Raw genomic sequence first — 51,706 nt, 5'->3', positions numbered from 1 at the left:
ATAAGTCAACAATGCTATATACGTGAATATACCCTTTACACAATTTGCCTATAATATGACGAGTCAAAGGAAACGAGAGGCCAATGACCTGACACCTGGAAATCACATATTTGAGTGTGTCGAAAAATTAAAGGAACAATTCTTGTTGGGACCAGCTTGAGACTCAGATGTCTTATACGACTTACTAACAACCATACGGCTTGGCATTATCAAATAATTAAAGCATTTTTCGTCGGTAACCATATCCATGATTCGAATTAACGTAAACGTATTACTTGAACATCGTCCATGATAACATATTTTGCACCTATAAACATTTTATTTTGTCTCTAAATAAGATTATTATGAAGCTAGAAATTAACTTCTCACAGAAATAAATACAGATCTGGCTTTTTAAAGATGAAAGCTTTTTGTGATTAGAGACGGTAAATGGTCATAATTTGTTGGTGAATTTGTCTAATTTGTCAAAAAAAAATTTGGTTGGATTAAAAATTTGAAATTGTTATAATAAAAAAATTTGTCAAATTTATACCGTTTAATTCATAAATTTTGGTGAATTTTGGCATAATGAAACGAGTTTGTACCGCAAACTTTTAATTTTAAAATGATAATTGAATTTAGAACGTTATTTTTATGTTTATATTTAGAATGTTTGTTCATTTTACTTTAAGTTATAATTTGGATTATATTTAATTGATTAAAGATTTGACCAATGTTTAATTATATATTTTTGATAATATTTATTTTATTTTGGATAATATTAGTATTAGGATAAAATACTAAACTGGTCTCCTACGTTTGAGTGTAATCCTATTTTAGTTCTTAAGGTTTAAAGTGTTCCATTTGAATTAAAAAAATTCATTTAACTTTAATGTAATCCCACCGTGAGGTCAAAGTTAAATAATTAATGAAATGTTCTACATAACAGCAGTATAAGAACAAGATTGATAATTTGGAGAATAAGTACAAGCTCCAAAAGCACAAAATCAACCGTGAATACATCAATACATTTATTTATCATTTTTCTTACAATTTAAATGAAATATTTTCTATAAAACTAAAGAGAATGATAAATAAATATATTGATGCATCCATGGTTGATTTTGTGCTTTTGGAACTTGTATTTATTCTCCAGATTATTGATAATATTCTTGTATTACTGTTATGTAAGATATTCTATTAATTATTTAACTTTGACCTCACGGTAGGATTACATTATTGAAGCTAATTGAAACTTTTTTGGATTCAAATATGACACTTTAAACCTTAAGAATTAAAACAAGATTACGCCCAAATATAGGAGACCAATTTAGTACTTTATCCTTAGTTTTATTATTTTGTTTCAAAAAACTTAGTTGATGATTATACTTATTAGATATTTAGAATTATAAAGATTTTACTGTTTGTAAATTAGAAATTATAATTTTTTTATATTTTTAAAAATTATAAATTTATTGAAATTATTGTGAAATTATATATATATATTGTTTAATATTTAATGGCTTATAAAAAAAAAAGAGATCCCGTCAGCCTACCATTAGGCAGGCGGGGGAAAAATTTAGGACCGTCTTACTAGGCGGGGCGGATTTTTGGCGAGACAAGGCGGACTTTCCCGTTTGCCACTCCTAATAGGGAAACTGACATAAATACCCGTCCCATGAAACTTATTAAATAGACGCGAATATAAAATTATTAATCTATCCTAATTTATATATACGTAAATCCATTTATTGAATTTAGTAACCTTAATTTCTGCCTCCAATTTGAATTTTTTCTTTTTCTTTCAGACTCATTCTCAGCCTTGATCCTCTCTCTCTCTAATTCACTTTCTCTACCTCTCATCAAGTCCGTCACTATGTTGCTCAGTATCATCCTAAAAAAGTATGTTATGTTATTATGTTGGATTATTTTTTTTATGTTTTCTCCTTTTGAAATGTTATTTTTCATAACGAATATGTTATAAATTGTGTTGAATTATATTGTATTGATTCTTTTATGATTTATTATATTATGTTTTTTGTGTTAATTTTTTTAAAAGTTTTCAAAGAATATTCGTAGATACCCGAAGAGATCTACGTTTTCTAAGGAGTAATTAAACAGGAACTTACAATGACGGAGAAAGAATGGGGACATTTTTTTTAAATAGGAATGAGGGATGGAAAGTGGGTCTCTCACGCTCTCCTGAATCCTCGTTACCATATTAATTTATTTTTCAATAGAATAAATTATATATTGAATAACCAAAGTTGTTATCGGTTTCTTTTCACACTAACTAATACTCAACGATCGTGTTTCGATACACCATATTACCAAAAAATATTAATCGATCTAATAACTTTTGTAAATACATAAGTTTATATATTAATCGATCTAATAACTTTTGTAATGACATAAGTTTATGAATTTGAAAATTTAAAAATTATTTCATAAAATGTGAAGTTTTAATAAGTAATAATGTTGATCATATTGTTTTGATTTCAAGAATGAATACGATAGCAATAAATAAAATTGTTCCAAGTAAATTTCAACAAAGACAAAAATTCATAAGTATTTCTATTAATGAAAAATTAATCTATTTTAAAGACAAATACAATTTTTTTCTATGGATTTCCTAACTTGGCAAGTCGAGATTTAATCCATCACATATTGATGCTCTATTTATTAAGGGTATGTCGCTAACTAATGGATTGTGATACACATAAGGCGAGATTCAAACTCCAAATACTTGCTTAAGCAGACAAATGAGATGACCATTCAATAAATTTAAATTGATTAAAATAAATATTAATTATTTTTAATATTTTTAAATTATAAAATATTTATAATAATAATTACTATGTATATTTTTTATTTAAATTTTAATAAAATTTTTTATATAATTTTATGTATTATTCCGTATAAGACACAGGAACATACACTAGTTATTATAATAAATAACTCTAGATTAATTTTAGTAATATGGTTTGAATAACATAACATAAAAGAAAAATATGTCTCATATGTCATGTTATTAAAAAGAAATAGTGTAATTATTTTTAATTTATCTAAATCCCAATAGCTAGCAACTATAATGAAAATGTTCTTTGTTTGTAATCTTTACAAATTACAACTATAATGAACACAATTTGATGAAAATCATTTGAAAGCAAATAAAAGAAAGTATATATCCAAAATTAAGGTAGCATTTATTTTGAAGTAATGAGATAGAGACTGAGAGATTGAGATTCAGTATTATGTTTGTTGGTTTAGATATTGATACTAAAATTTTTGTCCCTATCATTAAAATTTCAGTATTTTAGTACCTCTAAAAAGTAGGGACACAGGTGACTAAAATTTTTAGAGATGGAGACTGAAACTTTAATAACATTTTATACTTAAAATATCATTATTTTAATTAATTAATTTTAATTTTATTCTTTGTACAAATTAAATTAGAGTTTCATTTTTGTTTTAATTTTTGTTTTCCACTTTGCACTAAACAAAATACTAAAATTTATTTCAATCTCTGTCTCTTAATCTCGTCTCTCAGTCCCTGTCTCTCTACCAAACGCTACCTAAAAGACAAAATATGCGTCATTACTCACTAGATATGAAAGGATTTGGTGAGCTCCTTTCTTTACATAAAGATGCACTTAAAACTATGAAAAGATGTGGTTCCTTAAAAACAAAATCTAACACAAAAGAAGTTATATAAACTTCATATTTTAAGTGCTATTAAGGTAATTTATCTGTTTTACCAAAGTGAAATAGAAATAAAGCAACAAATAGAGAAAATGAATTCTATTTTAATTTGAAAGATATTATTCTGTTTTATTACTAGGTTAGTCATTAGTCTAAAATAGAGAAAATAATTTTATTTTATGATAACTCATTAGCTTAGCTGTAGTAGTTGTGGTATTGAATATATTTAATATGAATAAAATGAAGATTTTATTTTACACTCATTCATTACATATGGTAGCTATGGTATTAAAATATATTTGTTTATAAATGTTTTTTTAGGCTGCATTTGAAAAAGAATACTGAAATCGAGAGTTTAAAACTAAATTAATTTTTTATATTATATTTGATGTAAAATATATAAGATTGAGTTATGTTTTAATATTATATTTAATTTAAAATACATATAAAAAAAATCTTGCATAGGTTTCAAAATGTCTGGGATCTAGATTTGAGAAAAATCATCATCGAAATGGACTCAAAGACTACTCTGAGAGAAATTGGTCCCTTAAGCTAACACACATGTTTATAGAGAGAGTGATAATAGGGGAGATTAATTGTTGATGATGGTTGTAGAGGGGCTATCTTATTCCACTTTGTCTTTTTTAGGTTTTTATTTAGGTGTAAAATTTTCTCTTAATACAAAAAAATATATATATAAAAATTAATTGGTAGATGTAAAATTTAAAAAATTAAATAAAATTATTTAAACAAATATTATTAAAATTTTAATTTTTGTCACTAGAAATTTTAGCTTTTTATGTCTTATTTTTTGAATTTTTCATTTGAATCTCAATCTCAAAAAATAAATATAACTTTATGAACTTTGATATTTTACTCTCACAATTTTAACAAGATATTTGACTTATAAAAAAATAAAATAAAAAATAACAATCTTATCAGAATCTTTAATTTTTTATTCACATTACATCTATGATTTTATAAAAATTATTTTTTCAAGTAAATAGTCATTTCTGACTATGAAAGATTTAGATATTGACATTTATATCTAAAAAAGACGAAAATTAAAGTTATACCAATGAAAAATGCATTTTTATCGACAAAATTATCTAAACTCTAAAAAATTAAGTAAAATTCTTAAACTATCCTCTAATATAACCTAACTCCAACCTCTAATTTTAGTTCACACCACCACTCTCCCAACCCTACCACCACTTTTATCCTCAATTTTTTTCTTTTTTTTCTCTATTTTTGTCCTGCACATGCAAATTACTACGATTAAGATCGATCACATTGAATCCATGAGGCTGAGGCTGAGAGCACGAACACTCTTAAAATTCTTTTCAATTAGCAAAAATCAACGCGGAATCTTAAACTTTATCGCAAAAGAGAAGAATTTCCATCGAAATCCTCTATAAAATAAAAACCAACATGGCACTGCCACAATGATAGTTAAGAGTAGCGATGCAATCACTGAATTGACAGCAGAAAAAATAGAAATATTTTTTGACATCGCACTTCGATAGTCGACACAATTTGAGAAAAAATGTGGAGGGAGTGAAATTTCAAACTCAGATTCATAGCAAGTCTTTGATGAGATTGAAACTCTCGAATGAGAGAATCGTCACAAATAACTCTGTCCACTATTACAGAAGTGGAACGGAGATCAGTGGTGAAAGATTGGAGAGGAGAAAAATTAGTGGTTAGAGAGATTGTAACAACATAGAAATTAGGAGTGGAAATAATGATTAATTCGGGTTATGATTGAAAAATGTTTGTTTTTGGGATGTGGAAAGAGAAGTGACGGTGGTGGTAATGGTGATGACGGCAGTGATGGTGGTAGTTGAGGATGAAAGTGGTGGTAGAATTTAGAGTCGGGAGAGTAGTTGTGTGGAGTAAAATTAGATGTTAGAGTTAGGTTATATTAGAGGGTAGTTTGAAAATTTTATTTAATTTTTAAGATTTGGATAATTTTGTCGGTAAAAGTGTATCTTTCATGAGTATAACTTTAATTTTCGTCTTTCATGGATAATAATATCCGCGTTCGAATCTTTTATAGTAAAAAATACGATGATGACGATAACGACGACGGTGCTGCTTGTTTATATATCTACGGGTATATAGTTTTTGAAACGTGCTATACAACAACCTTAGTGTTAAGAGAATAATTAGAATCAAATTAGATCAATTAGTATCATTAGTATTTATATAGCGTATCTGTATATTAATTGTCAAATTCTATGCGTTTATTACTTTGATTCCTTTAGCAGCTATATATACCCTTTGTACATTGTATTTTTTCCAGACTAAATAATACACAAAACACATTCTTTAGATTGGTCTCTTATTTTTAACATGATATCAGAGCTTAGGTTATTTTTTTACATCAAAAGAGATATAATTATTTCGAATTTTATTTTCTAAAATTATCAATGCAAGCACAGACAATGCCAACACTTTTTCTCTTTCTACAGCAACTCAAAATTATGCAAAAACACGTCTTTCTCTTCAGATTTTTCTTTCTTTAGGATCAGATTTTCAGATATCTTCTTCACCTTTTGCCCCTTAAATCTGTTGCATGCATTGATTGAATTATCTGGTTCGCTGCCTAATTGCCTCATGTCAGCCCCTTTCCCCTCTGTCCTGCTCTTCTTTTCTTCCAATAACCTTTCCTTTAGTATCTCTTCTTTTTACACGATAAATATTTCATCCATGACTGTCCTTCTCAAGTAAAGCAGCCAGCTACAAAAACTAAAATCATAGACATAAATGAACGAAATAAAAAATTATTAGAATGAAATTAGATCATTTAGTATCATTTGTATTTATATAGCGCATCTGTATATTAATTGTCGGATTCTATGCGTTTATTACTTTGATTCCTCTAGCAGCTATATATACCCTTGTACATTGTATTTTTTCCAAACTGAATAATACACAAAACACTTTCTTTATATTGGTCTCTTATTTCTAACATGGTATCAGAGCTTAGGTTTTTTTTTACATAAAAAGAGATATAATTATTTCGAATTTTATTTCCTAAAATTATCAATGCAAGCACAGACAATGCCAACACTTTTTCTCCTTCTATAGCAACTCAAAATTATGCAAAAAACGTCTCTCTCTTCAGATTTTTCTCTCTCTAGAATCAGATTTTCAGATATCTTTTTCACCTTTTGGCCGTTAACTCTGTTGCATGCATTGATTGCATTTTCTGGTTCGCTGCCTAATTGCCTCTTGCCAACCCTTCTCCCTTCTGTCTTGCTCTTCTTTTCTTCCAATAACCTCTCCTTTAGTATCTCTTCTTGTTACATGATAAATACTTCATCCATGGCTGTCCTTCTCAAGTAAAGCAGCCAGCTACAAAAACAAAAACCCATAGACATAGATAAACGAAATAAAAAATTATTAGAATCAAATTAGACAATTAGTATCATTTGTATTTATATAGCGTATCTGCATATTAATTGTCGGATTCTATGCATTTATTACTTTGATTCCTCTAGCAGCTATATATACCCCTTGTACATTGTATTTTTTCGAGACTGAATAATACACAAAACACTTTCTATAGATTGGTCTCTTGTTTCTAACATGGTACCAGAGTTTAAATTTTTTTTACATCAAAAGAGATATAACTATTTTGAATTTTATTTCCTAAAATTATCAATGTAAGCACAGACAATGCCAACACTTTTTCTCCTTCTACAGCAACTCAAAATTATGCAAAAACACGTCTTTCTCTTCATATTTTCCTCTCTTTAGAATCAGATTTTCAAATATCTTTTTTACCTTTTGTCCCGTAAATCTGTTGCATGCATTGATTGCATTCTCTGGTTTGCCGCCTAGTTGCTTTCTGCCAGCCCATCTCCCCTCTGTTCTGCTCTTTTTTTCTTCCAATAACCTCTCCTTTAGTATCTCTTCTTGTTACATGATAAATGCTTCATCCATGGTTGTCCTTCTTAAGTAAAGCAGCCAGCTACAAAAATTAAAATCCATAGACATAGATGAACGAAATAAAAAATTATTAGAATGAAATTAGATCAATTAGTATCATTTGTATTTATATAGCGTATTTGTATATTAATTGTCGAATTCTATGCATTTATTACTTTGATTTCTCGAGCAGCTATATATACCTCTTGTACATTGTATTTTTTCCAAACTGAATAATACACAAAACACTTTTGTTAAATTGGTCTCTTGTTTCTAACATGGTATCAAAGTTTAGGTTATTTTATTTTTACATCAAAAGAGATATAAATATTTCAAATTTTATTTCTTAAAATTAGTAATGCAAGCATAGACAATGCCAACACTTTTTCTCCTTCTACAGCAACTCAAAAATATGCAAAAACATGTCTCACTCTTAAGATTTTCTTCTTCAGATATCTTCTTCACCTTTTGCCCCTTAAATCTGTTGCATGCATTGATTGCATTCTTTGGTTCGTCGCCTAATTGCCTCCTACTGCCCCTCTACCCTCTGTCTTGTTCTTCTTTTCTTCCAATAACCTCTCTTTTAGTATCTTTTCTTGTTACATGATAAATGTTTCATCCATGGCGGTCCTTCTCAAGTAAAGCAGCCAGCTACAAAAACTAAAACCCATAAACATAGATGAACGAAATAAGAAATTATTAGAATCAAATTAGATCAATTAGTATCATTAATATTTATATAGCGTATCTGTATATTAATTGTCGGATTCTATACGTTTATTACTCTGTTTTCTCTAGCAGTTATATATACCCCTTGTACACTGTATTTTTCTCAGAATAATACACAAAACACTTTCTTTATATTAGTCTATTGTTTATAACATGATATCAGAGTTTATGTTATTTTTTTTTTACATCAAAAGAGATATAATTATTTCGAATTTTATTTCCTAAAATTATCAATGCAATCACAAATAATGCCAACACTTTTTCTCCTTTTACAGCAACTCAAAATTATGCAAAAATATGTCTCTCTCTTAAGATTTTTCTCTCTCTAGGATCAGATTTTCAGATATCTTCTTCACTTTTTGGAGTAAAGTACCAATTCGGTTCCTGTCTATTTCCCAAAATGACAAGACGACCCTTAACCAAAAACACCTTCCATTACGGTCCATGACCCTGTGCTCCGCCTGCCAACCCGGTCCTTCTGTCAATTTCACGGTGAAAACTCGACGAAAATTACTGACGTGTTAGGTGCAAAAATGGACAGGAACCTAGTTGTCTCTAAATTTAAATTGGTTAGGGATTTATTTGTCCTTATTATTCTTTAAACAATATTTTTTAATTATTTTTTTATTCATTGTATTAATATTCTTTTTATAATAAATAAATACAAACTAATTAATAAATTATTTAAATTTAAAAATATAATTTATTTGTATATTATTAGTATTATGATCTAGCTAATTTTTACAATAAAGTGAAAACTAATGAACACAATATTTGATATATAGTAAACCTTTTTTGCTAATAACAAATTTAATTTTTTATCTTTTTAAACTAAATTAATAATTCTATTATGTTTTATTTCATTTAGTATTAGTAGCCTACTTATAGTGTATTTTAGTGCAAAGATATCAAATAGAATTATTTATTTAGTTTAAAGAGATAAAAAATTAAATTTGTTATTAATCAAAAAAAATTTACTATATATCAAATATTGTATTCATTAGTTTTCACTTTATTGTGAAAATTAACTAGATCATAATACTAATAGTATATCATAGGGTTATTATTATTAATGTATTAACTGAATTTTAATGTTTATTATTTATATATTTAAAAATTATTTATTAGGACCTAATAAATGATATTTTTAAATTTAAATAATTTATTAATTATTTTGTATTTATTTATTAAAAAAATATTAATACAATGAATAAAAAAATAATTAAAAAATATTGTTTAAAGAATAATAAGGACAAATAAATTCCTAACCAATTTAAATTTAGAGACAACTAGGTCCGTGTCCATTTTTGCACCTGACATGTCAGCAATTTCCATCGAATTTTTGCTGTGAAAATGATAGAAGGACCGAATTGGCAGACGGAGTACAGGGTTAAAGACCGTAATGGAAGGTGTTTTTGGTTAAGAGTCGTCTTGTCATTTTGGGAAATGGACATAGACCGGATTAGTACTTTACTCCACCTTTTGCGCCTTAAATCTGTTGCATGCATTGATTGCATTCTCTGGTTCGCCGCCTAATTGCCTCCTGCCAGCCCCTCTCCCCTCTGTCTTGCTCTTTTAGTATCTCTTCTTGTTAAATGATAAATACTTTGTGCATGTTTGGGCGTCATTATTTTGTTAAAAAAAGATCTTTTTTCAATGAAAAAATATCTTTTTTTATTTTTTAACGTGTTTGGCAAATTTCTAGTAGTAAAAGTAAAAGCACTAGTAAAATAAAAAAAAAAGATCTTTTTTGAGAAGCTGTAATTTACATCTTTTTTTAAAAGATTTTTTTTCCTTAAAAAAAAGATGTTTTTCATGTAATAAATAAACAAAAAAGTACTTTTATATTGTTATACCCAAACATAATTGATAGATAAAAAGACTTTTTTACATGAGATATCCAAACATAAAATTACTTTTACTTCTCTATAAGATCTTTTAAAAAAAGATAACTCGAAAAAAGATCTTTTTTTAGAAGCTCACCCAAACAAGCCCTTATTGTAATTCTCTACAAAGACTTTAATTTTGATATAAAAATATTAGATAAAAAAATCTATTTTCAACCAATCTACATTTAAGGTTTTTTCCTCCTAATATTTTCCATTTTTTTCACCATGTTCTATAATTTTTTTTCCGATTTCTTCTTTTTCTTCTTTTATATTATTTTACTCTTTCTCTTTGCTTTTATCTTCTTCTTTCTTTCTTTCTTTTTCCCTTTCTCTTTTTCTTCTCTTCTTCGTATGTTATATTATTTAGGGATAGCTACTATTTTAATATACTAAAGATTTAGTCACTGATAAAAAAATTCCTAAAAGATGTTATCAATAAAATAGCTTTTAAATGATTTAAAAATGCGACAAAAACATATTATATTTTTTATGAGTGACAAAACCTTTCATATTTAGCAAATGGTTTATCCATTTGATCTTAGTTTTTGCAGCAACATTTGAATAAATCTTTAGAAGATGCACAAAAAAAATTAGAATAAAATTTGATCTCTAAATTTTTTTTATTTTTTTAAAAAAATTCACTTGACAAAATCTTATTTTTCTAATGATAATTGCAAAAATTTGTATGAAAATCTGTTCTCTAAAATATTTTTTTAGAATATATATTTAATATCTAATTTTTTTGTCGTATTTTTAAATCTTTCGATGGTTAATTCGTTGTTAGCATATTATGAGATTCTTTTTGTGAACAATGTGAACTTTGGAGTACTCTATTATTTATATAGAACTTTTGTATTTAATTTTTATTAATATATTTATGTGTTTTTGTTTCAAATTTTCTATGTTGGTTCCATAATTTTTTCGTATTGACTTTAAAATTTTTTGCATTATTTAAAGAAAGTCAGTAATGTTTTCATAAACATCTATACCATAAAATCGAGTTTTGCTAGAATGAAAAAGACATATATAATAGAATTGTAGTCATAGAATATGACTCTAATCGAAATGCATAGATCTGTCTCATATATTATGGGAACATTTCAGAAATACCTCTAATAGAGGGATAAATAGTCAATTTTAAAAAAATTTATCGTAAACCTCTTTTAGATATGAATTTACCTGATTCAGAATTGAAGAACTTACATTAATTTAAGGGTCGAATTATATACCGCACAAATCTAAGGATTTAATTTATAGTGAAGCAAATTTTTTTTGTTGTAAAACAAATTGAAGAGTCTGACTAACATGTTTAAAGGTTTTTCAACACTCAAACATAAATGTAAAGGTCAGATCTATTATCTTAAAAGAGAAAATGCCACTCCCCCCTTTTCTGCAAGATGTTAAAATGTCATTCCCCTCCTCTTTATTTTATAAATGTATATTTTTTTCCATTCTAACTTTTAAAAAACCTCATCTTTAATCCATTTTAAATTTTTTGTGTTAATAATGTTAACTTTATCCATTTTTTATGAAAAAAAAAATTATTTTTTGAAAAAATATCTATTAACAAAAATTTTATTTTTTATCATTAAATTTTGCTTACCAAAATATTGTTAAAATAATATATAGATATCGAAAAATTAATAGTAAAATATAAACAAATTGTTAACAAAAATTTTGGTAAAATTATTAAAGGGTATTTAAAAAAATAACATAATTATTAATTTTTTTAAAAATACAATTTAATCAATAAAAAAATAATTTATTAAAGAATATTTTATTAAGCAAAATTTAATAATAAAAAATAAAATTTTTGTTAATAAATATTTTTTTTAAAAATAATTTTTTTTCTTAAAAAATGGATAAAGTTAACATTAGTTAACACAAAAAGTTTAAAATGGATTAAAAATGAGGTTTTTTAAAAGTTAGAAGAGAGGGAAATGTACATTTATAAAATAGAGGGGAGGGGAGTGTCATTTTAGCATCTCACAGGAGAGAGGAGTAGAATTTTCTCTATTTAAAATTATTTAAAATAAAAAATATAATTCTTAGATTTGCATATTTATTTAAAAATAAATTAAAAATTATAAATTTAACCTATAAATTTGTGATATACAAGAAATATATTAAATTTTTATATTGTTAAAAAAAGATCATTGAACCACAACATTAAAATTAAAAAGCGGATGGTCATAGTCGACATGTCATATTTAACGTACATGTGCTATATATATAGCTAATAATAGCTCCATTAAGTACGTGGCCACACTAAAATGGAAATTTTTTTTTTTATAAAATAGAATTGTCTAAACTTTTGTTTAAGATATACGTACCCGACTTATTTTTATCCTATCAAAATGATTATTTATTATTAGAATCATATTATTTATACAATGCTTATATTTATTAAAAATTTTAAATCTATTGTTGTTAAGAAGAACTAGATCTTTTTAATTTTTTTAAATTTTTTATAAAATGTAATTTTTTATTATTTAATATTAAAAAAAATGTGAGAGAATTCATTTTCGATGCTTAGGTTACTTGTTACTTTTTCTCATATTCTCGAATAACTTAGGTCTCCCTTAGCTTGCAGTAATAATTTAGCATCTCTTCTATTCTTTTACACTATAGGAAAAATTTTAAGTATATCAAATATATTAGTTTTTCAATAATTTTAACCGTTAATCTCAATTATAAAAAATATATATTAATTAAAATTATTAGAACGTCGATATTCTAGTTTAAGGTTTTTGATGGCCTAGAGAAATGAAGTTGAATATGTTAGAATATAATTATGGATCAATTAGAATCAATTAGTATTATTTAGTATATCTGAATATTTATTATAGGAGATTACGTCCTTATTATTACGATTCTCTTAGTACCTATAAATACCCTTTATATTGTATCATTCCAAACAACTTGAGTAGACAATTTGAATACATTCAATAATACACAAATCCTTTCTCTAGTTTAGTCTCTTGTTTCTAACAGAATCTATAACTTTCTTTTAATTTTGATTAATTGTGCATCAAATCAGAAAATGAAACTTAGCTTTTGTTCTGTCTGCGAGATGGATTATATAAAAGACAATTTTATTTTGTCTCATAAATCGTGAAAATTAAAATAAGTGCGGGAAAGAAGAAGATGACACAACCATATATCTTGTTTTGGTTGTCTTGTGCAATGCAACCTACATACAGTCTCCACTACAATGTTGGTGAAAATTTCACTATCATTTTCACTATAATTTCAACCATATAACCTCAACACACTAAGTGCTTATCCAACTTAACAAGGGATGCATCAGATACAAGATGCAAAATAGAAATACAATCAAAAGATACAAGAATTAAATCTTGGCTTTTCTCTCCAAATTTCTCTCTTTACCTTTTCTCTCAATGACTTTTTTCTTAATGCCTCACTTATATGCCTTTTACCACTGAATAAAAATAAAGAAGGATATAACGTACAAACAAAATATTCAATGATAAACTATGAATGAGATAATGTTTAACAACCTTGACACTATAAGATGAATCGGATTTAGCACTCTCTGATAAAGATCTCAATTTTGGCAGAATGTTTCTTTGTTGTAGAAATACTGTCCAAAACGTTGAACTATTACAGAGAAGTTCTCAATGAAACTCAGATTTTGGTTCTCTCCCATAGAGTAGAAATGAAGATAATTTTTCTTTTTGTATGAGATCTGTTTCCACACCTAGGGCTTGCGTCACAAAGTCAGCTTTTTGAATCTTGAGCTAGCTGAGGTTTTACTTCCTTATGCTTTTTCTTCGATCAGATAAAAAAATAAGGGATTTTGAATCAGAGTTAATCAACGCAGCTTTTTTGAAAACAGATCCTCAGTGGATTTGATAAATCCAAACCTTTAACCTTGTACTTTGCCCTTAAATTTCATTATCAATCATTGATTCACAACAGATTAAAGTAACCTCCATTTTTTTTTCCGAATTGCATGTGCAGAAGGAAGATGAATTCCACAAGTAATTTACTTGCCTATTAATAGAAAACTTTTACCTTTTTCTTTTGAAATAGATCAGTCATTTGAGTTGATTTAAAGCTCCATTGATTTGATGTAACTTTCGAGATTTGCTTTTCTTTCTTCTTTGATGTTAAATTGAAAAAGTAAACTCCTCTTTTTTTTCTGTGCAATGCCCGAAATCATGTAACACCACCAACCGAGAATTGCTTTTCATTTTCCTGAATGGCAATGAACTGAATTTTGGATTCTTTTTTTTAGATGGATTAAACAGCTCCTAATTCTAGATATTATTCATATATTACACACCCACACACACTACATGAGTTCATTTAAAGATTCATTTTTTTCTCTCATAGGACTTAAACCCAGATACAGCTTCTTGTGAGACAGCAAATATTGCCACTAACTCCAAACCTCGACTGCTTGAATTCGTTTTCATTTAGCAACCTTAATCGAAGTATCTATGACTCAGATATATAATTTCCTTTCTTTGGGTTGCTTCATGATTTTTGTGCCTACAACATTAACTAAACCATCAAAACACCTTTGGGCTATTACTCCAATTAATATTATGTTTGTCATTATCAAAATATTATTGTTGTTTGCTAAACTCAACATCCGGTACACTTAAAAACTTTCTTATACTATATTATAGTATTAACTAGAACATCATATACAATAAAATAATTTTTTGTGACAATTTTTTTATTATTTAACGACAGTTTTAATGGTCACTAAAATTCTTTACTACGGTTATAAAATCATCGTCAATACTATATGCAATATTGACAGGTGAATATGTTCGTTACTTAGGATGCATCATTTCCAATGAAATTGTTGGCTTGTTGAAAGGATACAAATTCAAATTATTTGCCTCTACGAAAGATTTGGTTTATTTTGGCTTTTTCTCTTCATATAATTATTCTCATTTCTCATCAACATAGTTATAAAAAACAAACATTTTGCATTTAATTTTTCAAAAAAAAGACAGTAAGAATTTATGCTTGAATATATTAAAATTAAAAGTGATACCTCTCTCTTACAGTTCACTAACCAAGATGAACAAGTAATAAAATGTATTGATAGTTAGTTGATAAATATATATAAATCCAGGAATTTTTGAGTAAATATTCTTTTCGATCCCTAATCATTTGTTTGATGGACTTTTCACTCTCTAAAAAAACTAAAAACTCAAATCGGTCCTTATCTATTTTGATATATGTACGTTCCAGTTCCTATTTATTTTGAGTAAATACTCTTTCCAGTCTCTAACCAAGGACCGGAATGTACATATATAAAAGTAGATAGGAATTGATTTAGATTTTTAGATTTTTTAAAAAGTGTGAAGTTCATTAGACAAATAATTAGGAATCGAAAAGACATTTACTCGAAAATTTTTATATTGTAGCATATCACAAATTAAAACAGATCGAATTTGACTTTGAGTGCTCCAATCCTTGATTTTGATGAAGCAAGAAGATTTGAAAAATCCAGAGGTAAACGAAAATAATATTCTTTTCAGAATGAGAAGGTAAATAAATGAGACGAACTAGGGTTAGAGAATTGGCATAAAATGATAGGGTTTTCTACTTTGACTAAAAAAAAAAAAAGATAAATGAAGGGTTAAAGTAATTAAAAGTTGCTTCGTTCAGCTTTATTACTTGCAAACACGTTTTCTTTCTTTATTATTTTAGACAACAACTACTTCCAAATTAAAAGGCCAAATCAAAAGTAAAGTACATGTGTGCACACTTCGTGATTTAGAGTCAAAAGGGTCCCATTTTTATTAATGATCTTGTTTTTGTATGACATCAATATGGTTTATCACTTTATCATGATTGATTCAAACCCTTCCTTTAAAGAATTAGCTAACAGGTAGGGTCTTAACCAAAATTGAAAATAGGTTTTAGGTTTTATGTATCTCTTATTCTCATTTTGTATTTTTATCCGTAAATAGATATGGTTATTTTTATTAAATATGTATTTTTTAACACATACTACAGAGTAGTTTTTTTTCAAGTAAATATCTAAATACATCTTAAAAAATTTTAGGTAGGATATTTTGCTTTTCAGTTTTCAACAAATTTGTATCCGCTATAAATTATTGATAATTATTTTTGTTGGATAGATTGAACCTATTATAATTTTGAAAGAGATTTTTTTTATACTGAAGATAGGAGAATTCGAATCTGCAATTTTTTAGATGAGTATAGAAAGATTATACTATTTGAACTATAATTTGTTGGCATAATTTTAAAAGAGATTAATTTATCTTATAATAATTTTTTTATCCAGTTATCTTATAATAAAATTTATTAAGAATTTATTTATCTAACACTCATTAAAAATATGTGAATAAATCTTCTTAAATTTTTCTTCCAATTATTTTGTCAAGTATGATTTTTATCATTCATTCATTCAATATTTTTTTTATCTCAAAGTGTATGATGAGATATCATACTTTATAAAAATAATTGAGAAAAAAATAAAAAAAGTCTATTTCTATTAAAAATTTGATTAAAAGTGATAGAAAGGACAATTTGTGTATCATATATATATATAAGTTAATTATTTAAGAAAGTTACTCAAGAGAAAATATATCAATGAAATATTCATAGTTCTGACTTTCTACATACTTCAAAATATTATTGTAATAATGCTTACGATAAAAAAAATTATGATCAAACCTTGACTAAAAAGGGTTTAGTACATATAATTACCATTTATATAAAATCTAATAGTTCCAAATTGTATCATTTCACTTTCATTTATAAACCAATATTCTTATGTTATATAATATATCATTCATTATTAAAAATTAAAACAGACAATCAAACGTGATCATTACCTAATAAAATGTACTTATGTCTTTTTTTTTTAAATAATAAAAAAAAACATTAATGGGCTTGAAAACATGGGTGAAAGCAAAACACCAAAGTGGTTCATGTTGTCTCCATCTATCTCTGATTCGGTCCTTTGGGTGTGTTTGTAACTCTTACAAGGAACCTTCTTTCTCTATCTAAATTCTAAAGTTCTAACCTTTGTTCTGGTCGCACCATTTAACACTTCAAATCAAACTTCTCACTAATACAAATCCAAATCCAAATTCAATAGTTGACCAGCTTGTCCCTTATTCCCATCCAACTTTTCACAAAAACCCAGATTCTCTGATCCATTTTCTCATATACCCTTTTGCATATATTATCAAAGTTTCAGACTTTGCTTAATTTTTCTGCATATTCTTCTCTTTTCCTTATCTGGGGTCTCTTCTATTATCTTCACTTTCAAGGTTCCTGATCCAATCCCAAAGCTTTATTATTATATTCATTAACATCTGTTTGTATAGTCTTGTTGAATTCTCATCTGGCTTTTTTTTATATGCGTTGACTGATTCAGCTTCAAGTATTGTATTGGTGGTGTTTGTTGAATTGTCTGAACCATCTTTACTTTCTGTTTCTGTGACACAATCATGGGTGGTTGTTTGAGTAAAAAAGGATCAGAACATGAATACAATGGTTACAGACATGGACATGAACCCTATGTGAACCAATCAAAGAACCCTCCTCCACCTCCACATCATCATCATCATCATCATCATCAACATCAACAACAACAACAACAACAGCAACAACAACAGCAACAACAACAACAACAACAGCGGCAACCTTACAATATACCTGAGAAACCTGCTGCACCTCAAGCCAATTGGAACAAGAACACTGTTCCTGTTCCAAGTCCAAAACCTGTTATCAGGTCAGATACAATTCTTGGGAAGCCATTAGAGGATGTTAGGCAATACTATACCCTTGGAAAAGAATTGGGGAGAGGCCAATTTGGTGTGACATATCTCTGCACTGAGAATTCAAGTGGCCTGCAATATGCTTGTAAATCGATCTCAAAGAGGAAGCTTGTTAGCAAATCTGATAAGGAGGATATAAAAAGGGAGATTCATATTATGCAGCATTTGAGTGGACAAGCAAACATTGTTGAATTCAAAGGTGCTTATGAGGACAAGCATTCAGTTCATGTTGTCATGGAGTTGTGTGCAGGTGGTGAGCTTTTTGATAGGATCATTGCAAAGGGACATTACAGTGAAAGAGCTGCAGCTTCAATATGCAGACAGATTGTGAATGTTGTTCATATTTGCCATTTCATGGGTGTGATGCACAGGGATCTTAAGCCAGAGAATTTCTTGTTGTCCAGTAAGGATGACAAGGCACTTCTCAAGGCCACGGATTTCGGCCTGTCGGTATTCATTGATGAAGGTAAAAATTTTGATCCTTTTTCACACATTGGTTCTTTGAAATTTTTAGGTTCATAAGTTTAATCATGACAAAAGAGTGAACTGTTCTACCATACTCATGTACTGTTCTGTAATTGTGTGTCTGAAACTTATCTGATGATTTTCCTTGCTGTGGGAGTGGGAAATTTTTGTAAATTGTTCAACCTTCCAGATCAAAAATTAACCGGGGTTGTTTCTGTCAATTTGTTGACAAAACTTGTCATTAATAGTCCTGAATCTCCTGATTTGTTACACTTCTTTGCTGTCCAATTTATGCTAAGATTTGCATATATGTTTCTTTAAATATGGACATGTAAATTAATTAACTTTGAATATATATTAGGATGAATATTTAAGACTTTGTGAGGATATCAACTTTTTCCTTTGGCTTCCGTAGCACTTCTGCACGGTAGACATGGTATAAAGTAGAATTAAAGTATGATAGCACATAAAGTATTGATGTGGTCCTTCATGGTGACTTCACTTGATTGATCAAGTTGACCAGATTCTATTTTTTTATTTGCATTCTATCCTTAGGTTTCACGAGATTCTTGAACTCAAGATGATTAGGAAATGTTAATATCTTGTGCATAATTTCATTTTTTTTCAAATGACAAGTTTCTTACTTATTTTAGTTCCATCATAATCCACCAATATCTGTTCAGATATAATCTTTCTGCAAGAATGCAATTTCACCTTGTTTTTGTACTTTCTCATATTTCTAAAGCAGGACTTGTTTTGTCTGATAAGATAGTAAGATTTTTCCACCTTGGAAATGGAATATATATTAATTATCTTTCTAACTAATTCTTTCTAGGCAAGGTGTATCGTGATATAGTTGGGAGCGCTTATTATGTTGCCCCGGAAGTTCTACGTCGTAGATATGGAAAGGAAATAGATGTATGGAGTGCAGGAGTTATATTATATATCTTACTCAGTGGTGTGCCTCCATTCTGGGCAGGTAAAATGCGACTTTGATATTAATAACAGGATAATAATCTCGTGTTAGAGCCTATCATTTTCTTTTCCCCTGTTCTTCATTACAAATTGAGCTTGATGACTTTGTTTCATTAAAATGTTATGTAGAGACGGAAAAGGGAATATTTGATGCCATATTGGAAGGCCATATTGATTTCGAAAGCGCCCCATGGCCGAGCATATCAAATAGTGCTAAGGACCTCGTTCGTAAGATGCTTACACAGGAGCCAAAGAAACGCATCACTTCGGCTCAAGTTCTTGGTAGGTTAACCTTGTTTCCGATTCCTATTGCTGATGATTGAATGTATAAGTTGTAGCATCATCCTTAAGAATCTTCTCGGTTGAAGTATTTTTAATTTTTTCTTCTAATTGAGTCCATGTATTGTATGAATGGTTAGAGCACCCATGGATTAGAGAAGATGGAAATGCTTCTGACAAGCCAATAGACAGTGCAGTCCTTTCCAGAATGAAGCAATTTAGAGCAATGAATAAACTAAAGAAACTTGCACTTAAGGTAAGTATTTTAATTGTTCTTTGATTCTTATTGTATTCAGTGGCATACTTAGTACCCCTAATTAGAAATTATTGGGAAAAAAAAAGAAAATAAGAAATGGAAACAGAAAATATGATTTTGTTGTTTTCAATTTTTTTTTCACAATTCTAAAAGTAGAAAATGCTGAAAATGAAATCAGAAGTCAAACGGCCTGTAATGGTTAAACATTGAGAAATATAAAACATATCATTCTAGTGTTCTTGTTATGACATCATCTCCCATCACTCTTTCTAAACTATAGTATAGAGGTATGTAAGTCTAAGTTGGGAATGATAAAACTGATTAGATTTTGATACAATTTTAGGTCATAGCTGAAAATCTTTCTGAAGAAGAGATCCAAGGTTTAAAGTCAATGTTTACAAATATTGACACTGACAATAGCGGTTCAATCACATATGAGGAACTAAGGGCTGGATTGCAACGACTTGGATCGAAACTCACTGAAGCCGAAGTGCGGCAGTTGATGGATGCTGTCAGTAATTCACAATGTTTATTATTATTATTGTTGTTTTGTTTCTTTTGAATCTTCTAAGCTTACGTTCTTATTCCTTAAACCAGGCTGATGTGGATGGAAACGGCACGATCGACTACATAGAATTCATCACTGCTACAATGCATAGACATAGGTTAGAAAGAGATGAGCATCTCTACAAGGCCTTCCAATATTTTGATAAAGACAACAGTGGGTTAGTCCTTCTATCTTGATTTTAACTTTGAATGTTAGATGTATGACACTGTCAATGAAGTTTCATGTGCATTTCTATATTTTTAAGTAAGGCAAAATTAACAGTGTGTTTCTTGTTTATTATTTTACCAAATTTATATGTTATGGTCATTGGTAAAGCCGCATTGTATCTTGTAATTTCTAAATATTGTCGGATCTCTGAATCCGTATTGTGTTGTGTTTGTGTCATGTAGCAGTATTTGTGCTTCATATGAAGTATCAATTGATGAATATTCCAAACTTGATTGCATTTTCTTTAATATTGACTCAGGTTTATTACAAGAGATGAACTAGAATCAGCCATGAAAGAATATGGTATGGGTGATGAAGCCACAATCAGGGAAATCATATCTGAAGTTGATACAGATAATGTAAGCCTATTTTCTTATTGAGTTGCTACAAGTTTCTAATTTAATTCCATCCTCCAATTCATAATAAATAACAGACAGTTGGTCGAGTAATTAGCTCACTTGTCCGCTTAAGCAAGTGTTGGAGGTTCGAATCCTATCTTGTGCAGTAGCAATCCAGTGGCCAACGACAAACCCTTAAATGAAGCCTAGATTTGTGAAGGATTAATCCTTGGTCTATCGGATTTGGGGATATCGTCAGCAATCAAACAATAAATAAACAGACAATTTGGACGAAGTAGATTATGTGGATATATTTTAATGTATCACTTTGTCGAAATTGACAAATAATTTTGAAAAGGAGGGAGTAGTTTTTTTTAAATGAGATTTTAGTTATACATTATTAATAGATTAATCTTCTATTTTATTTTTCAGGATGGAAGAATCAACTATGAAGAATTTTGTACAATGATGAGGAGTGGAACAACTCATCAAGGCAAACTATTCTAAATGAAATAATTTCACTAGTTTTGAGAGTCTGCAGCTGCTAGGACCCCTCTAGTGAAAAGGCATCATGTACTTGTAATGTTCTTAGAAGGTTTTCCAATATTTAATAAAAATAAATAATATTATCTAACAGGGCATGTAAAGATTATAAATTTTAGATTTGTTTTTGAGTTTCAAAATTTCAATGTCCTGAGTGACTGATATCAACTTTCTTTGGTTTCTTTTTTTTTTCCCTCTCCACTTTAAAACATTATTTTTTAATCTCTCATGTAATTTGTTGCTTGTTGTGACTTCTAAAGTCAGCTGAAATAAAATTTTGTTGAATCATAAAATTTTATCTAATGTTTATAGCATGAATAAAAAAGATAAAATAAAATCTTTTGATATTAATATTTAGACCATAATATTAGAAATCCAACTAATAAGATTTGAGAAACAATTGTTGTCTCTCTTATGAGTTACTTATTTTAATTATTTATTTTTGGGATTCAAAAATTAAGACCATTTAAGGAGACAGTTTAGCATATCACTTGACTAATTTTGAGTAAAAAGTCAAGTTAGACAAATGGCGATTTCATTCTTTTCCAATATTTTAGTTAAACAAAAATAAGACGCGTTAACTATTTATAATGTATTTGAAAATGAAATTGAAATTGAAAATGAAAATGTTTGTTGGAACAGTTGGTGTTGAATCTATTTATAATAGGTTGATTTTGAAGACCCTATTTTACTATATTCAGAGATTGAAACCTATATATTTCCTAATGTAGTCACATTTTCTTATTGTGGAAGTTGTCATTCTCTTGTTCACTTGCCTTTTATATTGCATAAAGTCACATTTTCTATCTCCTTTTACATTTCAATCAATTTTCAAAGTCTGCATTTGTTTATTGAGAGTTCAAAATTGATCATTGGTAATCAAATACAAGTTAGAGAAACATTTAAAGGTCTACATTGAAGGTTAGTTCCTTTTGAGTCATGAAAATGTTACCATTAGTTTAATATATATATACATAGTTTTTTTTATCAACTATATCTCATGTTCTTTTTCTGTTCTTTTTTATTTTTTTTTCAATTGATTTACTTCTCATGGGTTCTTATCATTTCATTGTTATGGATTCTAGTTGATAGTCTTGATTAAAAATAAATAAATAAATGAAAAACTAGTTGAAAATGGTTACATGACATTTGTATCAATGAGAAATAAATTGTTCTCCTTATTCATATGATATGGTTAGTATTTATGTTTAATGACATTATTAATTCATTTTGTAACTGATTGAATGTTATGAAATGAAAAATTTGAAAAGCACAAATAACCCAACATTATTAACACTATAAGAAATAATTTCATATATTGAATCCAATTCATTAGTAAGACTTAAGAGACAACAAAGACAAAAATGGAAAATAGAAAATGCTGTCACTAGTTAAATATGTATATTGTTTTAACTGGAAATTACAAATACATAATCTATAAATAAACCAACTAAAAATAGTTATTTGAATTAATTCTTTTCTTTCATTAAATAATATATGTCCACAATTATTGTTATTTGACAGCTCTATTAAGGAGGTATTAACTAATTTTTTTTCCTCCATAATTTCAATCCTACTTCTATTGTCTTATTTAGTTGTAATGATTATTTTACAATGGTTCTCTGTATTGATGTATAAATAATACTTTCCATATATTAATAATATTTCTAGACTCATAATCCAAATCTTAATTTAACATTTATTTTTTGGAAATATTATGTAGGACAAAATAGCTTTTATGTTATAACTAAGTTTTCTAAGATAGTAATTAAGTTATTATCAAATTAGTGTCATAGTTACAAATTCTTTGCAGCTATAATTGTTGTGTGGCAAATCACGGTCCATAATCTCAACATTCTCAAGTATATGGGTGCTTGTATAAGTAAAAGCCAAAGTTCAAAAGAAAAAGCAAAAGCACATGCACCCTACCCATTTGATGAAAGTTCTGAATCAATTCTTGGGATACCATTTGAACACATTGGTAAGTTCTATACTTTTGGGAAGGAATTAGGGAGGGGCAATTGTGGTGTGACACATTTGTGCATTGAGAGATCAAGTGGATTGCAATATGCATGCAAATCAATCTCAAAGAAGAAGCTTCTAAGCAGAGGTGGTGATTATAAGGATGCCTTAAAGAAGGAGATCCAAGTTATGATGCATTTGAGTGGCCAACCAAATGTTGTTGAGTTCAAAAGTGTTTTTGAGGATTCTCTTTATGTTCATATTGTTATGGAGCTATGTTCAGGTGGCCATCTTCTCCATAGGATTATGCAAAAGGGTCATTACAATGAAAGAGATGCTGCTTCATTGTGTAGAGAAATTGTTACCATTGTTCATCAATGCCATTTCATGGGTGTTATGCATAGGGACCTCAAACCAGAGAATCTCATGTTTTCTACTAGGGGTGAAGATGCAATTCTTAAGGCCATTGATTTTGGCCATGCCTCTTTCATTGAACAAGGTAAGAATTGATCTTTTGTTTGGTTTTTCAGTCTATTTGGTTAAATAATGAAAAGAATAATGTTATTTGAACATCTAAAAATAAATGTTTATAAGATACCAAACAAAATTCCAAGGATAGAAAACAAGAATTAGAGTCTAGTGAAAGGGACGGCACTAAAACCTAAAGACGATGCAATGAATGTTGAATGTTTTTCAAGATTCTGTAAAGAAAAAAGTGAAAACGATAAATGAAAACAAAAAACATGATAAGAGTATCTTCTTGAACTTGGAATATGTAATAAACTTTCATTGATTAATTCATACAGGAGAGAAATATGCTGATGTTCTTGGGAGTCCATACTATATTGCTCCAGAAGTTCTAAAAGGCAAACATGGAAAGGAAGCAGATATATGGAGTGCAGGAGTTATATTGTATGCCTTACTCAGTGGTATGCCTCCATTTTGGGCAGGTAAACTTTGACTTTCACATTAGGACTCATCACCTTGTATTAGAGCCTAACACTTGAACTTTTCTCTGTTGCATTCTAGACTTGAATAACTTTTCCATTTACACAAAATCTGTAATGCAGAGAAAGAAGAGGGAATATTTAGAGCTATACTACTAGGTCGTATCGATTTTGAAAGTCATCCATGGCCAAGAATATCAAAGGATGCTAAAGACCTTGTGTCTAAGATGCTCACACTTGATCCAGAGAAACGCATTACATCTGCTGAGGTGCTAGGTATGTAATTTTTAGCATATATAAGCATTATTTTATAATTTGAATTTTATTATAAAGACTCCGTTTGGTAACTATTTTAGAAAGAACATGATCGATATACACAACTATTCTGTCTTGTCTCTGTCTTTTATTTTTATATTTGTATTATCTATCGTCACAAGACTCTTGCGAAACATAAACTAAGGGTGTTTTAGTTGGACATTCCTATTTGTGGATACTAATTTACACTCAAAAATCACTTATATAGAATGGTTTTAGCATGATTAATGACTTAATTTCCCATTTAGTGCACTTAATTTCTCTACTAATTAAATCATTTGAATTGTATGACTTGTAGAGCACAAGTGGATTAAAGAAAATGTGAAAGCTTCTTCTCATCACAAGCCAATGGACAATGCAATCCTTTCCAGAATGAATGCATTCAGAGAAATGAATATGCTAAAGAAACTTTCCCTCAAAGTATGTTGTTCAACCACACAAGCTGCATGAAGAAACCACCATATTCTTTATTGCCTAAGAGTTAGTTAACTCCTTTTATTGTTTATTTTCTAATAATCGTAGGTTATTGCGCAAAATCTTTCTAAAGAAGAGGTCCGAGGTTTGAAGACAATGTTTGCAAATATGGACACTGATAATGATGGTGCAATCACCACTGAAGAACTGAAGACAGGAATGCAAAAACTTGGTTCAAAGCTTACTGATTCCGAAGCGAAGCAGATTATGGATGCTGTAAGTGTTGCAACCTATTATCATTGATTTAGTATCATTTATTATTATAATCTGTTTATCTTCATTTTTTATATATGTCTTCAAAATCTTTAATTACATTTTATTGTCAAATCTTAGGTTGATATGGATAGAAATGGCACTTTTGACTGCCTAGAGTTCATCACTGCTGCAATGCACAGGCATAGATTAAAAAGAGATCAAAATCTTTACAAGGCCTTCCAATATTTTAATATAGACAAGAGTGGGTAAGATTTTCTACATTAATTTCCTTTCCAATAATATATAACACATGAATAATAATTTTAGTTTGATTTTACAGTCACATATTTTGGATTTTTGCTTTTTTGGCTTCAGAAACATGCAAGTATTTCTCCGAATTGACATATTTACTCTGGTTCATTACAGGTTTATTACAAGAGATAATCTGAACACACTCATGGCAGAATTTGGTGCCAATGATGAAGTCACAATCAATGAAATAATCTCTCAAATTGATACAGATAATGTATGCATATTTTATCTTTTTGTATTGAGCTGCTATAAGATTCTATTATAGTTCCTCAACTTATACTAAACTCAATATTATTAATCTTGTGGTATCACAGGATGGTAGAATGTATCGACAGAATAAGGAATAATGATTTTGGAATAGAAAGTTGGAGTAGCACCCATTGTTAAAAAGATGGTGAAATCTCATCTAAGGTGGTTTGGATATGTGGAGAAAGCTAGAACGATCTTTGTATGATCAATTTTACTACAGATATGATATATGATACAGCACAATAACATCATTTGATCCATATGACCGACTCCACCCAGTGGGATAAGATTTTGTTGTTGATGATGAGCAGTTAGAGTAACCTAGCAAGGAGGCAATGCCTATTCTAAATCACAGAATATCTCTGCACAGAAAATTTGTTACATCCAATTGTTTGGTTTCTTCATTCACTTTTATTGGAATGTAATTTCAACATTGTATTAGAAAGAAGTTAATGTTTAAAAAGTTCCCCTTAGAAAAATACTTCTAATAAAGAATAGCCTAATGAAATAATGTTTAAACTTTAAACTTTAAAGGCAAAAAACAAAGAATAGTCACACTATAATTTATTAAAAAGGACTTCATTTTCTATTACTTATGATATGAAATTCATCCTCATATAATAGAAAAGAAAATAACGGATCATTTGCCAAGGTTGCAATATAAACTATAAAAAGTTTACTAAAGCTCAAAAAAATCTTAACTACAACATATATTTTGCTTCCCCTCATTTAGCAAAATCATGAGGCTGGAACACTTAATTTTTTCACAAGCTTCGTTACTAAACTCTTATACTCTATGCTTTGGTTATCTAGCAAATGATTTCAGATCCATCTCAACTTGTTGAATTGTCCATTGCATATTTTCCAATTTCTGCAAAACATCATCAATATAAGGAATAAATAATAATTCAACAAAGCCAAATACTTGAGAAAGTTCATATGCTAGGTGGTTTATCCCATACCAGAGTTTCAAAGCCAACTTCAAAAAATAAATAAATAAATAAATAAAGAGAAAACTAACATTGCATTTACAAACGGCCTAAAAGGCCTAAAAACTAAGGAAAGAAATATAATCACCTCTAAAATATCCTCATACTCCCTTGCCATGTCCTCAAATTCATCATCAAGACCTTGGTATTCCATCAGGCGAGTAAACTGTTAAAAAGGTTAAAATATAAAAACTAAAACATTATCACAACCATAAATATAACCATATAAGTATTACACATTTGCACTTGATGTAACTGGAACAAGAACCACATTCTGAAATTGCTTCGAAGCTAGAGACGAAATTGGATCATGTCTCATGTAACAGATACAATGTCAGTTGTCAACCTTGTCATTGCCTTAGCTTTTTCAAAATATAATACTAGAAGTAGAAGATGAAGATGATTATTGCTCAATCTTTTCTTGTGTTACTATCATAATAACTAATCACTGAAATACCAAGACATGCATGAGTAAACATAAAAACATACCGCTTTATTATAAGTATCAGAAGCTTCTTTAGTAGCCTCAACAATATATTCCCTAAGAACAAAACGGGTAAGGAAAAAACAAAGCTAAATTAAAACTAAAACAGATCTACTTACAAACTTAGGATTCAATGGTTGTACCTTATCTTATATAGGGCAGGTACGGTTTCTTCATTGTAAGTCTTATAAAGGAAAAAATGCTCTAGGACCCTGACATGCAATGGAAAACATGAATTTTATCAGATAATGTCACCTCGAAAAAACTTAAAGATGCTGCTAAAAAGATAATTTGAAGTAGATATACGATGCATATGACGTAAACCAACCGATGTTTGGAATTCATAAATTTGTTATAATTTCAGCCATATAGAGAGAATCATATTTAAAATAAATAAAATACAGATATGATTTGAATTTTAATTATTAAGAAACATTAATCATAGCAAAGGTAACAGATAAAAAACCAACTTCAATTTTGCATCCATTGCCTCACATCTTTGACAGAGCCATGACTTCTTCACTTCATCCTAACAAATACATCGGGGGTAAGTCGAGAATATGCAGCCTTAGCAATTATAATGGAATTTGTTAAATACTCACATAATCATGTTGATGTCCCAACTTAAAATTATTAAATAGTTCAATAATCACCCCAAGTATCTGCTCCAGGACCTATTAAAACAGGTTTTAGTACGTAAAATTGTGAAGATGATGCAAGAGATGGAAAAGAATAATTGCAATGCCTCAACTTGCATACACAGAAAAAAAAAAGTGTGCAATTTCGTAGGGAGGTGATTATACTCAGTGTCTATGCATGTACATTATAGTATTCAGCAAACTTTCTATATGCAGAATAAAGGTTCTCTCGCAATGCTGTTTCTTCTCTTTCAATCTGCTCAATCATTGACTTCACCCTGTTTAGATTGAGACACTGCAGTTAATAGCTATGTATTCAAAAGTCAAAACTATTAGAACTGGAATTATCTATGCTCTTTAACTCTACTTCATATTACAAAAACATGAATATTTGCTCTATGACATGACAATTTTCCATGTTACAAGTGAATAAGAACTTTCAAACAATTAAAGATTACGTTACTGGAATTAGCTCATACCTTTCTGCAAGCAAAGAACTCGTTCTTAGACTTGGAGATGAAAAAGAATCTAGATCAAGAACCAAGGAATCAGTTAGCAAATATTACAAATGATAAACCAAGGTAAAGAATCAGCATCACACAGTTAATTAGAATAATAATATGCAGATTACACTTACTATTTTCGTCGACATCCAATACAAAGGCACTTAATAGCATATCACATTTCAATTTCAGGCGATCGTCTATCTCACGGGAAAGAGACTTGCAGTATTCTCTCATATCCTAAAGATTTTTGTTTTTCTTTCTTTAGGTTTCAATGATGAAAGTACACATTTCAATTCAAATTTAAAATTATGCTAAAAGTATACCCCAGATGATGGTGTTTTTTGAATTTGACTTTGCCACAAATAAGCAGGTGTAATTCCCAAAAAGCGATCAGGGACACCAAAAATTCCTGGTTCCGCCGAATCTACTACGCCAGAGAATGCAGAATTAACCCCACTGATGGAGCTTCTTGGAGTAGCATAATTTGCAGCATTGCTTGAATAGATGGTGGCACTGGGACTGGAACTGTTACTATCAATGAAGCTTCTAGACACCACACTCAACTTCTCAATATCTTCATGCTCATGAAGTTTCCCATCTTCAGCAATAAGTGGAAGTCTCAATCTTTGAGCCGCCTCGGCCACAGCCATCCGATGCTCTAAAGTCTTATGCACCTAACAGAATGAGAAAATGTAATTTTTGTTTATGTCAATCAACCTAAGCCATAACCAACAACCATATGTAAACACATAATGCAAATCCTTACATAGTAATGTACCAAAGATTATAACCAACAAAAAGGAAAAGAAGTTAGCAGGATAACAAATACGAAACCCTATCATGCTACGTGTATACTAAAAATCAGCTACCAAATCAGCCACTTAATACATATTGGAATATAAAATACACATTGAAAATTATTTAAACAACACATGTATTTATTCAAAAATACATAATGGCTAATTTGGTAACTGATTTTTGGTGAGTACATAGCATTTTTGTACAAAACCTGAGAAGAGTTCATCGTTCCAAGTGGCGAATGAAGACCACCAGAAGAATCGGTTATTCCGCCGGAGCTCGATGATTCATGATACTCTTCCACCATTGCAACCATCTCGGAGTATATTGCCTTCAATCAATGCAATTCACCACATGGATACATCAAAACAATCACACAATAAAATTGTTCTTAAACTAAGCATGCCATGCAATTAATCAAATCAATAGTTTCATGTCCATGAACAAGGTGATTGTAACTTTGTACCATGGCTTCCAGGTAGCGTATTCTCTCCCTGCACATTTCCTCTCTTGCCTGCGTAGAATTCAATTAATGAGAATCAAAATTGAATTCAATGAACACATAATTTGAAGGAGAATTGTTATTATTATGATGATGATTATGATTACAAGGTGGAGATCGTTGTAAACATTGATGGACATGAGAGATCCATCGGGTGCCATGCAGTAACGCTCCAGCTGATCAATAACATGTCTCAATTCGCTTGGTACGTTTTGTCCCTTCACCATTTCTTCTTCTTCTTCTTTTTATTTCAAGAGTTAGACGTCACTCTCTCAAATCTCAATCAAGCTTCCATCGCCAACTTCCAATAAAAAATTCAGATAAAATAAAGAATTTAAGCGTGCAACCAATTATATACGGCCACATTAACAAAAATAAATATATTTTATATTTGAATGGTAATAAAAAAACGGATATAATTGTATGATTATGTAAAATACGCATCAAATACATTTGTCAGCTTCACAAATTTTTTTTGCCCTAAAATGTCTTTGTTTTTTTTGGGTAAACTACCAAAAATTAACTCGAATAATTTTGACACTGATAAAAATACACCTGAATTTTGCTATCAACAAAAATGTCTTCAAATAATTTTAAAAAATGACAAAAATATTTAACATTAAATATACATTTTTTAAAAAATACTTTAGAAGTTAAATTTTGATGTGATTTTTTACGAGCATGATTAAAAAAATGAAATATTATTATCTTAGCAAAAAATCACCAAATTTTAAGAATAATAATATCTCATTTTTCTAATCATGTTTGTAAAAATTTGCATCAAAATTCAATGTCTAAATTATTTTTTAAGAAATATATATTTAATGTTGGATATTTTTGTCGTATTTTAAAATTATTTGAGACTATTTTTGTCATCAACGTTAATTTATTCAAGTGTTTTTTTAGTAGTTTACCCATTCTTTTTTTTGGACTATTTTTGTAATATCAATATATACCTTTTGTTTTTTAAGAAACTTTTTTTGTTTTGCACCAAATATTACCATATATTAAGACAAAAACATTATAATCGGTGAATTCATCTAGGAAAAAGGTTTAATTGCTATAAATAACTGTGCAATTTAATTAGATATTTGTATATGTAAATTTTATAGTTAAATTAGTTAACATAATGTAATACTGCATGAATTAATATCTCTATAAAGTCTATTTTGAGTTTGATAAAAATTAAATAGAAAGAAATAGTGTATAATTTTCTTTCCCACCAAACAAAAAACAGTATCCAATATAATTTCATAATGAATGAGACATTACCAACTTTTATAAGATTCTATCTACATAATAGATATGCACCAAATAAACCACCAAAATTAATGACGGTAAATAATATATTTTTTTACTACTATTACAACTAATTATTGTAAGGGTAGTGTTAAGGAGCCAATGGTCTAAGTGTATAATGTGTACAATGGACTAAACCTTTGGTCCATAAATAAAATAAACATCACCCACACTATTCAAAATAACCATCCGAATACCATGAATAATAAACATCAATTTTGGAGTTCACCAAGGATCGAACCTTTGACCTTTCGAATCTAGAACTCTAATATCATGTCATGAACCCACTCATCCCAAAAGCGTAACCTGACAAGACAATGTAACACTAATGGTCATATCTCTAATACTTCCTAAACCTCCATTGTACACATTGTACGCTTAGACCATTGGCTCCCTATACTTTTCCTTATTGTAATCCCAAAATTTTCTCAACTCTATTATTTCTCATATCGTATTTCTAAAAATGTGGCTTGATAAACATAAAGGCTGTGTTTGTGTTTGGAGACAAAACAGGACATGACATGACATGACATTAAGATAGAAATAATAAAACAGAAATATTAAAAATTATTTTTTGTGTATTATGTTTGGATACGATAGACAAGACATTAATGTAATATCCTCTATTATGTTTGAATAGATATGGACAAAACTAAGATATTATGCGAAATGACTAAAATAGCCATGTGATTCCAAATTTTTTACATCAAGTACAAATTAATTTAATAAAAATAATAATATATAGAAGTACAGAAAATTACAAAAAAGAATTGGCCTATAAACAAATAAGATAAAAATGGTATTAAAATAGCAAAATTAAGAATAAATAAAGTAACATAGAGTAGAAAAGTGAATTAAGTCTCCATTAATACAGCATGCCTAAGGGTGGCAAAACAGGTTGAACCCGTCGGGTCGACTCGCTAAACCCGCCAAAGCGGGTCGGGCTAGGATTTGGGGCCCGCCAAATTGGCGGGTTTTGTCGGGACGAGGCGGACCGATCCCCGGGTCGAATATTTTTATTTTTCTTTTTTCTATTAAATAAAAGAGTGATTACTATTATAAAATTAATAATTATAAAATTTTCAAACACTTTTTTTTGTTTTTATTTTTATTCTTCTTTTAGTTATTAACTTTATTTATTTTATTTTACAATTTCGTATATTTGCTCAAATTATGTGACTTATTTTTTAAAATAAAGATGATTCTATTGACAAATATTATTTTGAACAATTTTATTGAAGTTAAAAATTAAAAAAAAATATAGTGAAAAAATTATATTATAATTTGATTTATGAAGCGGGTCTAGGCGGGTTGGGGCGGGGCGGCCCGCTTTGCTACTCTTAAGTATGCCATAGAGAAGAGAATGAACGATAAAAATAAATAAATTAATTATCCAGTCACGTAAAAAATTCTACTAAAAAAAGAGAGTATTTGAAAAAAAAAACACAAAAAAAAAGAGATAGAAAAAAAGTTAAAATTAAAATAAATAAGAAGAGATAATAATAAAATAATAAAAAATATTTATAGATAGAAAAAAAAAATTGATAAAAAAGTTTGTCTCCACCTTTTTAAAACAAGTTGACCACACATTACATTACATGCAAATCGATTTAAAACGAATAACCCCAAACATAAAACTCTACTGCCTTGAAATACTAAAATAGCTTCCATTTGATGATTTGATCAATAGACACTAAAACATGTCCAATAATTTTGTATCTTCTCACTCTACTGCTTTGAAATACCAAAATAGCTTCCATTTGATGATTTGATTAATAAACACTAAAGCATGTCCAACAATCTTGTATCTTCTCGCAAAATAAACATGATTTAATTATTTTTAAATATACTCAAGAAAAACTTTAAAATTACGCTATAAAATACAATCCATTAAAAAATATCAACGAATAAATATAGTTTGTCAAAATTACATTATAGAATACAATCTACTAAAAAATATTAACAAATAAATATAGTTTGTCCGAATAATTTGTTTAAGAGATTAACAAAGAAAAAAATAACTACAATTTCTTCTCAACACTCACATTATAATCGAGATATTTAAACATTTAAAAAATAACTTATTTGAGTTAGATTCTGTTATGGATTAGTGAAAAACAAGATATCAATTATACCTATATTACTACTCTCACATATCCAATTCGAGTGGGTAGAGTTGTCAATTTGATCTGCAACGGATAGAATTTTTGTACTATCCAATCAACCTGCACCCTATATATGTATATGTTATATACTTATATAAAAATATATTTCAAGTGGATGTTAAACAAAAAATCTCTCGTTAAATGCAAAAGATTTTTAATCAGTAAAAGAAGATCATTAATTAAAAATTTAATACATTTTTTTTAAATAAAAATCAATTCTATTTTAAATTATAATAAAGTTATATAATAATATTGCAACGTCATGACCTTTTTCACAAATTAAGAACGAATAAGGTTAAGGTTAGGATATTATCAACTCGTAGATAAGATAGAGTTAAATTTGTATAAAAATCTCAACCCACCGATAAAGTTAGGGTTAGATTCAAATCCTACCTTACTTTATATATTACCACCCCTAATTAGGAGTGTACACGCCCGGCCTAAAGCATTTATACATACTCTCTATTGTCTTTGAGTCTCTCTAGTTTCCGGTGGAGATTTTAAGTTCTCTAACTTATAACTTATTAGTACAAGATATCTCTCATGAATAACAATAATTTATTGAAAAATTACTCAAATCATTCGCTAAATTTTAAAATATACAAAATACTCTAAAATGGTTCTAAAAATCGAATCGAACTGATCGATTCGATTAAATTAACCGAAAAACAGTCTTTTAATCGATTCGATTGGTGTGAAAAATTGTCTGACAAAAAAATCAACAAAAACTCGGTTGAACCGGCAATAAACCCATAAACCGATGTTCAGAGTTTTAATTTAAAAAAAAAAAAGGAGAAAATTGAGCATATAAATACTTTCGCTGTCCCCCTCTCTCAGACAGAAACCCTAATCCACTGCCCCTTCTTCTCAGCCAGCAGCCCCTCTCTCTCAGCCAGCAGCAGCAGCCGTCACCGCTTCCACCGTCGCCGAACTCTTCTCGTCAGCCAGATGGTGCCTTGCCGCCGGCAGTGACAGAGAGAGGGTCAGCTCGAAGCTTTTGGCCGTCGATCCTCTTCTCCTCCACGTCGTCGCCTCTGGACTTGCAGATCGAAGCTTGTGGTCGTCTTCTCTACATCGTCGTCGTATTCATCGTCGTGTACTTGCAGATCGAAGCGCGGTCGGTTGGATTCCTCCATCGCTGGTCAGTTTGCTCGATCCTCGTCTCTGTCTCGTCGTTCCTCCCTTGCCGGTAGTCGAGTTTCGTTCCTTCCTCGCCGCCTGTTCCATTCCTCCATCGACGTCAGTTTGGTTCCTCCTTCGTCGGTCGGTAGCTCTGCGTGTGCAGTTTTTTTTTCTTTTGTTAATTTTTATGATTTTGAGTTTCTGTTTTTTAATGATTCAAATCTATGTTTGCTTCAATTTATGGTTGTTTATTTTGTTAATTTGTCTGAGATACTGAAATCTGAAATCTTATTCTTGAGTTGCTGTTTCTTTTTCTGTTTGTTGTGTTCTAAGTTGGGGTGAGTTCTGCTGTTTGTTGTGTTCTGAGTTGGAGTTGGTGGTGCCGTGGTGGTATGATTGCTGAGTCTGGATTAATTGTTTAATTTTTTTTTGTTTTTGGATTCTCTGATTTTTCTCGTTTTGAATGATAAGAAATTATTTTTGAAAATGTTCTTATTCTGTATTTCTGTTGCTGATTGATGAGGATTGCTGATTGCGCGTGTGGTGATTATTTAGTTAGAATTTAAAAGTTATTTAAAAAATTTTTACTTTGTGAATTTTTAAAGATAAAATATGAATAAGGTATTATGTAAAATCACAAAATTTTGATTTTATTCATTTAAAAATGATTAAATTTGAATATTTGAAATTTATATATTAAATTTTTAATAATTTTATTATATTTTATATTTAATTTTTGTTTGCGAGTATTGGTGGTTTGATTTAATTCTTTGTGTTTCCAATTCTTTGGATTTTATTTTGTTTTATCTATTTCCTAGCTTGATGGTTGCAGTTTGCACCGTTTTATTTGTTGGCTGTTCCTCCATTATTCCATTACTAATAGATTCTAATTGATAAGAAATCAAAACACTACTGCGCTCATGTTTAGTCTTTTATCATTCATAATACACAATTTAAGTGATAGAAGCAGTTGCATCCATTGCGAGTTTCTTATAAAAGGAAAATAATTTAGCTTTTATTATTTTGATTAAATTGTTTGCGGTGTTAGTTTTTGCTTTCAGAGTTAAGTGTTGTAGTTTGAAGATTGTTGATCCAATATGCATATATTAAACTGGGGTTAGAAAGACCAAAGTTACTATATTATATGTTGAAAATATAAACTCATTATTAAAACCCTTTTGGAGACATATGTTATGTATGGAAAGTACAAAAATTTCTATATGTTCATCTTTATTCAAAACATACTAACTTAATTATAGAATACTTATTTTATATATTCTTTAATCTGCAGCTGCCATCCACCACCACTCCCACCCCTCCCCTCCACTCCCACTCTTCCCTCTTTCTTGTTATGCCTCGCCTCCCTTCTCCTTTTGCCAATAACCCATCCCCTCCCCTTTTGCGGCCACCCTTTCCCTCTTTGTCGTTTCTTCCCTTTTCGCTCCACCAGCAACCCTCTGTCCACCATATTGTCAAGGTAAAATTGGGGTTTAATTTTTATTTTATTTTGTTATTTTTTTCACAATTTTTTATTTCCTGTTATATTTCATGTTTTTTAATATTTAGTTAAAAGAAAAATTATGTCACTTGTTCAAATTAATTTATTGCTTTTTTTATTTTACTTAGTTGGCTACTTATTTTATTTCACTCCTTTCAGGTATTAAATTACTTCGATTAAGTTGTGCAGTTTTGACACACGGTTGAAGTTATTTCAAAGGTAATTTAATTTACAGGATTTTTTGGGAGTTGTTACAGTATTATATAATTTATCAATGCTTAATTGGATATAAATTTTAGGATGTTGGTGATTTTTGTTTGTTCTATTGGATTTCGGTTCGTGAAGGACTTGAAGTGTTTAGCTTTGTTGTTGCTTGGAGTTGAGGTTAGTTTTCTATCACTTAATTGTTTAAGTTTAAGAAACATTAGCTTTATGTTGGACTTATTTTCATTAAGATATATTTGTAGGACAGAAGCTGGAGAAGGATGTCTAATGGCACCTTCTCGATCCTTTGTTTGTTGGAAATTGATTATTAGCTCATGCTTTCGAAATTGTTTATTCTGTGAAAAATGATTATATTATTTGGTGGGATGCCTTTACTTTATGGGGATATTTTGTAGAATTTTTTTAAAGTTATGATGTCATTAATGTCTTGATTGCTTTACTTCAATTGGATGTTTTGTTGAAATGTTGAAAAAAAAATTGTCATATTATTGAAGTTTAGATTGTTAGCATTTTGGGACATTGTTTCCAATTCATCATTCATGCAGCTCCTTACTATTGCTTCCGTTGCTCCTCTTCCCTTTTGATGATCTACCAGTTCTGGCTTGTTGATTTAAAAATAAATTTTGATCACAAGATTATGTACATATAATATATTTAAATAGATATCAATTTTATAAAAATAAAATTTCAATTATTTCTCATCATATTTAGCATGGGATTATTAGATAGTAAGAATTATTTTCTATTTAAAAAAATTAAATTCTGTTACACATTACCCTCAAATTCAGAGGGAAAAAAATGACGGTAATATTTAGATAAATCATCAAATAAATTATTTTGTTTGCGTTGTATCCAAAAAACTGATGGTAATATTTTCCGTCGAGATTTCTGTCAGTAGTTTGCGTTTTTTCTTTAGTATCAACACTGCAAGTTGCTCACACACTCCTCAAACACGAAGCCTCCAGCCCTCCACCCTTGTCCTCGCTGCTGGTGGTTCCTCTCGTTGCATCTGACACTGCTTGTCTCTTGTTCGTCATCGCCTTTCTTCCCCTCTTGTTTACCATCTGCCTCTGCTTGTGTCTAGTTTGCCACACCATTTGCCTCCGCTTGCTTATGTTCGCTTTTTTGTTTCGATAAGGATAACTACTTCCACTCCTTTAGGATCCCCTACCAGCAAGGGATTTTTTTTATGTTGTGATCCCTTTCATTCTCTTGAAAGATAAGCTTCAAAGACTTCATTTACAGCAATAAGTCTTCGGTGGTCCTCCATGTGGTTTGTTTATCTTCCAAGTCTGGATCTTCGTCCAAATCCTCAACCAACATGAGTATACAGTGTTTCATCTTATAAACATGGTCCTTGATCAATAGTTGAAACCTCCCCACATTTGAAGCAAAGTTGCCTTTCTACTTCGCTCTTGCAACTCTGTTTGGGAGAGATGGCGCCCTTCACTTCTATTCTCCATTCTCCATCAATAGTTGTCTCTGTTGAGTCCTGTTGAGAGTGCAACCTACCTTGTTGGGCCATGTTCTAGTAGCATCAAGCTTGCTTCGAAATAGGTTTGACACCCTTTGAGGCCTAATCCCGATTCACTCCTCTTCTCTATTCTTTGTGTCTTCTTATAAGAGAATAACCCTATCTTTGATTTCAAATAATGAGTCCAAGTAAGCTTCTATCTCCACTTTTTGGCCTATGTGCATTAGTGAATATAGTTTTTAGTATTTCTCTTTGCATCGTTAAATTTTTTTAAACTGGTCTATAAAATTCATTATCGACTCACCTTGTTGGAGCTTCAAAAGTGAACCAATTCAAGGCCTTCTCCATTGCAAGCAGTACCAAGTGATACGTTTGTCACCCTCAACTTTGTTCAACATAAAGTGACGCGTTCAATATTCACTAATCGCACAAACACGTCTTCACCCATGAAAATGGCAATTCATCTTTCGATCTTGGTCGTGTCGTCGACGGTGAGGGTTGTCCAGTGACGAGTGCGACATTTGGCTTTCTCGAAAATAACCTTCTGAAATGCACCTCTGCGGGAATGGGGGGATTAATACTCCTCTAGGAGATGGGACTGAGAGTCGTGGAGCTCTTTGTAGCAAACTAGCAATGTGGGGAGTCACTCCCCTCCTTTGAACGCCCCCTCCTTTGAACGCCTTGGACCCAATTACATTGGCCCATTGAGTTTACCCTTTTGGTTGCCTTCTCACCCTTCAAGAGTCGCATAATCTCAACGAACTCTATCTTTAACGTATTTATCCTTTCTTACATGGCAGAATTAGAAGGAAGGCTCACAAACCTTCGCAAAGCTTCAAGAATAAGAGCTCTGGTCCAAATTGTAAGAAATCAAACATAGAAATTAGATGGAATAGTATAATAGTATTATTCACCCTGATGAGTCTGGATCTCAACAAGAAGCCAATGGAAATAGGGACCTATAGCAACCCCACTCTCCTGAGCCAATTTTCAAATTCAGCCTGCCTTTTCTTTTTTTCCCATGTACCCGTCTTTCCCATGATAGCAATTACACGTGTTAGTATGGTAGTCCCTTTCTCTCAATTTATGCCCAAGGCAAATACTTGGAAACCCACTCAATTTTCCACTTTCTGGTTCAGCTTAATTCCAAAACTGTCCATGCACCTTTTGCGCATATACACCTGTCGTGCTCGACGGTGCTATTGTGATATGCCGTTGTGGATTTTGAGCTTTCCGCCGTAGCAAATTGTTTTGTCTCGGAAAATCACGGCAATTTGCAACTGTCCACGGTGGAAATGGCTGGTTTAGGTTGCAATTTTTTTGAATTTGAGATATAATTTGGTAATTTAGAAACTATCTTATTCTGAGGTTGGTGTTAATAAATTGAAATTTTTTTGTTAAGAAGGTTTTTAATTATGTTAACTAATTAAAAAAATAAACAATAAAAAATGCCTCGAATGGACTCTCAATTGATTCAAACATAAATCTTTAACCTCTGTTATGTATAGAGTGTCTTCTTTAAATGATAAATTTAAAACCTTATTAATAATATTTAGTAAGGTGGTGACATCAGACGTAGCTGTTCTTTTTTATTTTTTCTTGTTCTTTCATGTCAGTTATAATTCCACGTTTCTGTCCATTACATATTTGAACTTTGATATCATCCTTCAAACTTAAATTTTCGTGGTATTCACCTTTTAAATGTAACATTTTTAGACCTTCACAGATAGGTCTAAAGATTGATATAAAATATTCTTATGTTTTCCCACCAATCTCTATTCGTCCATTCAGCCTTCAAACTTTTTTTGGTCTCTGTCCAAGAATCCAAATCCGAATCATAATATTCTGAAATTATCTTTTTTTGTGATAAATGCAAAAAATGCATTCTCAAAAATAAATTTTCATTGAAAATACTTCACTTGACTTATCTTGTGTATCGACGATGTAGTTCATCAGCCTTATGGTCTTCAGAGAACTGATTAACCATCACCCTATATGGAAAAGGGGAAGGCAAATCTGAAAATCCACCATTACCAGACATGTGCATGTAATTGTAACAAAACTGGTTTTTTTCAGATATTTCAGACATGACGTCTTTTTTTCTTAAATTAAAAAACATCAGAAGAAAATTACAAATATTAAAACTCAAGCAATTTTCTAATTTGTAATTTAAATACTTAGTAAGCAAGCAAAATTGAGTTTTGTTTGTAATTAGAAGATTAGAAAATTACAAATTAGAAAATTGCTTGAGTCTTAGAGTTTGTAATTTTCTTTTAATGATGTTTTTTAACTTAGGGAAAAAAGGTGTCATGTCTGAAATATCTGAAAAAAAGGCCAGGTTTGTTACAATTACATGCACGGGTCGGTTATAGTGGATTTTCAGATTTGCTTTTCCCTCTTCCTTATAGTGTGATGGTTAATCAGTTTTCTGAAGACCATAAGACTGATGAACTAGAGCGTCGATAGACAAAATAAGTCAAGTGGAGTATTTTTTATGGAAATTTATTCTTGAGAATGCATTTTTTGCATTTATCACGGAAAAGAATAATTTCAGAATATTATTATTCGAATTTAAATTCTTGGCCAGAGACAAAAAAAAGTTTGAAGGCTGGACGGGTGGAAATTGGTGGGAGAACATAAGAAAAGATTTTATATCAATTTTTAGACTTGTCTGTGAAGGTTTAAAAATGTTACATTTAAAGGGTAAATACTATGGGAATTTAAGTTTGAAGGATGGTATTAAGGTTCAAATATGTAATGGACAGAGACATGGGGTTCTAACTGAGATGAAAGAGCAAGACAAAAATAAAAAAGAGACCTTACTAAATATTATTAGTAAGGTTTTAAATTTCTCATTTAAAGAAGACACTCTATACATAAAGGAGGTTGAAGATTTATGTTTGAATCAATTGAGAGTCTATTCGAGATATTTTTTATTGTTTATTGTTTTTAATTAGTTAACATGATGAGAGATCTTCATAGCTGAAAAAAATTTCAATTTAGTGACACCGACTTCAGAATAAAGTGGAATTTCGATTCGATTTTATGGTTTTTTAAAGTAATAAATTACATCTCAAATTCAAAATAATTGCAACCTAAATCCGCCATTGCAGACCGCCGTGATTACCGAGACAAAACAGCTTTGCTACGGCGGAAAGCTCAAAATCCGCAACGGCATGAAAGCATGGCAGGTATATAGGCACAAAAGGTTCAGCGACTGTTTCGGAATTAAGTAGGATCAAGGTGGAAAAATGGAGTGGCTCCCCAAGTATTGTTAACTTGGCAAACATTGAGAGAAGGGGAATGCCATGCTAAGACATGGGTGTGCACATGGCGCGCGTATAAAGGGGAAGAAAGGAAAGACAGACTGAATTTGGGAATTGGCTTAGGAGAGCGGGGTTGCTATAAGGTCCTATTTTCGTTGGTTTCTCGTTGAGATCCACATTTGTCAGGGTGAATAATATTATTATACTACTCCGTTTAATTTCTATGTTTGGACTAGAGCTCTTGTCCTTGAAGCTTTGGAAGCCTTCCTTTTAATTCTGCCATGTAGGAAAGGATGAATACGTTAAAGATGGAGTTTGAAGAGATTATGCGACTCTTAAAGGGACAGAGGGCAACCAAAAGGGTAAACTCAAGGAGAGGTGTGATTCCCTCACTGCTAGTATGCTACAAAGAGGTGTTTGGGCGATTAGTGAATATTGAACGCGTTACTTTGTGTTGAATAGAGTTGAGAGTGACGAGCGTATCACTTGGTACTGCCTGCAATGGAGAAGTCCTTGAATTGGTTTGCTCGTGGAAGCTCCAATAAAGTGGGTCGATGATGGATTTCATAGACCAATTTGAAAAAATTTAACGACCCATGCAAAGAGAAATACTAAAGACTATATTCACTAATGAACTTAGGCCAGAATTACAAGCGGAGATAAAAGCTTAGTTGGGCTCATTATTTGAAATCAAAGAGGGTTATTCACTTATAAGAAGACACTAGAGAATGGAAAAGAGGAGTGGATTAGGCCTCAAAGGGTGTCAAACTATTTTGAAGCAGGCTTGATGCTATTAGAACATGGTCTAACAAAGTAGGTAGCACTCTCAATAGTGATAACAGCCATCTATCTATCGAGCAGAATGGGGGAAGGGCGCCATCAGTTGCTGCAAGAGCGAAGTAGTAAGAGGTTTTGCTTCAAATGTGGGGACCACTGAGGACTTATTGCTTAAATGAAGTCTTTGAAGCTGATGGTTTCAGTGGCTAAGAGAAGGGGGGGTTGAATCTTAACCCCCTTTTTTTTGCTTGCTAAAACTTGCTGTACTTAGAAGAGACTTCTCTGTTTTATCTCGTCCCTAGCCACGAGACATTTTCATTTTGTCTCGTCACTTGACACGAGACATTTTTGATTCTTCATCTGAACAGTAAAAACAGAATTGAAGTAGGAAGAAAGAGAGAAGATTACACCCAGATATATCCTGGTTCAGCTGCTAAGTGCAGTGCAGCCTACATCCAGTCTCCATCACAACAATGATGGAAGAAGAAGCACCTCGGGAGATTATGCGGGAGATCGAGTGGATAGAAGAAGCACCTCGGGCATGTGTTGTTTCCTTGGAAGCTCACTCAACATGTGGTCAAGCAAGAAACAAGCCACAGTGGCTCTATCCACGGCTGAAGCTGAATATATATCCGCATCTGTTTGTTGTTCACAATTAATTTGGTTAAAAACTCAATTGGAAGATTACAAATTAAAAATCAATAGTATAACCTTATTTTGTGGTAACATGAGTGCAATAAATATTTCTAAGAACCCTGTTCTGCACTCAAGAACAAAGCACATTGAAATTAAATATCATTTTATTAGAGAACATGTGCAAAATGGTACTATTGATATTCAATTTGTAAAATCTGAAGAACAACTTGCTGATATTTTTACAAAATCTCTCTGTGAAGATAGATTCTGTTTGTTAAGAACAAGTTTGGGAATGTTTGATTTGAAACATGTTGAAAACTTGTGAATTTCTGATTCTGTCCGGTTTTATCTCGTAGGAATGGACGAGAAAAAATAAGGCGTGATGGAAGAGCTATGATTAAGGGGGAGGCTGCGCAGACTTAGCTTTTAATGGGCCCCACATAATCAAGTTTGACACCTCATTGAATTTTTAATGGTTCCTCATTTTATGATGATAAAATCCTTTGAGTGTCATTTCAAATCTCATTGGAAGTAGTTAATGTCAAATCAAATCTCTTTCTCTCCAACTAATCCCTTGATTCAAGGAATCTTCCTTTCAAATTCTTGGGAAACCGCCTTGGTTAATAACCGCACATAATGACCATTAACCACTCCCATCATTTCTCTCTCAAATCAACATTTAATGCTCCCTTAACCTCCCTCCAATTCTCACCTTCGGCCAACCTTTCTTCTTCCACCCCCATTGTCTCTCTCTCCATAATGAAAAAGAAAACCGCTTCAAAAAAAAGTGGAAGGATCAATCTCTCTCAAAAACCGTTCACTCCACAAACACACACTCATATTCACATTCACTCTACATCTTCTTCCTCTCCCTCTCAATCGGTCAAGCAACCACCCACTATGAGAAAGAAGATTGCTCACAAGAGTTCTGGCCGTGGCAAAAACAAGGAGCCAAGTGTTGATGAAGAGTCGTCTCAGACCTCACCCGTTCCATCTCCACCGCCGCGATCACCAAAGAAGGCAACGCCACACACATCAGGAAAAAGTTCTCAGAAGCCCAAGGGTTTCGTGTTGCATGAAACCAGGGAACCAGCTAATCTTGAGTCACTGGAGTTCAAGAACAAGTTTCACAAGCCCCATTCTCATTTTGATCCATCCAGATTTCTAACATGTGCATGTTATGAATTTCATCAAGAAATTCTGGAAAAGAGGCATATCTGTCTTTCCTATCTGGTGAACCTTGATTATCTGTCAACTAAAGGAATTATTTGCATCCCCTGTTCGATAACCTCAAGTGGACCCCTCTGCTACACATTCACAAAATGGTATACCCAAAACTGGTTAGGCAATTTTATGCGAACCTCAGAATGATTGATGGTGCTCTTCACTCTTATGTGAAACGTGTGCATATGGTTCTGAACTCGGAAACCATCAGTGCTGCCCTTGGGTACACGGACGAGGGACCAAGGGTATACATGAATGACAAATGGGATGATCATGTTGGGATGACTTACAAGCAGATTCTCTTCCATATTTGTGCAAACATGTCTGGGTTAGATGGCACGGTCCCTACTCATAAAGCTCTTGGACCAACCAATTCATTGTTGCATCACATCATTACCCTCATTTTAACTCCACAGAGTGGTTCTCACAATAGGGTAACTGTATCTGATTCCTTAATAATTTTTGCCCTTGTTACTTCTACTCCTATTTCATTTGCTTATCTTATGATCAGACATATGTGGGACTGTGTAAGAAGTACAAAAAAGGCTAATTTACCTTATGGAATGTTTCTCACGTGTATTTTTGAGTACTATAAGGTAGATTTAACCAACGAGTCTGTGGAGAACAAAACTTCCATGATCAAAGGTGGTGGTGCGGTAAAAGGAACAAAGAGCAAGAAACCGATGCCAATGGACAGCGACCTAGAAAGCCAGTTTGAATCTTCTAAAGCAACTAAGTCATCAAGGAAAATTCTCACCGAATTCTCTAACATGTCCACTCTCATGATTCAATTCCATAAAGCTGCTCGAAAGCTAGCCTCTGACAATGAACGTGCCTGGAGTAGATGTAAAGAGCGAGTGGATATGATGCTGAAAAATTTGGAAAAGGATCTGGGCGCTGGCAGTGAAGAAAATGCTGCAGATTCTGATTACAATCTGTCTGATGATTAGTGTCTCTTTTATTTTACTTGATATTGGCTCAAGTAGGCTCAATTTTTTTTGTATGAGCGTAACTTCAAACTCCCTGCTCTGTGACACTTGGACGTACTTCTGTTATCTTTTGTTGTTATTTTGTTGTTATTATTAGTTTGTGGTATTCTTCATATTTTGTGCAGGTGCCCCCATGATGACAAAAGGGGGAGGAAAATAAGTTTCTTCCAAAATTGAAATAGGAAACAAAAAAAACAGGGGAGAAGAAGGATAAGAACAGGGATGAAATTTTCAAAATTGAAAATTCATGATCTCCCTCGTTCGAAAGATGCATATTAGTTGATGACAATATCTGCATTGTTCCAACTGCATTTAGTCTATCATGTCTTGTTAATTCTGATTTGGCATCTGGTTTATAATTATGCTTGATTTTTATGCCTGGCTGTTGATTAATTATTGATAGACTTATTGCTTTGATAATATATTTTTGGCAGTTCCTGTAAATTGTTTAAAATATTCAAAACTGCCTTATTTTGCTCTACAAATATTTTCCTTCATGTTATTTTGCTCTGATATGTTGAACAGGAAAATGTTTGGACTTTTGTTGAAGTTTGTAAATTTTTAAAGTTTGAGCAGAAAATCATTTATGATAACAAATGAGTTTTGATTATCACCAAACTCTGCGCATAAATCAAGCATTCAACATTCTCAAATAAATATGTTGAATAACATTGTTATTTTTGGAGCTTGATCAAAATGTTACAGGTTTATGCTTCCCTTGGTAAAAGTAGCATATATTTAGGGGGAGCCATGTGACACTTTGAAAGGGAAGAAATTCAATCTTCAAAGGGAGTACTTGTACTCTAATCTTTTAATTTCTTTCCATTTCAATTTTAATAATGTTTGTCATAAGGGGGAGATTGATGAGTTTGGAAAACTCTAAACTAATTTTTGTGATGACTAAACATTATTAATATAATTAATTGCAAAATTAATATTGGATTTAATATTAATTAAATTAATTTTGTAATGCAGGTTTTATTTGGGCCAAAATGAATGTTATTGATGCAGGCCCAAGTGAATGCTTTCTTGTTTAATGCTTGATCCAAAATTACCAGGAAAGCAAATGCTTTTAGTAGGCCAAAATTTCAATAGCCCAATGTGTTCTATATATGCTATGATCCGAAAAAGAAAATGATGTTGGGCCAAATTGAAACCTATAGCTACCAAGCCCAATATTGATGAATGTTTCCATGCACTATTCGAATCCATGAAGCAAAGGAAATAACTAAATGCTTCCAACGGATTCCACTTCATTATTTTGAAGGATTTCAAATGTAATTAATGCATTGGAAACATAAGAAAGAGAGAGAAGATTGATTTGATGGCAACTATAATGATACACGCCACTCTAAGCTAGGAAAGTGGGATTTTTAATTTCATTTCCTTATTGTCCATTAGTTTGAGTTCAAACTTCTCTTTCCTCTCTCATCTCTTTCTTCTTCTCTCTTCGGTTAATACACAGGAAACCATGGAAGCTATTTGGTGCTACCTAAAGGAAAGAAAAGCAAGGTTGAAGACCATCGAGTTGATGGCACGAAAAAGAAAAAGAAAAGTATGTAGTGGCTGAGATAATCACCAAATATGGTTAGATTTGGTGAGTTAATCTCGGATCCTCCATACCCAAAAAGAAGAAGAAGATTCGGCCAGCAGAAAGATCTTGGAGGCGTGACTTGTCTTCGTTTCTGATCAACCACCACAGGAAGTAGCTAGAGTGGCGAAGTGATGGTTGAAGGCAGAGATTGAAGCAGATGAAGTCATCATCATCATGAAGCATCAAGGGCCAGAAATCCATCTTGGAGAGGAAGCCAAGGATGGAGCGCTCGGATTGATGAAGAGTGGTGACCAAGGAAGGAACAGAGGTATTTGCATGTTGGTTTTTGCATGAGTTACCTCTTCTCTCTGTGTGGCCGAACCGGTTTGTTTTGAAGGAAAGAAAGCTAAGCTCGGGTGTTTGTGTTTCAACTGTGAAGGCTTCACTTCTCTATAAAAGGGGTGAACAGTCATGATTTGAAGCAAGGAGTAAGATTTGAGAATGCAAGGCTCAGAGTTCTCAGAGCTACCTAAGCTAGCAGTTCTTCTTCTCCTTCAATATTTTCTGTTTTGTATCTTTCTGTTTAATTTTGTCATGTCTTGAGTTTCATGGAAAAAGGCAAACAGTGAGGTTTGTAAGAAAAAGCCATAGAGCGAAAAAAGGCAGAGTGCACAAAGTTAAAAGAAAAAGCCATAGATGTCCTTAGAGGCCCTTTGTACATCTATGTTAAAAGAAAGAGCCATAGATGTCCTAGAGTTCCTTTGTACATCTGTGTTGTGTTTCATGATTCTGTGGGAATCCCCTTGTAAGTTGGGTTAGCACTTTACAACTTGTAATCTGGATGATTATAGTGAAATTCCATCATTGTTGTGATGGAGACTGGATGTAGGCTGCATTGCACTTAGCAGCTGAACCAGGATATATCTGGGTGTAATCTTCTCTCTTTCTTCCTACTTCAATTCTGTATTTACTGTTCAGATGAAGAATCAAAAATGTCTCGTGTCAAGTGACGAGACAAAATGAAAATGTCTCGTGACTAGGGACGAGATAAAACAGAGAAGTCTCTTCTAAGTACAGCAAGTTTTAGCAAGCAAAAAAAGGGGCTAAGATTCAACCCCCCTTCTCTTAGCCACTGAAACCATCAATTCACAAGGTCTCATTGGCCGATCCAAACAAGAAGTATGTCATCATTAGAAACTTTAATGAACAAAGTAGTGTCGGTGGTTCCCCTTTGAAAATGATTTTCTAATAGGAAGGCACTAAGCCTTTCATACCAAGCTCTAGGGGCTTGTCTAAGGCCATAAAGAGCCTTTGATAGTTTAAAAACATGATTAGGAAAATCTTTATGTTCAAAACCGGGGGGTTGAGCCACATACACTTCTCTATCAATAAAGCCATTAAGGAAAGCACATTTAACATCCATTTGAAACATTTTGAAACCCTTATGAGCAGCATAGGCAAGAAGCAACCTAATTGCTTCCATTCTAGCTACCGGAGCAAAAGATTCATCAAAATCAATTCCCTCTTCTTGATCGTAACCTTGGGCCACTAATCTAGCCTTGTTACGAACAACTTGTTCATCCTCTCCAAGTTTATTTTTAAATACCCATTTAGTACCCGTTACCTTCTTACCATCCGGATGAGGTACTAGTGTCCAAACCTCATTCTTGTCAAATTGAGCAAGCTCCTCTTGCATGGCCTTGACCCAAGGTGGGTCTTCAAGAGCTTCATTGACATTATTGGGCTCCATTTGTGACAAAAATGCAAAGTTGCTTGGTTTGGATTGTCTTTTGGTTGAGGATCTTGTTGTCACTCCTTGGGAGGAATCACCAATTATGAAGTCATAAGGATAACCCCTCATAGACTTCCATTCCCTAGGCTTCCTTTGTGGTGTTGAGCTTTGATGAGCTTCCGTGGGTCTCACTGTTTCAGTTTCTTGTGCTGGCTCAGGAGATAAAATGAAAATATCTCCTCCAATCTGACGAGACAAAACCGGGCTGACAGATTCTTCATTTTGCACAGATTTGGTGTTTTCTTTATTTGTTCCATCTTCTTCACAATCTGATTCATTATCCTTTACAGTACTGGGAATTAAGTTAGAATCACAAAAAGTAACATGTATGGATTCCTCTATGGTTCTATATTCTTTGAGATAAACTCTATAGGCCTTGCTTATGGTGGAATATCCAACAAACATTCCTTCATATGATTTTGGATCAAATTTACCAAGGTTTTCCTTATTGTTAAGTACAAAGCATTTGCATCCAAAAACATGAAAGTACTTAAGGTTTGGAGGGGTTCCTTTCCATAGCTCATAAGGAGTTTTCTTTAACCCTTTTCTAATGATTGTTCTATTCAAAATATAACATGCTGTGTTCATAGCTTCAGCCCATAAGAATTTGGGGATTTCATTCTCACATAGCATGGCCCTAGTCATTTCTTGAAGGCTTCTATTCCTTCTTTCAACCACCCCATTTTGTTGAGGGGTTCTAGGACATGAGAAATTATGAGAAATCCCTAAGTCATCACAGAATTTTTCAAAGTCTTGATTTTCAAATTCTCTTCCGTGATCACTTCTCAAATGGGCAATTTTCAAATCCTTTTCATTTTGAATTTTCTTACAAAGGGTGGAGAAGGCATAAAAAGCATCATTCTTATGAGCATGGAAAAGTACCAACCAAATCTAGAATAATTATCCACCACCACAAGACCATAGTGTTTACCTCCTAAACTTTGAGTTCTAATAGGACCAAAGAAATCAATATGTAACATTTCTAATGGCCTTTTGGTTGAAATTCCATCTTTTGATTTGAAAGATGATTTTACTTGCTTGCCTAATTGACATGCATCACAAGTAAGATCCTTATCAAACTTGATGTTTGGAATTCCTCTAACCAAATTTCTTTTAACTAGCTTAGAAATTTGATACATGCTAGCATGCCCCAACTTTCTATGCCAAAGCCATTTTTCAGATTCAAATGAAGTAAAACATGTTACATTTTGTTCCTTTAAATCCTCAAGAGTTAATCCATACACGTTGTTGCATCTCTTGGCTTCAAATAAAATATCTCCAGTTTTCTCACAAACAACTAAACAAACAAACTTCTTAAAAATAACATCAAAACCTAAATCACACAATTGACTCACACTAAGCAAATTATGTTTCAAGCCATGTACAAGAAGGACATCATTTATACAAGATGAGAAATTTTTACCCACTTTCCCAACAGCCACTATTTTTCCTTTTGCATCATCACCAAATGTGACAAATCCTCCATCATATTCATCAAGCTTTATGAAGAAGGTTGTCTTCCCGGTCATATGCCTAGAACATCCACTGTCCATGTACCACATATTTTCTTTCTTCTTGGATGCTAGGCATACCTGCAAAATAAACTCAAGTGACCTTAGGTATCCAAATTTTCTTGGATCCTTTCACGTTAAACCATCTCTTATGTCCCAAATCATTGTAATCAAAAACAACTTTGTAAACTTTGTCACCAATCATTCTTTCACCAAAGAAACATTGAACTGGAAAATGACCACTTCGGTTGCACAGTCTACAAAATCTTGGAGTTGCAGTTTTGTTAAAGTGAATTGGGTCTTGATATGTTACATCATTTGAAGATGAAGCAATGTTTTCAAAATGTGATTTTTCAGATTTATAAAATCCCAACCCAGCTTTATCATAAAGAGGTTTTTGGCTAGCCAAGATTTGGTTCAAATTTTCAGAACTTTGGGTGAACTTGGCTAAGTCATCTTTAAGTCTTTTAACCTCTTTGAGCAACTCTTCATTTTGCTTAAAACAGTTCACATATGCAAGAACAGAATGATCACTTTCACAGCTTTTAACTTGGGCTTTTAACTGCTTGTTTTCTTCCACAAGATCACAAGCATTTTCGGCCTCTCTTAATTTTTCTTTGAGGAAATCATTTTCAGCTTTAAGAATAAAATTTTGCTGTTCAAGATTTTGATTCTCAGTTAGAAAACATCTTATTTTTCAGAAAGATGATCTATCATGAGATGACATCTTATTTTTTCAGAAAGGTGATCTATCATGAGATGAAGGTCTTCGGTGTTAGAGTTTTGAAATGATACCTGATCTATTTCATTTGCCATGAGACAGTGCTGTGATTTAGTCTCAGACTCTTCATCATCATCTGAGTCATTCTCCAAATCTTCCCATGTGACCATCAGTCCCTTCTTCTTTACTCTTTTCGGCTTTTCTTCCTTTTTTAATTTGGGACAATCAGATTTGAAATGACCCATTTCCTTGCAATTGTAACAAGTTACTTTGCTAAGGTCTTTCTTCATCCTCCTTGAGCTGCTGCCTTTGCCTTTGAGCTTTGCCATTTTCCTGAATTTTTTTGCAAACAACACAAACTCATTTTCAGAAGAGTTATCACTGGATTCATCATCCAGAGGGTTAGTCACAGAAGAAAAAGCAATTCCTTTCTTTTTTGAATCCTTTTTTAAATAGGAGTTTTCAAAAGCAAGTAGATTTCCTCTCAAATCATCAAGTGTCATGGAATCTAAGTTACTACTCTCAGAAATAATTAAAGCTTTTGTTTCCCACTCTTTTGTGAGACATCTCAATACTCTTCTCGCTAGCACAGATTCTGAATGTGTGATTCCAAGAGCATCTAAGCCAACAGTGATGATATTGAACCGTTCAAACAGTTCATCAATGGACTCTCCTTCCTTCATTGCAAACATCTCATATTCCCTGTTCAACATGTCAGTCCGAGTCTTCTTTACAAGAGTGGTTTCCTCATGAGTGATTTGCAACTTATCCCAGATTTCCTTTGCCGTTGTGCATCGTGATACCCGTCGGTACTCCTCAAAGCTGATAGCACAATTGAGCAGATTTGTTGCCTTGGCATTTAACTCCACCTTCTTCCTATCTTCTTCGGTCCAGCTTGCTTCTGGTTTGAGAGAAGTTACTCCTTGAGCATTTGTGGTAGTTGGAAATGTAGGACCTTCCAAGATGATCTTCCAAAGTCTGTAATCTACGGCTTGTACAAATATCTTCATCCTCTCCTTCCAATAGGTATAGTTTTTCCCATTGAAAAGAGGAGGTCTGTTGCTTGATTGACCTTCAACCAGATTGTAAGACACCACGCTTGCGCCACTGTTTTCTGCCATGAGGATCTTTACTCCAAGCTGCAAAGCTTGATCTCTTTGAGACCAAGCTCTGATACCAATTGATGGTTTCAGTGGCTAAGAGAAGGGGGGGTTGAATCTTAGCCCTCTTTTTTTTGCCTGCTAAAACTTGCTGTACTTAGAAGAGACTTCTCTGTTTTATCTCGTCCCTAGCCACGAGACATTTTTGATTCTTCATCTGAACAGTAAAAACAGAATTGAAGTAGGAAGAAAGAGAGAAGATTACACCCAGATATATCCTGGTTCAGCTGCTAAGTGCAGTGCAGCCTACATCCAGTCTCCATCACAACAATGG

The 51,706-nt window shown here is 31.5% G+C and overlaps 3 protein-coding genes across 8 annotated transcripts; 2 read left to right on the top strand and 1 right to left on the bottom strand.

Moving 5' to 3' along the window:
• Window positions 1-17,190: 17,190 nt before the first annotated feature.
• Window positions 17,191-26,166, top strand: LOC107496510 (uncharacterized). Its single transcript, XM_021127120.2, is given in 14 exon segments — window positions 17,191-18,503; window positions 19,338-19,481; window positions 19,607-19,759; window positions 19,897-20,012; window positions 20,356-20,523; window positions 20,610-20,737; window positions 21,047-21,146; window positions 21,558-21,630; window positions 23,482-24,129; window positions 24,437-24,580; window positions 24,701-24,853; window positions 25,191-25,312; window positions 25,415-25,827; window positions 25,988-26,166. Coding segments are annotated over 14 exon segments (3,309 nt in total). The 5' UTR covers window positions 17,191-17,707; the 3' UTR covers window positions 26,139-26,166.
• Window positions 26,167-26,765: 599 nt separating this feature from the next.
• On the bottom strand, window positions 26,766-30,266 carry LOC107496384 (AUGMIN subunit 4-like). 2 transcript variants are annotated; one of them, XM_016117636.3, is made up of 13 exons: window positions 30,147-30,266; window positions 30,004-30,051; window positions 29,749-29,868; window positions 29,063-29,413; window positions 28,871-28,976; window positions 28,713-28,761; window positions 28,418-28,511; window positions 28,198-28,269; window positions 28,066-28,124; window positions 27,739-27,807; window positions 27,601-27,652; window positions 27,200-27,277; window positions 26,766-26,993 (listed from the first exon to the last, which is right to left on the bottom strand). In XM_016117636.3, the coding sequence occupies exons 1-13, from the start codon at window positions 30,264-30,266 to the stop codon at window positions 26,928-26,930; spliced, it is 1,284 nt and encodes a 427-aa protein (XP_015973122.1). In that variant the 3' UTR covers window positions 26,766-26,927. The 2 variants fall into 2 exon arrangements, with proteins under 2 accessions (XP_015973122.1, XP_052108302.1); XM_052252342.1 differs by lacking the exons at window positions 26,766-26,993; window positions 27,601-27,652 and having other exon boundaries at window positions 30,147-30,249.
• Window positions 30,267-34,331: 4,065 nt separating this feature from the next.
• On the top strand, window positions 34,332-45,109 carry LOC107496504 (uncharacterized). 5 transcript variants are annotated; one of them, XR_002365306.2, is made up of 5 exons: window positions 34,332-34,766; window positions 35,917-36,102; window positions 36,283-36,342; window positions 36,423-36,507; window positions 36,596-42,846. XR_002365306.2 is itself a non-coding variant. In XM_052251884.1 (5 exons), the coding sequence occupies exon 5, from the start codon at window positions 43,824-43,826 to the stop codon at window positions 44,673-44,675; it is 852 nt and encodes a 283-aa protein (XP_052107844.1). In that variant the 5' UTR covers window positions 34,332-34,766; window positions 35,917-36,102; window positions 36,283-36,342; window positions 36,423-36,507; window positions 42,858-43,823; the 3' UTR covers window positions 44,676-45,109. The 5 variants fall into 5 exon arrangements, 2 of the variants coding, with proteins under 2 accessions (XP_052107844.1, XP_052107845.1); XR_002365305.2 differs by having other exon boundaries at window positions 36,591-42,846; XR_002365303.2 differs by having other exon boundaries at window positions 40,936-42,842.
• The last annotated feature ends 6,597 nt before the right edge of the window (window positions 45,110-51,706 follow it).

This window comes from Arachis duranensis, chromosome 7, assembly GCF_000817695.3.
Source record: "Arachis duranensis cultivar V14167 chromosome 7, aradu.V14167.gnm2.J7QH, whole genome shotgun sequence".
Classification (NCBI taxonomy): domain Eukaryota; kingdom Viridiplantae; phylum Streptophyta; class Magnoliopsida; order Fabales; family Fabaceae; genus Arachis; species Arachis duranensis.
This window is presented reverse-complemented; position numbering and strand designations above follow the sequence as displayed.

What these genes read in the sequence shown, in the direction of transcription:
- LOC107496384 (XM_016117636.3), bottom strand. Translation starts at nt 30,266, where the DNA reads ATGGTGAAGGGACAAAACGTACCAAGCGAATTGAGACATGTTATTGAT. An exon ending in AGTTTGCTGAATACTATAAT is followed by an intron (nt 28,270 to 28,417) that starts GTACATGCATAG and finishes CTGTTTTAATAG; the next exon opens with GTCCTGGAGCAGATACTTGG. An exon ending in AGTATGAGGATATTTTAGAG is followed by an intron (nt 26,994 to 27,199) that starts GTGATTATATTT and finishes GATGTTTTGCAG; the next exon opens with AAATTGGAAAATATGCAATG.
- LOC107496504 (XM_052251885.1), top strand. Translation starts at nt 43,824, where the DNA reads ATGGTATACCCAAAACTGGTTAGGCAATTTTATGCGAACCTCAGAATG.